Source organism: Haliotis rubra, unplaced genomic scaffold (genome assembly GCF_003918875.1).
Source record: "Haliotis rubra isolate DU_JTF1 unplaced genomic scaffold, ASM391887v1 Scf1963, whole genome shotgun sequence".
Classification (NCBI taxonomy): domain Eukaryota; kingdom Metazoa; phylum Mollusca; class Gastropoda; order Lepetellida; family Haliotidae; genus Haliotis; species Haliotis rubra.
Genome location: NW_025765962.1, coordinates 4,201 through 76,289, shown reverse-complemented (window position 1 = coordinate 76,289; position 72,089 = coordinate 4,201). Strand labels below are relative to the sequence as shown.

The window sequence follows — 72,089 nt, the reverse complement described above, 5'->3', positions numbered from 1 at the left end:
AGGGTAAATATTCTTTCCTCAAAGTATCTAATGCTTTGCAATGAAAAATATAGTGGTATTCATCTGCGATGCTTTTAGAAGTACATAGTTGACACGTTCTCTCGTCCCTTGGAATATTTTTCCAGCGGCCTGTCTCAATAGGTAAACTATGGTTACATGTTCTAAATCTCAATAATGGCAAAGAAATGCGTTTTGGAAGGAGGAGATATACATCAAAATTGGGAAATGGCTTTAGGTGCTGATAGTGTATACCCTTAGGACTAGAAATTATGTCATTGTGCCAGTTTTGGATAAATTGATCTTTAAGAATATGTTCAGCTTTTGAGACCAGCCACTGGGTAGTACAAATTGAGGGATTATCAAAACAAACGAGAGTCCAGTATTGTCTAATATATTTTTAACGTGTGAGAGCCAGGGATTATGTTTTTATCTATTGATCTTTTAAGTGATAAATACCTGTAAATTAAGTTCGTAAGCTTAAAAACATCTTCTTGGTAAGTTAACTTGTGCCAAAAGTTTAATAAACGCTTATAAATCATGATTCTAATTGGGAATCTCCTAGTTCCCCATACAGCATGAAACGAGGGGTTGAATTTCTTAATCCTGTAATGAGTCTTAAGAATTTTAAATGAATTTTCTCCAAAATTTCAAGGTTTTCGAAAGACCAGACTTCTGCACCATAGGTCATGATAGGTACTACCATTAAGTCAAATGCTAACAATAAACAGTCTAAAGGCAAGTCTAATTTTCTAGCTTTTTTCACTAAACTATACATTGCTTTTGAGGCACTATTGCTTACAGTTTTAATACTTGATACGAGTTTTCTATTTCTGTGGAGCGTTATACCGAGGTAGGTATAACTATCAACTATTTCAAGTAATTTCCCATCCAAATGAAATCTATGTTTTGTGCTTTTTGATGGTCCTGCCCCGAATATTACTATTTTAGTTTTGCTTATATTCACTTTTAGCTTCCATGAATCACAATAGTCCTTAAATGAGTCCAAAGCATCTTGTAGTCCCTTTGACGATTCATCAAATAATATTGTATCATCTGCATATAATAAAATTAACAACTTTACAAATAGCACCAAATCTTCGTCTTCAATATAGTTTAGATTTACACCATTACAGTCTGAAGTAAGTAAATGAGTTTCAATATCATTTATGAAAATGGAGAATAGTAAAGGTGACAGATTTTCCCCTTGTCTGACGCCGTTGTTACATGAGAAGTAGTTTGATACGTCATTATTACATTGTACAAGTGATTTGATATTATTATACATTGATTTGACAAGATTCAGGAATTTGCCCCCTATACCAATCGTTTGCATTTTTTTCCACAATCCCACTCGCCAAACCGTATCGAAAGCTTTTGTAAAATCTATAAAGGCACAATAGAGTTTTTGTTTCCTATCTTTCAAAATTTGCATCAGATTATAAATTATAAATACATTGTCAACAGTGGAGAATGATTTTCTAAACCCGGCTTGGGCAGGTGTTAAAACATTATTAGTATCCAAGAAATCCGAAAGGCGGTTGTTTAATATTTTAGTGAACAATTTTCCAAAACAACTAAGTAGAGTTATTGGTCTATATGAGTTAGGATCAAATTTATCGCCTTTTTCTTATAGATCGGTTTAATTATTCCCGTTAACCATGATTCTGGTAAAACACCCTTTTCAAATATGAGATTAAATAGTTCAACTAATAATGGAGCCAGCAAGTCAACACTATCTATAAAATATTCATTTTCTATAAAGTCTATCCCTGATGCCTTACCCTCTTGAGTTGTTTAATTGCAGAAATAACTTCTTTTTCACAATGACCCTATCTAAAACATCACATGTAACCTGTATAGCATTGTCAGTATTATCGTTATCTCCTTGTTCACGTTGTGCTGATTCATTTAATGATTTGAAGTGCTCGTAAAATACGTCAATGTCTAAAAAAGAATTGTCATCCTCTTTATTTTGATTACCATTTAAAATTTTCCAAAACTCTTTCGGGTCATGTTTCTGTTTATCTCTCAACATTTTATCTAATTCATCTTTGTAAAGTTTGATATGTTTATCCATGCATTTTTTATAATTCTTAGATTCAAGTCTATAAACGCGTTTGTTATAAACAGATTCATTTTTTTTAAATCGCCGTTTGGCTTTATTAAATCTTTTCCTAGCATTATGACACGCTACACTAAACCACGGTTTAGACTTGTTAACATTTTTCTTCCTTCTTTCTCTCTGGCTTCGGACTCCGAAAGTTGCTCGTGCAGCCTCTGTCAGCACGTGCGCGACCTCATCTGTGATGTCACTCACCAGGACTGGGTCACCTTGCTCAAGCCTGGCTAAATGTGCTTTCTGGCTCAGGTTGTTTATCCTTGCGGTGTCTAAGTTGTTAATGAATTCTTTGGATTTATCACGGTTATATCGTCTTGGCCTACGTTGAGGGTTATGTGACTTACTGACTTTATGTTGGATACCTGTTGTTGGAGCCTGCAAAATATTACTGGAAATGCTAAATGTTATCGGACAGTGTACATCCGAATACAAGGGTGAAAAGTCAGGTACATTCAGATCAATGATTAAAGGTAAGCATGATGCAGAGCATATTACATAGTCAACAACACTAGCATCTTTACATGTTCTTCTACCAATATACTTGTCATTACCGATTCTACCATTGCATATAAATAGGTTAAAATTTCTACATATTTCAATCAGCTTATTCCCTGAATTATTTGATCTAGATTTATCTTCACTTGCTCTGATCAGAGGTAAATTGAGGTCTTCTAATAGTGTATTAGGCTCAATATTATTGTCAATATCACATACATCCATATCCATTTCCTTCAATATTTGTTCATTGAACAAAATAAAATCACAAAGCTGCTTAGTTCGAGCATTGAAGTCTCCCATCAACATAATATGTTCACTCATTGAGCTGAAATAAAGTAGAGAATGTTCAATGTCGTTAAATGTCTCATTTGTGAAATATTTTGAGTTTTCAGGGGGTATATATACAATACCTAAGTAAACATCTTCTTGAACATCAAATAGGGATTTACATATTTTTATCCATAATATGGATTCACAAAATTCTTCTGTAATGACTGTCACATATTTTTCGTATTTGTGTCTGAAAGCAACACCAATGCCACCAGATTTTCTTGATGATGTCTTTCTGTTTTGGAGAAATAGCTTATAACCTGGGATATCAATATCGTCTAAGGTATCTGTTTTAGTTTCTGAAATCCTACAATGTCATTGCTTGATATCATTTCTTGTAATTCTGTGTAATCTAGGCGTTTTTTAAGTCCACATACATTTAAGGAGAGTAATTTTAGAGTGTCATTTGAATTATTAGAATTATCACGGGTCCCTTTTCAGCTAAAGCCTATCAACTGCATCAGAAGATTGGGCCCAAAATGTCCCTCACTCAATTACAAACAGAAGAACGGGTCAACATAACCTACCTACCTTAACCAGTTGCGCAATACTTTCACTGATAAGTGGGAAATATCACGTTATCAGTGACGTCACCATCTGTGGTTCTATATATCTGTGGCACAGACTTCGTGGAGTTCACACACGCAAATGGACTACACAATGTTGATACTGACGTTGACCTCAACGATATTGTTGATTAGTAACATCCACGCAGATGCCAACAACTCGGCAGGTAGGCCCTTCATCAAACCCTATTTTGGGTCCGCCTTTATAAACGATGTCTCGCACACAAAAAATCGCGATCTGTGTTTGCCGACCTGATGTTGTAAACACTAGTTCAGGAAAGTTATATGTAAGGATATGGCTTACCAGGGATAACACATTTGACACTTCCCTTCACGGTTCACTATCACTGTTTCTCAAAAAATAATTTTATTGTTACTACCCAGGCGCGGGAATGTATAGATCAATATAAAGACATTTGGGGTTACATACAAACTACGTGTGGATCTTCTTACGTTGATATATCTGTTACTGTGTCCACAACATAATCTTGTCAGTGTCATTTGGTTCCGTTTGTGTCCGAATATGGGTCATCTGCCCCTCAAATCGTCTTTCCTTTTTCAGAATACTGGAACAAATATAGTTTGCATTACGGGGCTGTTGGATATCAATTCTTTGAACAAGACACGAAGTAACTAGCTACGGGCACTATTTAATTTTAAACGCTATACTAGCTTACTTTTGAAATTCATAGACAAATACGTGGCCTCAACCTTCAACCAAATTCATAAACACAAGTACATGTATGTATTTTCTATTGGGGAGGAAGTTCCACGTGTAAGCAACTGGACAATCCAAGTATTAGAAATATAAGATTTCTGTTCTTACAGTTGTGAGTGTTGAAATTAATTTGTTCATATAGTAGTCACCGCTATGTTAAACGGAGTCTATTCATATAATTGTCACCACTATTTGGTATGTTAAGCGGAGTCTATTCATATAATTGTTACCACTATTGCGTATGATAATTGGAGTCTGTTCATATAATTGTTAATACTATTTTCATATTAAATGGACTCTTTTCATATAATTGTCACTACTATTTCGTACGTTGAATCTGTTCATATAATTGCCACTACTATTTGGTATGTTAACGAAGTCTGTTCATATAATTGTCAATTCTATATTCATGTTAAATGGACTCTTTTCATATAATTGTATCTACTGTTTTGCATGTTAAAGGGAGTCTGTTCATATCATATAATTGTCACCACTATTTCGTATGTTGAATCAGTTCATATAATTGTCATATCGCTGGAATATTCCTGGGCGCGGCATTAAACGACAAACAAATAGTATAATTGAGACTACTATATTTATATTGACAGGAGTCTTTTCAATGCTTGATATTTTCTGGCGTGAACGAATTTGATTGACATGTAGACATTATCAGATTATGGACATTAACAACCTGTATTTGTAATATTTGTCGGGTCTGCGTTTTGTCAATTCAACGGCTGCATATTTTTATGCCGCTTTTCACAAATAACTACATAATATTAGATGGACAACACCCAAAGACGTAGACGCATTGTCGTTAAACAGTTGTAATACTTTAAATGTCGAGGAAACTAAATTGAATAGTTCTTTCATAATCTTCTCGAAATCGTTACTTTTTACATCGATAGAGAAGGAAGCATACAGCGATAAAATTTGCTAGTCAAAGTTAAAATTGACATTAAATCATTATGATGTTGCTATTCCTTGTGCTGATTTCTGTTGGTCTAGTTTAAGGCATAAACAGGTTATAACCGTTTAAGTCACAGTACGCACTAATGTAATATGAATATTCTGGTCTTTGATAATCTGTTTTACCGGTCCCAATTATTCTCGTTAAGTCACAATACGCACTCTTAGTACGACCAGAAATTATTGAGAATTTTAGGAATATGTTTAATTGGATTTCTAGTATAAACAACCTTGACCAGCTATCAAGTGCTTGGTTTCATTCAAGAGAAACAACTCCGTTAATCATTTTTTATTAGATTGTGAAGAGTTATCCCCCTTTGTTTACTTGCTAGCAGACGACATTTTCAGTGATCCTCAGTATGGATGATTTAGAGAAGAGGAAGTTGATTTTAGAGTATTATAACAAGGACATTAGATCAGTTAAAGTGATTTCAAGTGGAACATGCATCCCTTTGTCCACTGTTTATCGTGTTTTGAAAATATTGCAAATGGATATGGCACTGAGCACCAGGGAGGCGCAGGTAGGCCCAGATAATTGACTGTCGGTGACAGGAGGCGGCTTGGTATTCTTGTTTCTAAAAACAAACGAAAGAGTTTAGAAAACTTAAGGCTGGATATGATTGATAGAGGAACTTTGGCTGTCTGTAAGGAGACAATTAGAACTGAGCTGCATGCAATGGGTTGGCAGAAAAGTCTAGGAATTCCATCACCGATCATGAAACCTGAACAAAAGGAGCGAAGGTTGAACTGGTGGTTATAGAATAGACATTTTAACTGGGACAATGTGATTTTCTCAGATGAAAGTTCTGTGTGGCTGTTTCCTAATACACTCAAATTCTGGACCACATAAACAGAAAAACCTTTGTATCAGCGCCCACACTTCAGTCCGAAATTTAACGTGGGGTGGCATATCTGTGTTAGGGGCAACGCCCCTCTGTGTATTTGAAGGGAATATGAACAGTGAGCGGTACACAGATATTTTCGAGGGACTTTACTTCCATCTGCTCCCGTGTTCTATGGAAATGTTTGGATTTTCCAGCAGGACAACGACCCAAAACATCGTTCAAAGCATTCACAGGCCTGGTTTCGGACCCAAAATATGACATTATTAGATTGGCTAAGCTATAGCCCTGACCTAAATCCAAAAGTAATGTTTGGGGACTTATGAAGGAAAGTGTCAATAAGAAAAATCTGACAAATATTGCTGAAATGAAAGAAGAGGTGGTCCGATATTGGGACAGCATGGGTCATGACCTTCTAACTTCTTTGATCAGTAGTATGCCCCGCCGCATTGAAGCCTGCATTGCTGCCCATGGTGACTTGACAAAATACTAACTGTTCACCTGTCTTTGAATCTGGAGTTATGTTCTGCTAATATTCACATTTAATACGTGAGTAATGAGTGAAAAAAAAATTCAGTGCTTAAAATCTCAATCATTTCTTGTTGTACTGTATATAAAATAAATATTCTGGTCTTTGATAATCTGTTTTACCGGTCTCTATTTTTCTCGTATAAGTCACAGTGCGCACTAGTAATATATAAATATTATGGTCTTTGATAATCTGTTGTACCGGTGTCTGTTATTCCCGTTTAAGTCACAGTACACACTTATATAATATAAATATTCTGTATAATATCGAACAAACTTTATGGATAACAACTTCTTTTTATTCGTGAGTGCGACGTTTCGATACAGATTCTTGTACCGTTGTCAAGCATTATGCTTTCGATACAGATTCTTGTACCGTTGTCAAGCATTATGCTTGACAACGGTACAAGAATCTGTATCGAAACGTCGCACTCACGAATAAAAAGAAGTTGTTATCCATAAAGTTTGTTCTATATTGTACTTCCCGACTTCTAAAATGCCACTCAAAGAAGATAAATATTCTGGTCTTTGATAATCTGTTTTACCGGTCTCTATTATTCCAGTTTAAGTCACAGTGCGCACTAGTATAATATATAAATAATATGGTCTTTGATTATCTGTTGTATCGTTGTCTGTTATTCCCGTTTAAGTCACAGTACGCACTTATATTACACAAATATTGAAACATTACAATATCTGGTTGCTAGCCTGTTATATTGGTCCCTGGTGTTTGTTTTCTAACGGCGCACTCAGCAATACTCCAGTTAATTTCTTATAATGGTTGCGCTCATCTTCAAATATTGATTAATAATATGTTTTTCTTTCAATAACTTCAGCAAGCGTCAGTTTTTTAACTTTTTTTCAGTTAGAGCAACCAACACAACGTTCTTGGTGAACGAAACAGCAACACACGTTGTGTCACCTGTGTTTCCTGTAGATTATCCGTATGTACGCTTTTACATCCTAAATATCTTAAACTGTGTTTGCCATAATGTGTTCTCGATTACCCTATGCACTAGCTGTTCATTCTGACATGATATATACCCTTGATCACTTCGTTGAGCCAGGTTAAAAAAGCATGTTGCTAACATTATCCATCCAAACCAACTTGCTGTCACAAACGAGAATAATTCTGTGCTGTCATAGATGGGTCGCGACGTCCTTTTCAAATACGAAGCAAATAGGTCCATGGCATTTATCAAAATAGAGAGGGCATAAATTACGCTGGATAACGCGGAACTGAAATACTTGTGCGTGAGTGAGTGAGTTGAGCTTTACGCTGCTTTTAGCAATATTCCTGCAATATCACGTCGGGGGACACAAGCAATGGGCTTCACACATTGTACTCATGTGAGGGATCGAACCCAGGTCTTCGGCGTAACGAGCGAAAGCTTTAATCAATAGGCTACCCCGCCGCTGACATAGTTATGTTGATGCAGCTACAAACTGGTGCGCATCATGTTTGAATAGTAATTTCACTTTATGCCATCTTTAAACCCAAAGGGGCAGTAAGGTAGCTTTGTGGTTAAAGCGTTCGCTCGAAAGTCCAAAGACCCGAGTTCGATTCCCAACAATGGGTAAAGCCCGTTTCTTGTGCTCCCTGTCGTGACATTGGTGGAATATTGCTATAAGCGGCATAAAACCGTACTCACCTGCTTACCTATAGTCCAAAGAGACAAAAGTCTTATATGGCTACCACCGTAAAAGGGATACCCAAGGGGGACGAGTTGAAAACCCCATAAACATGATCGAAGCGAAACTGTGATTCGAGCCTACGTCACAGGTGTTTTTGCACGAATAAGGGACTCAACCATGGGCAACGAATTGGAGTGCCTTAGACAACGAGCAACCCATGCCTTCATCCAAAGCATATTAGAAGTAGTAGTTTGTGTGTATATAGGGTATAATTAGTACCACTAGTATCTAAATGCTTTTGCTTATCAGTATAGCATTCTGATAGAGATGCTTCAGTTCGCATCTGCTATCTCTCACACTCACTATAGTTGTTGCACATTTGATGTCATCCTCTCTATTTACAGAGGTCATATCCCGGGAATATTCTTTTATCCCTGGATCAATTCCGGAGGTCTGAAATTACTCTGTATTTTTATTACCAACCAGTACAACGTCCAGATAAGGAACACGTGAGTGAGAGAGTGTGGTTTTATCCTTTTGTTGCAATATTCCAGCAATATCAAGGCGGGGGACACCAGAAATAGGCTTAACACATTGTGTCCATGTGGGGAATCGAACCGGGTCTTCTGCGTGACGAACGGGCGCCTTTACCAATAGGCTACCCCACCGCCCCTAAGGAAAAAGAAATGGTTAAAGGAAGTAATTGTTGTTGCCTGGAACTTCAAGCCACCATCAGTCATAATGGACATGAGGTCATGTCTTTAATACAAAATATGATTTATTAGGGCTTTTGCATTTAAGAGATTTGTTCAATGTCCAATAACTCGCAAAGTCAAATCGCAACCAGTGGGAATGGTTGCCATGCTGTTGATACCGTAAACAAAATATTGGAGATGGTTTGTAACTCGAATTCTGATTGGTTCGTCAGACTGAATAGCGTGACACATCAAACTGACCAATGAAAATCAAGTACGTTGAATTTGAGATGACGAAAAATCACTGGAATGGACCTCGGGGTTAGTGAAGATTCACCGAGAGCCCAAGACATACAGAGGATGATATGATGTGCTATTAAGATGATTCATTTCCAATACATTTCTTTCCAGTTTGATTTTTTCCCCATGGTGGAAGTTAGAAGCCCAAAACCCAGACATGAACACTGTCTTACATATAGTAAAGTTCGGGAAGTACAGTTGGTCGCCGTGCGCTTCCAGTTCTTTAACCGTATATGATGGTAAGTTAACTTTTCGAATCGGCACAGAAGAAGTGTTTCATCGCTATCATCACACAATCGATATCGCGCGTGCGTGCGTGCGTGTGTGTGTGGATACATGTACTGTTGGAAATGTTTTGTGCTGATATGAATGAGAGAAATGTGCACATTTGTTTTATTTTGGTTTCTTTGTGCGTGCGTGCGTGCGTGCGTGCGCGTGTGTAAACTGGTATGCATGTTAGTATATATACTTTGTTAGATATTGTCCTCACAAAAGGTAACGAGAGCAACACTATTTGTTTATTTTTGTTTATTTCACACGACTGGACATACAGATTGCCAAGAGTTTCACATTTCATGCAAATCAAAATTCACCACATGTGAAAGCACATATTTTATTTTCCAGGTCCGGACACAATAAGTCCACGACTGGCTGTTTTCTGTGAGTCACTTACAGATCGATATCTAGTCAGTTCTGGGGACACCATGTTTATTACTGCATACTATGACTACATTGGACCCGAAACATCATATTCCTTTGCTTTCTCATCAGAAAAAGGTAACATTGTATAGCAAACATGTTAAAAGGAACTTGTCTATAGTATATATATGTGTGTGTGTGTGTCTTAAAATGTCGATTTGTGTGCTCGTTTATTGACTGATATTTAATTTTGTCAGTAAACTGTCAGACAAAAGAACAAAACACTTAAAATTGGATGTTACCATACTATATATTAGACTATTAGAGGTCTATAATACAATCGTGATAGCCGTTCTCAATACATCCAATAAATGTTTCTTATTTGTTCCATCAATGCTTTCCTTGATCTGCAGTTTAGTTCTATTTTGATCAGGTTAAGTCACGATATGTTCAGTAATGTAAATGTACACCGTTAATTGCCACTGTGTCTGAAGTCATCTCAGTATAGTACATTTTTGTAGGCATATGGACGTGTGTATGTCATCGGAGGTTCCACAATTGGCAGTGTTGAATTATGTCCCTTTTGTTTGTCAGGATCCGCTGACGTTCGGTTTGCCTAGATTATGATCCTTTGTTTGTAAGCAGTATACGGTAACTACATAACTCTTGTAATTTCTGTGATCTACCACATTATTCCGACATGTCAAGATGTCCATACAGCAGCCATGAAAGTTTACTCACATGTATCCAATGCATTCAGTTAACAAATCATGTGGAGGTGTTCTTGAAGCCAATTCTACAATCAGTCATCTCACTTCGACAGGGTATCCCCGAAACTATTTCAAGTGAGTATAGAAGGGGTGCTTATAACAACAACCCACTACATAGCATAAACACTATCTTAATTAACACATTGAGCCACAAATACGTTGAAAATCTTAGAGAAATTCTATTTTAGGAGCTGAAACAAAGGTAGTGTAATATAAATGGCGGCCATCTTGAGAAATGGTGGCCATCTTGGAATTTTGAGTGGCCAACGTTATTTTTTCAGAAAGTGTACCAAAGTGAACATGTATGCAATTTTTGTTGCTTATATCACATAGTGAACGATTTTTCCATTATCTGCCCTACTAAACCCGGGACAAAACAGTCCCTCGTCTTTGTATATGGCACTAAAGAGAATGAAAACATTAAAGAACATTATGAGAAATTATATAATTTTGCAGAATCTTTTTAAGAGAGACTGATAGCAAATTTTACAGATATTTACAACAGACTGTTGATTGTAATACAGACGTCATCGGTCTGGATTCTGTAAATCATATATTTGTTCCAGCAATCAGACATGTGAGTGGACCATACAATCCAAGAACGGGTCCGATCCTTTGTCAATATATATATCATCTTTGAAGCTACAGGGTTCTTCGACATGTTCAAACGATTTTTTGAAAATATTTTTCCTCAACGATACGCATAGTAAGTATGATTAATCATAAAAACATGGTCATCTCTTCAATATATTTAACTATTTGTTTTGGTATCAATTATCGAGGGGCGGTGAGGTAGTCTAATGGTTAAAACGTTCGCTCGTCACGCGGGTTCGATTCTCCACATGGGTACAATGTGTAAATCCCTTTTCTGGTGTCCTTCGCCATGATATTGTTGGAATATTGCTAAAAGCGGCGTAAAACCATACTCACTCCCTCAATGCTTGTTAATATAATATAGGGCTATGGTTACAGTCATAGTATGTATAGCAGTTGTCTTATAACGATGATGGAATCTGCACCAACACGTCGCATTTTATGACTTACAAGTCTACCGTCTGTTTCATAGAATTTTGACGTGTACTTTTCATTTTTAACCACCAAAATCACGAACAGGAGAGCGCAGCACGCGTTCAAATTATTACCGACCACTGTTGAGCCTTGGCAGTTTATAATGATAATTGTCTTAATAAATCTGGTTTTACGGTTTGGGATCAGATACAATTTAAGTCATACGTGAAAAGATTTTAGTTCTGTTATTTTGTTTTCAGATGAGCTATTGCTTACTACAATATGCTCGACAACAAGACAATTTTTTGTGGCTCAGAGTCCCATAAATACGATAAGCCTGCGTTTCGAAACTGACAGTGAATTGGTGGACAAGGGGTTTAACATATCGTACAGAACCATGCCAAGTACGTATAAGAATATATGGCGTTATTGTCTGGAACGTTTGCTGTCATCTTGATAAGAAGTGTATTTGCTTTTCCTGGTTAAACGCTACTTCATCAATGGCCCAAATATATGACGGGGGCTTGTAAAATAATTAAGTCTGCACACTCAGGGGTACACATGTCATTGACAATTGGGATACGATGATATGCAGCCAAACAAGTCACGTAACCATTTCACTCGGTCCAGTTACTCGATTCTTTCGACAAAAATGGATTGCTGGGACACTCTAATTTCACTGGGATCGGGGAACGAATAATGATAATATACATGATTGTACAGTTAATGTGTGAGTTTGGGGCCTTCCCAACATTCCAGCTTTATCATGACCATTGTTTGTAAAAAGATCAAGTTTGGGATCGGCAAACCAGAAAATCCAGTGACATGTCAGCACTAGTTTAATGAAACTAAATTTTGAAAACGTAAAGACAAACGTTTACTACACGCACTGCTATGGTAAATGGTAACCTACTGATACTATGAAGAAATTTGGGGCGTTGGAAATCTGCTTTTTTCATCACTGCTATACACAACAAGTTTATATTTATTTCAGCAACATTATGCCATTCGTACTTGAATGCCTACGACAACCCGTCTTATGTGTACTCCCCTGGTTACCCAGATTCTTATGAAAGGTAAGAGAAATGAGCAACATAATAACTATGTCATTGTCAGCTTGACACGGTTCTCAAAATCATCGAGTTTGATCATAAGATCAATAACTTGGCATGTTTGTAAGTACGTATCGGTCACATGGTCAACGATAATTATTTTTTTAGTTTGAGCTGATTCAAATTCTGTAAACAGATTGCCCCAAAAAGTTGAAAAGAAATTAAAATTAACCCTTTTACAATTGTATTCATAGATCCTTGTACTTTAATTGTAATATATTCCTCGATGGACATCCTCGTTCAACCATGACACTGAAGAAGGCTTGATTTCGATTGGTTAAAAACGGTATCACATTTCCACATGATACATCTAATTGAATAATTGCTCATGAATACATACATAGTCTTAACATCGATCCTTGAAAACAGTATGGGAATAATATCGGATAATTTTGTGACGTTCTCGACCATAACCTTGACCCGTACTCCTGTCTACTAGAAATACGTATAACTAGATATACTTCTCAAGACTATATTTCGAGATAATGCGGTTTAACTGTATATTGTTTTTCTGTGCAGTAACCTCACCTGTAGCTGGAGTTTATCAGCTACCGCAAACTATATGAGGATCAGAGTCTTTGTTGAACTGGAAAACTATCTCGAGAATTGTACCTCCACCGATGTTCTGGTTTTGACTGACGGTAAGTAAACCAGAAATGGGTTTAGTGAGTTTGGTTTTACGCCGCTTTTAGCAATATTCGAGCAATATCACGGCGGGGGAGCAGAAATGGGTTTCACACATTATACACATTATGTGGGGAATCGAACCTGGGTCTTCGGTGTGACGAGCGAACGCTTTAACCACTGGGCTACCCCACTGCATCCTAAACCCGAAATGGAAAGCAATGATAACACAAAACGTGGCATGTGGACACACAATAATACACCTGGTTATATTCACGTGGGCATTCTGTCAAATCTGTATTGTATATTTTAAGGTTCATCTCCGGATCAACAAATTGCAATATGCACGGATGGCGATCCAGCAAATAGTACGGCGTATGAGTCTTTCAGCTCTTACGTTTGGATTACCTTCCATTCATCCCCTAACGAATCCGGACCTGCTTTCCGTGTCTCGTACCAACGGATGCCTGGACCAAGTGAGTTTTCAAGTTATATCCTGCAGCCTTGCGTTGTTTCGTCAAAAGAGGGCGTTGAGGTAGCCTAGTGGTTAAAGCGTTCGCTCATCACGCCGAAGACCCGGGTTCGATTCCCCACATGGGTACAATGTGTGAAGCCCATTTCTGGTGTCCCCGCCGTGATATAGCTTGGAGTATTGTAAAAAGCGGCGTAAAACTGAACTCACTCACTCACCCGTCAAAGGACGTTTGGTGTCAGTTGTCATTTGTGATGAGTGAGTGAGTGAGTTACGTTTTACGCCGCACTCAGCAATATTCCAGCTATATGGCGGCGGTCCGTAAATAATCGAGTCTGGACCAGACAATCCAGTGATCAACAGCATGAGCATCGATCTACGCAATTGGGCTACGATGACATGTGTCAACTAAGTCAGCAAGCATGACAACCCATCCCCTTACGACAAGCATGGGTTACCGAAGATCAGTTCTAACCCGTATCTTCATGGATTTTGTGTGATGAAGGTTTATCATAACGTGTTATACTTAGTCAATCGCTCACGCCAAAGATTCGGGTTTTATTTGGATTCACCACATAACGTCTAATTCCCGGAGCCCCCAAGGGCTTTATCAGAGTAGTATAATAATCAGACAATAATGTACTACCCCAGTACAACTGAAATGCTGTTCAGATAAAGCTTACTCACAAACAAGCATCTCTGTTCAACCCCCGCGTTTGTTCTCCAGTATATGGCTTCACACCAAGTATGCGACTAAATTATACTGTTTTCTTGTTTTATATATTGTTTTACGCCGCTTCGAACAATATTCCAACAATGTCCTGGGGGACACCAGAAATTGATTGATTCATGAAATCGAACCCTCGTGATGAATGAGTGCTTCATCCACATATTTGGGTACACCCCTATAACTACTGTATACCACTGTATGTATTGATGTACTCGTGGTCGAGTGAGTGAGTATGGTTTCACGCCGCTTTTAGCATTATTCCAGCAATATCGCAGCGGGGTCACCGCAAATGGGCTTTTCACATTGTACCCATGGGGAGAATCGAACCCGGGTGTTCGACTCTTCAACCACTAGACTACCCAACCGCCACTCGGTCGTTTGACAGTATGAACAGTAAAAGGTCTTTATCATGCATCTTCCTCATGGAGATCATCAGTTGTCAATTCCAAATGAGGTAAACCGTTGCATCACTGTATTTTCTTGCACTACAGCCACAACTACAGCCACAGCCACAACTATAACCACAACTACATCTACAACTACATCTACAACTACAGCCACGACTAGAGGCACAGTTAGACCGAACCACTGTGAGGATACATACCTGAGTGCTACAGAAACCGATCAGTATATAACATCGCCAGGTTATCCTGACCGATACGTTCCGTACGTATATTTGTGTTCATCTGACTATTATGTCTGTATGATCCTTTTGTGAAATGTGTATTTAATAGGTGGTATTTTGCATGCAATGTATTCATGTATGTATGTGTGTGTGTGTGTGTGTGTGCGTGTGTGCGTGTGCGCATGTATAATGTTGACGTTGATTTGGTTTCTAGACACCTGTATTGTGTCTGGCACATAACAGCGCCCCGAGGGAAGATGATCCATGTGGAAGTCCTTGATTCAGAACTGGAATCCTCCACATCATGTCGCTATGACATCGTGAAAGCCTTCGACGGTGAGCTACATACATTTGTGTACTTTCCCAGAATTGTGAAACCTGTTAATGTTGCATCAACGTGAATAATTGATTGTTAATGGTTTCCGATTTCACTCTAATTCCCATTTTCCCTTTAAATGCAAATACACGGAATGAAAAGTTTGGCAAGCCTGAATACATCTACCATGTTGAGGAGACACGGTCTAACACATCGGCGGTTTTTCAGCTTCATTAGCTGTACTCAAGACCTGTTGATGGTCTGTGCAAATCCCAGCTTTACCTTGGGCATAACGGGGCGGTGAGGTAGCCAAGTGGTTAAAGCGTTCGCTCGTCACGCCGAAGACCCGGGTTCGATTTTCCATATGGGCACAATGTGTGAATCCCGATTCCGGTGCCCCCGCCGTGATATTGCTGGAATAGTGCTAAAAGCGGCGTAAAACCAAGACACCCTCACTCAATCTTGGGTAGAACTATATTGCCGCACCAAGTAGTTACACTAACCAGGAAAACATTTCAAACTTACGTCACTTCCGTTTCCTTCACACATTTACCTGAAGCGTACGACATGACCGAAATACCCGAACGTTCATTTTTAATAAGGTTTTTTTTTGGACAGCATAACTTTCAGTCGACGGAAATATTATTCACATTTTAGTTTCGTAATCATTGAGTGGAAATTTGTCAATATAAGAACAATAAAGATTTAAAACTCGTATGTGCATAAAGGCGAAAAATGAATTTAAATGTAGGGTCGATTATATTCATTCAACTATGTGAGTTTCACATGTTTATGGGTCACCACATGTTGTTTCAGGTACCACAAATCAAAGTTCTCTTCTTGAAAACTGGTGTGATGACAGAGCCCCCACATTTCAAAGTACGGGAAATGCCATGTTAATAATCTTCAAAACTGATGGAAGTAGAAATGAAAAAGGTTTCCGTCTGAAATATTCAGTGACAGAAAGTGAGTATTATATTCATTTTACGGTCATTTTACCTGTCAATTTTAGCTATGGATCAACTTTTGATTATACGAAAAATGGTCCAATAAATATGGTCAAATATATCCCTGGAAACAATGATTGGGTAATCGAATAGGATCTCAGGAAAAGCAGTCAGTAGCATGATCATTGTGTGACAACGTCTTTGCAACTTTTTTGCCTTTGGATGTATTTGTAAAGCTGGAGAATCGACCACAATGACCTACAGCGGGTCTCGATGACAGGTCGCTATGTGTACAGGGATGACATTGAGTAATCCCCTGGACACTTGTCAAGAGAGTGAGACTACTGCTCCCTGTGATCGCATAACGTGTAGCAAATATTCGATCTGAGGGTCTCTTTGTTTAATTTTGTGTGTGCGTGTGCGTGCGTGCGTACGTACGTGCGTACATGCGTGTGTGTGTCATTAAATATATTTGTCTATGTTTAAGTTTTAGTCAGATAGTCAAGGTGTCTTTAAATAGGGGTGATCTTACTGAATATTTCTCGCAGATATTTCTTCGGAAGCTTTATACAACTAACATATCCCCACCCATTCTAATTACAGCACCCTACGCCTGTAGTACAAACGTCTCTGTGACGTCTTCGGGAACGATGATCTACTCACCAATGTATCCTGTTACTTACCCAAGGTAAATTCTCTTTTTGACTGGTCTAGATGTATTGAATAGTACTACATGTAAAGAGGACTTGACCCAATGGACTAAAGACCCATAACTGTTATAGTTGTGTCCACTGACGTTCAAAGATCCGTGGGGCGGTGAGGTAGCTAAGTGGTTAAAGCGTCCGCTCGTCACGCCAAAGACCCGGGTTCGATTCCCCACATGGGTACAATGTGTGAAGCCCATTCCTGGTGTCTCCCCGCCGTGATATTGCTGGAATGTTGCTAAAAGCGGCGTGAAGCCGTACCCACTCACTCAAAATCCGTCGTACAAGATTTGTCATGTTTTAAGGAAGCAGCAAAAACTGGTGTATGTCATCAGAAATTAAAAACCTCAAATAATATTCTCACAGTAGGTTTCTGGACCCCATTCTAAGTTTTGTTGTGGTATGTTGAATGTGTTGCGTTCTGTCAACCTTGTATTCTCACGAATTGGCGTAAAACAGAGTGAGTTTTGAATGTTTACGCTGTCAGCAATGAATTGGCGTAACGGTGGTTTAGTTTACAGCAATATCAATATGGCGGGACACCAGAAATGGGCTTCCACATATTGGCGCACGTGGGGAATCTAACCGGTTCTTCAGGCGTGACGAGCAAACTGCTTTAATCACTAGGCTACCCAGCGCCCTTATTTCATGAACTGCCACTGTAGTTATATTGAGTGTAGGATATAACAGATACGTCGTACGTAATCAATTCTATAATGCATGCAACATGTAAATGAAAAGTCATGGTGCTTAGTATGCTGAAGCAGTTTTACCGTAAGGAGGATTTGGATCCAGATATCTTATCCGGCGCAATTAGCTGTCCTGAGTTGCTTCCCTTGGGCGTCCTATAATCAGGAAGCCAGGATTCGCTTTGTTTATTTTATTTTATTTTTTCGGAACTCTACCCGTTCTTTTTACCACAGTTTGGTAAACGCCTAAGACCTACATCCCTTCGGGACTTTGTCCCCTCATCAAGCAAGCTGACACACCATGACATAACTGAAATCACGTTTTATTTTAAATTTCAGGCACAGGAATTGTTGGTGGTACTTAACAGCAGATCATTACGTCAACATCAAACTAAGTGTTCTGGCGAACAGTTTCCAATCATCCGGTGACTGTTCTGTGGATACTATTTCCATTAGTGACGGTAGGAATGATATATGTGTAGTCTCACTGACATAAGCTGAGAAGAAATATGTTAGTGTATGATATGACTGTTTTCAAACTTCAAATACACGCACTAATACACGTGTATAAATCATTGTTGCATAATGCGTATCTCGCTATATAATTATGAGATTTTTCGATTAACAAGATACTCTCTGTGATGCTTTTTTAATTTGCGTCTTATGACCAGTACCCTAATAGCGCGTCTTAATTCATTGGTTCACTTTTTCAAATATTTTTGTTACGAATTTCTTTTAATGTGCCTGAAAGGAGGTAACCTGGCTGACGTTACAACATGTGTATTCAGATGCCGGAGAAATTAGTTCCCTTTGTGGAACTTACGACCAGCATTCGTAAGTTCAGGGCGCAATATGAGAATACGATTACTACTCTGGTAGTTACGGAACTACAGGAACAGGTTTCAAGCTGTCTGCCACCGCAGTGAGTAGTTACGACGGTGAGTACTTCTTGAAGATCATTTTTGAAAAAGTTAAAATTCACTTCAAATGGTCCTGTAATATTGCAGTTTGTAGCATATAGGTTCAAACTAAAAGGTTTGCAATTATTCTGCTATGTCATTGTTCAGAAGTCTGGCTATTGGAAATATCTAACTAAAATGCAAACTGACAATGTCATGAGCCTTTAAGTCACAAGAATATACTGTTTCCTCGGCAGTCCCAGAACGTTTTCTGGCACCAACTGTGTATTGACCTTCACAATTTGGATTTGACTCGTGGTTACAATAGCAATCTGTAATATAATACAAACGGCTTTATCAATATCTAAATTATTGCAGGCTGCGTTTGAAAACTTGCGCATTTTCTGGATGATTATAGGAATGCTTTGTCCTTTCTCCTGCTATACATGCTCCAATACTTTAAGCTACGAATATAACGAACTGACAGATATATCGAGCTGTGTTGGGGTCCCGACCATTTGCTGTTTATTTCTGTCGAAATGTGTAGTACGAACTATATACATTTTTGTTTTCGTTATGACCTTAGTCTACTGTATATGAAGACGTTGGAACCATTTGTTTTACCGTGTGCAGTTCCGAAAATGTTTGGAATGACAACTGTGAGTAGTTGGTATGTGCATTTCAGGGCGATACACATCTTCACCATCCCTTGGACGATGGTGCGGAATTCTTACCCCAACAAAGACAAGTTCTGGCAGCTCGATGACAGTCCTCTTTCGAACTGACCAATCTCACACGGGAGGTGGTTTCAAGATAACATATTACTCAAAGCAAAAGAGTCAAGATGGTAAGCTACCATAGACTGCCAAACATTCAGTAAAATGGAAATAATATAATAATATAATAATTGCTTTTGAAATGTGACACACTTCCCAATATGCAAAGCAGTTGTGAGCGTTATACTGCTACCATGAGATAAAGGAGTTATAAACGTGCAATTGTTACCATGATACAAAGTGCACCTGAATATTATATTGTCAAAAATGAACGTAACAGTGTTACCATGATAAAAAGTAGTTCAAGACGATGAATTAGTGGCTGCAAGTGGTGAATACCCATTACCTCAATACTTATGAAATGCATAATGCCATTTAGAAAATGGTCAAATGGAACATATGTAATATTTGGGATTACACTTTCTCAGTAAAGTACACATTCTAGTACAGTTTTTGGGTTGAGTCCCATCCGGGATTCGAACCCACACCCTCAGAGTCAGGCACCTAATCGCCAGCACACAAAGTCCAGACACCTTGACCACTCAACCGCAAAAAGTACAAGAATCTTTACTTTACTGAGAAAGTGCAATCCCAAATATAACTTATTTTACCTCAATGCTTGTATAATACTTGTTTCAGAAAAGGGACCGTTCGAGTTCAATACTGCTGCATTTTTCGGAGGATTTGCTGGAGGTGGGCTCTTGCTTGCTATCCTTATCCTTTGTGTAGTTTTGAACGTTTATTGTTACCACCATACAAAGTAGTTCTAAACGTAAGAGTCTTACCATGATACAAAGTAGTTATAAAGGTAACAGCGTTACCATGATACAAAGAAGTTCTGAACGTAACAGTGTTACCATGATAAAAAGTAGTTCAAGGCGATGAATTAGTGGCTGCAAGTAGTGAATACCCATTACCTCAATACTTATGAAATGCACAATGCCATTTAGAAAATGGTCAAATGGAACATATGTAATATTTGGGATTACACTTTCTCAGTAAAGTACACATTCTAGTACAGTTTTTGGGTTGAGTCCCATCCGGGATTTGAACCCACACCCTCAGAGTCAGGCACCTAATCGCCAGCACACAAAGTCAAGACACCTTGACCACTCAACCCCAAAAAGTACAAGAATCTTTACTTTACTGATAAAGTGCAATCCCAAATATAACTTATTTTACCTCAATGCTTGTATAATACTTGTTTCAGAAAAGGGACCGTTCGAGTTCAATACTGCTGCATTTTTCGGAGGATTAGCTGGGGGTGGGCTCTTGCTTGCTATCCTTATCCTTTGTGCAAGGTCATATAAGAAACGAACGTTAGCAGAAATGTCTCGAGCAGGTGTAAGGACAAGACCTGCTTATTTGACAACACCAGTTGGGCAATTGTCTACCCCAACCCCGGAATATACGGTAGGGTACAGTCAGCAACAGGTTTCAATCCAGCCAATGAACGCAGGGGAATACTACAACACCGCTGTGTTTGACCCACCGCCTTCCTACGATGATGTTATAAAGAATAACACCGAATTCCAGGCACCTCCCCCTGACGGTAGTGTTCCTGATAACTCTACAACGAACAGTAATACAGCAGACAGCCAGGCCGATGACGCACGGTTGTAGCAATTGTACTTGTGTCAGAAAGTTGTTTAGTTGGGTTTTAGAAAGGCTATGCAATGTTTTTATTTGATATCCAAGTTCAACATTTACTTTAGTAGAATATAAGCACTGGAGAGTATTGATCCACGGCAGCAGTCAAGTGACTGTGTAGTGAACGTTGTATTGCCGACTGTGTCAGTCCTGACAGAGAAGGATGTGTCGGACATACACACTTGACGTCACATCATCCAACAACGTGGATTGTATAATTAGGTGCCAGTGTGTTTGGATGATGTTCCCGATGTTGGTTAATTGGACAGGCGGTTGCTGCAGTCCTGATCGCATCAGAAGGATACGGATGATGAGTGTGATTTTATGCCGGTTTTAGTAATATTCCTGCAATACCACGTCGAGGAACACCAGGAATGGGCTTCAAACCAGAAAGATTCGGGGTACACGTAGTCAGAAGTATACGTACATGTAATGTAGACTAGGAATAAAATCCCACTGAACATGTTTCTGGCGAACAGTCTGGTTTGCTAAAGAATGCACAGGAAAAGAATTCTCTCTCCAAAGTGGGCATATATGATTTCCAAAAGAAAATAACAACACTTTGGTTTTGGAATGTTGCTTTTCCTCGAAGTGATGAAAGAATTGAATAATCAGTTGGTAGGTGATGTTACTTGTTGATTATATAATACCTGTGTGTGTCATTGTTAAAAAATATATTGACAATTGCGTAATATCACTAACTTTGTCATGAGGTACTAGCCTCTTACATTATAACATAAACCTTTAGTGCTACGTACAAACGGATAATGTCATTAACGCAAAATGAAAATGTTTCCTAGTATACAGATTGGTTCTAATTTATTACTTCTTCATCAAGAGCCTTGTAATACTTCAGTGTACAGTTCAATAAACATGTAATACAAACAATCATCCAACAATTGTCAGAGGAACATCGACTTGCAGATGTCATATATTTTATCTGAAGGGGGTGTGTAATAATGGTTGTAAAAGAGAATAAACTAGTACACACCAAACGTTCCCCTTCCCGTTCGTATATCGGCATGCAACACGGTTTGTATGTCTGAAACATGAAGTATCACACAGTAATACATGTAGTATTATCACATCTGTTAAAAAAGTGTTCATGACTCTACACGTACCCAAGAAATGTTCAGGACCAAGCACCGATCAGAGGTGTTCATGACTAAACAGACACACAGACCCAGAACTGTTCATGACCCAACACGTACAAACGAAGAGGTTCATGATATTATGCATAAATATACATAAATATTACCTGTGTGTGTCATTGTTAAATATATATTGACAATTGCGTAATATCACTAACTTTGTCATGAGGTACTAGCCTCTTACATTATAACAGATACCTTCAGTGCTACTTACAAACGGATAATATCATTAACATAAAGTGAAAATGTATCCTAGTTTACAGATTGGTTCCAATTTAAATTAGTTCTTCATTAAGAACCTTGTAATACTTCAGTGTACAGTTCAATAAACATGTAATACAAACAATCATCCAACATTTGTCAGAGAAACATCGACTTGCAGATGTCATATATTTTATCTGAAGAGGGAGTGCAATAATGGGTTGCAAAAGAGAATAAACTAGAACATACAGACGTCATCCTTTTCATTCGTACATTGGTGTTCTACATGGTTTGTATGTTTGCATGTCACACAGTAATGCATGTAGTATTATTGCATCTGTTAAAAAGTGTTCATGACCCTACACGTGCCCAAGAAGTGTTCAGGACCCTACACGGATCAAAGGTGTTCATGACTAAACAGAGACACAGAACTGTGCATGACCCAACACGTTGTGCGAACGAAGTTTTTATGACCCTATACATAACAGAAATGTTCATGACCCAATACATTACAAAAGTGGTCATGGCCCTATACATCCTAGAAGTGCTCATGACCACATAGGTACCCAAGAAGTGGTCAGGAGTGAGTGAGTGAGTTTAGTTTTACGCTGCACAATATTCGAGCTATATGACGGGGGTCTGCATATAATATAGTCTAGACCAGACAATCCAATGATCAAAAACATGAGCATCGTTCTACGCAATTGGGATACGATGACATGTTTCAACCACGTCAGTGAGCCTGACCACCGATCCCTCTTACGATAAGGATGGATAGCTGAAGACCAATTCTCAAGTGGCAAAGGTCCTTTTGGTGGAAAAGGCAATATACCTATGGGAATTATATGAATGGACTACTGATTTTAGTAAATAACCATTTTGCGATAAAGGGTGGATATGTAATGTCGTACGGGTGTCCCCGCGATCCATATAATTGTCATAGAAAATGAATAGCCTGACGCAGCACAGCAGAACTTCTGCCATGTCATGTAAACAAACCACACACACCAGTGATACATGAGCCAACATTTCCAGTTTACTTTGTATAATGACTGCTGAAGTGGATAGACTCTGCTGCTTACAAGTAAAGGATAACATTAAGGAAATTGATTTTGTTCACAGAGGGGCGTGAGTATTCCTTTGTAGTTGACTCAGTATAAATGCTACTGAGGGTATGATGAATTCCTCTTGGATAAAACAGACAAGCAAGAGTAGTGTACCATTGATTGGTGCAGCCAGAAATCACTGTTTTGAGAGTACTACCAATTCGATTTTAATCCGAAGGGTTATATTACTTCTGTCACGAAAATCTGTTACGAAATCATGAAGGTATGTCTCATCGTTTCATTAACAAATTTCGAAAAACTATTAAAACGGAAGCCTGATGATTGAATTATACATTTTTTTAAAACTATACACATGACATTAATATATTTCTCATCAATGGATTATATATACAGCTGAAATGTGATCATACAAATTATCTTCATCTTCATGAACACGTAACGTATTAAAATCAACTTCTTTGATTGGCATTCTAGAAGTTGGGTTGGTGAAGAATGAGGACTATTTTTATGGATATACAACTTCTTTTTTCTATACAGGCGATGTTTCGACATGGATTCTAATGTCGCTGTCAAGCAAGCGGTACATGGGAAGTAATTTTGGGTGATATATATGCATGAGATCTTTGGAGAGAAGAGAAGAGACCACATGATTAAGTAGGTTGATAGGAAGCCAGTAAAGAACATGTACATGGTTGCATACATAAGAGATTAGGGATGTTGATGGGCAGCCAGTAGGAAATGATGTAAATAGGTTGTTTAAATACATGTAGGTTCCCAGATAGCATTCAGACGTTGGCCCAACGTTGGCAATGGTTTTGCTATCTGGGTTGTTTACATAGGTGATAAATGGACTGTTGGGAAGCCAGCAGTGAAGTGATGTTGAACAGTGGGCATTGTACAATGGTTCAGTATGGTTACATGAACTTAATTCAGCAAGTGATGATAGGCCTTGGGGAGGAAATATCCTTCATCTCTGTTGATAGCTGAGCAAATCTTCCTTAAGTGGACAGCTTCAAGTAGTTTTCGGGTCTTGAAAACAGAATGGTTCCTCTCGATGACCTTGGTGGTGTTCCAACTGATGTTGTGGATTGGACTGGTTTTAAGGTGGATTATGGCGGATTTAGAGTCTTTGCTTCTTACTGAGGCCTGGTGTTCTTTGATCGTAATGGTGACTGGTCTTGATGTTTCACCATTGTAGGATTCGCCGCAGTCGCATTCTATCTGGCAAGGTCGCAGCAGAAATTAAAATATAGGATGTGCTGTGTTAGGGGTATTAGCCATCAAATATATTCAATTTGGTTGCGACCTTTTCTAAAATTAGTTTACTTTGCTTTTAGCGGCATCTTAATATTTTCAGCTTTAACAATTTAAGATTGAGCAAATGCAAAATATTGTATGGTGGTTGCTACCATTACTACTACCACTGCTGCCGCTGCTGCTACTGCTACTGCTACTACTAAGCACTAAGTACTACATAAAAAAATACTAATACTACTAATGCATCTACTAATACTACCACTACTAATACTACTAATGCTAAACATATCGCAGCTAGTACTGCTGCTGATGATGGTACTATTGCTAGTACTGCTATAATTACAACAACCTCATTGTACTGACACTCCTCCAGTTTCAAATACAAATGCTCACGATATTGAGAAACCGATATGAGAGGGGAATGAATTCGAAATAATTGAAGCCATGGCCTCCATACTTTCTAAAGGTACTGTTTCAAAGCCAATCGACTTTGCCATCCTGGGACATAGCTTCGTGCGGCAACTTGAACAAGTCTGTCCCCCTCCATGTGGCATCCTCACTTCCGTACGTGGGAACGGATGGGCGACTGTCGCTCGGATGAAAGCAGAGGTGCATCCAGGTAGCATGCCATCATCGGCCCGACATCGGCCCGACGTCGTGTGCAATATCGGCCCGACGTCGGCAAACTTCATCGGGCCGATGAAGTTTTGCTCATCGTATAGACGTCGGCCCAACGTTGGCAAACTTCAATGGCCCTGTATCGGCCCTGCATCGGCCCTACGTCGGCTCAGCGTCGGCATACTTTATTGGCACTGCATCGGCCCAACGTCGTCACTTTATAGGCACTGCAATATTAAACTAACGGGCAAAAGAAACGATACCAAGTCGAAATAACTGATATTACAAAACGACAAACCACCATTGTGTAAAAGGAAAGTGAATTTTGATAACAGGTGTATGGGTAACATGCATGTGCATACATATGCCCATACACCTGTTATTAAAATTCACTTTCCTTTTACACAATGGTGGTTTGTCGTTTTGTAATATCAGTGATTTCGACTTAGTATCGTTTTCTTTTGCCCGTTAGTTTAGTTGCTCACTTCACTTCTCAACGGTGAATACATATTTGATAGCACGTACCACAATTCATAAATGAATACTATCTTAAATGTGTATCAAAACATATATATAAATGTGAAGAAACATCCCCTAAACATATCATGTTTTTAAAACGATTTATTCATATGAATTTGTATGGTTCCAGAAACAGTGTGTTCTATGAACGTTTGGTTATAAAATTCAGTAACCACCAAAAAGGCTTCTGAAAACCTTTTATCCATGTGAATGTTTATGGTTCAGGAAACGTTGTAATAACATTTTCTGTCAAGATATGGTTTTAACTTTTCAGTAAAACACTAACTGTTAACAATAAGGTTACATGTCTATGGAAAATAGACATTGTTACTCTTAACAAGGAACATAAAAAACAGAATGGCAGACATGTAATCAACACTCTTTATTAATTTCTTTCAGAAAACGCGTACACTTTTCGAGATTATTTCAGAATCTTCTTCTTTGGTTTCGACTTTATCCATTTTTCTGAAATAAAGAAAACAAATGTATAGTAAGTGTATTAAGTCAAATCAAGAGACAATAATCAGTTAATGAAGTCTTCCAGCACCTATGTATATGCAAGTGTTTGATGGACACCAGCACACAATGGAAAATAATGGAAATCCTTGAATGCCTAATTTGGTAATAGTATCAAATCACACTGAATAGCAACCACTACCCCACCACTCTTGTTGGTCAGAGGCTGAGTGCAGGTACAAATCCAATTTTTGCAATAAAAAGCCAAAACGTCACCAACAAGTATATAGACAATAGTTTTTTAACAGATGCACTTACTGATTTACAGCTCCTGGATTATTTGATGTAATCCTCAATAAATCCATCACTTCTGTTTGTATCTGCCGGAATTCTTGTGGCTCATATTCGCCCTTGCTGCAACAAAAATAACAATGTTCCACATTATAACAAGTTACAAATTGAACTAGATTCCCCAAGCATATATAAATCTAGTTAGTCCGATGCTGAAATATATTGTGTAATAATTATTGCCTAAAGTTTTGGGGGTCAACGTGTGTAGATTTAACACCAACGTGTATAAAGTTGGATTGGAAATAACTCTGCCCCTTTACAACAAACATGGATTACTGGACAGCGCTTCTATACATTCTAACCTGGAATACAAACTTGAATTGATATATTAAATAGCTATTGTAACTAGCTACATGATTCACGTCTTACACGCGGAACAGTTACTGCTGCAGTATGATTTCGTTGCGAGCATTGTAACCAGATTCGTTCAGTTTTCGATCACTATAATTTTTTTTTCTCATTGGCAAAATGTTTCGGTGAACCAAGTAAACCATAATAAATTTATTTGGTCTACATTTCCTGAACAAAGACTAAGTAAATTTGAATAATTAATACTGTATCATGAAAAAACATGGTGATCGAAAACCGAATGAACATTGCCGAGGACCAGTCATCGCCAACGCCCCGTTATTGCGCGGGAAACATGTTTATTTCTGGCTCTCGTTTAGAAGAGACATATACATATCAGAAAATGAATATTGATTAGTTTGGGGAAAATTTAAGAATACACAATGTAAACACTATACTTTGATAACATAGATCTAGCCTTCTACTGAAAATAACGTGGATCGAATGTTAGACTAGCAAAACCACAACAACCAAGCGGATGATCAACATATAGTTTAGTCAGTGTTTCGGTAATTTACCTAGTATGCTTCGGTCATTTCTGACTGAACATTCATTTTAAATAACGTACTTAGACCATGACAGTAACTAATAGCCCACAGTCAAATCGACCAGAAAGTATGTGAATACTTTGATTCCCCATTTTCGTGTTATAAGTTTGATGCAACATTTCCCACTGACTGAAGTGAGCGAACTTTTCATAGCTTAAAAAATTGATAGTAAGTTGTCATGTTAAATTTATAAAAAAATGAATTTCGGAAATAACAGGGAACAAAATTAATGACGATAAGAGTCACTGGCTTGTGAGCTATGCATACGCTTACTAGATCGAAAACCGAACATAATAGCGACAAATGTCCGCCTGACATGACCTCTGGTTAAGAACATACTGCTTGCAATTGATAGCTGAATAAAATTTTGTATCCAACATGAAATTAATATGGTGCAAACTCCCTTAGGTATCCTTCACAACAACATACATAATACTTTCTGTTGGAAGCCTAACAACACCGAATCGTGTACGGCTGCTCAAAACCTCGCGATTCTGAGTAGCACGATCAAGTGAATATCAAAATGAGCATAAACATAACAACAACCGGGTAGTGACAGTAAAGTGAACTTACCGCAACCGAGGTCAGATCGATGATACAGTTCCATTTGTTGCTGCGAAATGACATTGTTGTACCGTCCTCAATAAACTTCAACTAAGATGGCGGGTGCGAAATTATGACGTGAACGTGTGACGTCATTCCGACGTCCTTTCCCGCGGTAACATTTATTTCTTCATGAAAAACTTTTAAAAAAACATTTGAATAATTAATGCTTTTAAATAGTTGAGAGAATTGTTTTAAGATTGTGAGTGTGTTTTGAAGAAAATATTTTGGATAAATCAGTTTGAAACCTTATGAACATGTTTGGAAGATGTTATGAGTTAGCTGGGTTACATTGGCCCGCTGTCGGCCCAGCGCTGTTCAACGATGCCGATATTAGCCGACCCGACGGTGCCGACTATCAGCCGATGTCGGGCCGATGATGGCATGCTACCTGGGCCAAGATGAATAGAACGGTTTGAAGATGTAACTGTGTTTTGAAGCAGCATAATAGCGACTGCAAGGCTCATTTACACTGTGTTGATGTGAACCTCACCATCAACGATGGAATCAACGTCGTCATCAGTTTTTTGCTAATTCAATCCGATTCCAAGATGGAAACATAGAGGTTACTAAACGGCCTTCCGTGTAATAACCATTTTATTAAACGAGCTAATGATTTGGTACCTAACGAGCGAAAGCGAGTTTGATACTAAATCTTTCACGAGTTTTATAAAAATGGTATTCACGAGGTAAATGAAATGGATATGAAGAATATGGAAATGTGACCTTGTTGCAAAATTACTTTCTGGACAAAATAAAAAAGTACTAGCTAGCAATATTGCAGTCAAATGACAATAATTACTGGACCAAACGATTTAGTGAGACATAACGAGCATCGATGTATGCAACTGCCGGCGTACCCAAGAATCTGTGTCATGAGAATCACTCCAGGTCAAAATCACTCGAACGCAAATTGGTGATCGATAAATAGGAACTGTAGTTTTCATGATATCTTCCTGAGTAAGGTTTATGTATTTATAACATGGTCCCTGGACTCATATTACTGGAATTTATGTGTATATGGTGGAATAAGTTATGTCTATATGGAGGTCCCATGATTGTTTCTATGTGTTGACCCTTGAAGATCAGGTTTAGAATTGATCATCAGTGGTCCATACTTGTCGTAAGAGGCGACTAACGGGATCGAGTAGTGGGGCTCGTTGACTTGGTTGACACATATCATCGTATCCCAATTGCCAAGATGAATGCCCATGTTATTGATCGCTGGGTTGTCTGGTCCAGACTCGATTATATACAGACCGCCGCCATGTAGCTGGAATATAGTGAGTGCGGCGTAAAACTGAACCCACTCACTTCTACGTCAGCATGTTCTCTGTATATATTCAACTTATCAGAAGTATGGCGAAACATAGTTTATAGTTAACTGTTAATCTTTAATACCCTTTAGTACAGGGTGTATGGGGTTTTATGGATTTGTATGCACGGACAGGTCAGGACGACCTGCAAGGTCGCTTACTGTGGGAAGGCAATTAAGCCAGAACATTTGGTCGTCTGTAAGACTGACTGACTGAGGTTAGTTTTACGCCGCTTATAGCAATATTCCAGCAATATCACGGCGGGGGACACCAGAAATGGGCTTCACACATTGTGCCCATGTGGGGAATCGAATCCGGGTCTTCAGCGTGACGAGCCAACGCTTTACCACTAGGCTACCCCACCGCCCCCCGTCTGTAAGAACGCCCACACAAAGTTGGCAAATAGTCTCAGCCGATTTTTATTGCAGGAGGAGGCTCAATTTTAACAAAGTAAATAAAAACATCAATTATCCCAAGAGAAGCAGCAGTTGCCCACCAGCCGTAAATGTGTCGCAATACTTCGGAGGTGCAGTTGTTATATTTTATACTGTACAACCTGTTGCAAAAGGAGTTTTTAATAAAATATTCTCTTCAAACCTCAAGTACACTTTCCAGCTAAATGTCTGTAAACAACCGAGTCAAAACGCCATGACGGTCGATCCCATTAGTTGCTTTAGATGAGGTCTATTCCGGGGCTCCTTTCACTTCTAGTCTATCAACTGGATCAGAAGATTGGGCCCCAAAAGGCCTCTCACTCAATTACAATTCCTACCACGAAGCATACCAACTCTTTTTGAGACGTCATATCATTCGCTTTAGAACGGGTCAACATGACCTACCCACCTTAAACAGTTGCACAATACATTCACTGATAAGTGGGAAGTATCATGTTATCAGTGACGTCACAACAGGACAAGACAACCTAGCTATGTTTCTATAACTGGAGTTCAGTCTTCGTAGAGTTCACACAAGCAAACGGACTACACAATGCTGATACTGACGTTGATTTCAACGATACTGTTGATCAGTAACATCCACGCAGATGCCAACAACTCAGGTAGGCCCTTTATTAAACCCTGTTTGGATCCGCAACGAGTCTCGCACAAACGCGATCTGTATTTCCCGACCTGCTGTTGGTAATACTAGTTCAGTTATATGTTTCCGAAATCTGACTGAAATCAGGGATAACGCCTTTGACACTTTCCCTCACTGTTCACTATCACTATTTCTCAAAATCTAATTGTAACTACCCAGGTAGATCAAAGACATATATGGTTACATACAAACTGTGTGCGAATCTTTAATGTAGATATATCTGTTACTGTGTGCAACATAATCTTGTCAACAGAGGTCAGTGTCAGTTGGTTCCGTCTGTATCCGAATAGGGGTCAGCTGCCCCTCAAGACACGTAGTAATTAGGTAGAGGCACTATTTAATTTCAAACGATATACTAGCTTACTTTTGAAATACAAACAAAACTATGTGGCCTCAACCTTCAGCCGAATTGTTGAAAACCGGGAGGGTTGATAAGAAAATTCGCCATTTTGTTTTATGACTTCATCATCACCTGGTCTTGTGTTCGAGTCTATTTCAGAATAGGACCTTAGTAAAAGACTGTATTAAGGCTATGTCACTACACGTAGTGGATATACATTCCCATTTTCATACCTGTGCGTCTATATCTCATTGGATTACTAAACATCCTTGGATTATACTGTGTGATTCATTGGATTTACCATTGGATATCTTTATCATAAATTAAAGGTAAGTTTACCTTCAGTTTTGCAACCTTACTAACATCAGAATATTTATTTGAAACAACTTACAGCCTGTTTGACTATAAAGTGTCCCTATGAATCGCTAAATATATCAGTTTAGAAAGGTAGTATATAAATATTACGAGATTACGGCAAGATGTCCATGAATAACCTATACCCAAACACCTTTTCATCTATTAGAAATTGCAATGCATCACAGAAAAAGTTGTTTAGAAAGCTATCATCATTATAAACATGATTGTTGACAGTTGGCGCGGAGGGGCGCACGGCAGCAACGGGAATAGATAGGTGCATCTGATGCACGGGCATAAATATAGATTGTTATTAGGGGCTTATTTTCAAAATAGACTCGAACACGAGACCAGGTGTTGATGACGTCATGAAACGAAATGGCGAAATGTTCTGCTCAATCCCAAGGTTTAAAACTTGACCAGCAGATTTTAACAAGTTTGGTTAAGATATTTTTTATGAGGGAGGAACTTCTACACATATGCCACTGGACAATCCCAGTGTAAGAAATATATGGACGTGACATTTCAGATTTCCATTTTTACAGTTGTGAGTGTTGAAAGGAATCTGTTCATTTAGTAGTCACTACTATTTTGTATCTTAAACGGAGTCTGCTAATATAATTATAAGCATCAACAGTATTTAGTACGTTGAATCTGTTCATATTTTTTCACTACTATTTCGTACATTTAGCTGGAATATTCCTGAGTGCCGCATTAAACAACAAACAAATCTTATAATTTTCGTACTCTAGTTATGTTCACAGGAGTCCGTTCAAGGCTAAATAATTTCCGGTATAGATGATTAAGGTTGACACATAGACATTATTATGTTACAGACATTAACAGACAGTATTTGTAACTGGTTTCGGGTCTGCGTTTTGTCAATTCAAAGGCTGCATAATGTTATACCGTCTTATCTTGTTTATCGTTTTTACAACTAACTACATAATATCGGATTGGCAGCATCCAGACTCGGATCGTAGGCGCATTGTAATTAAACGATTGTAATATTTTGCTTTAAATGTCGAGGAAACTAAACTGAGTAGTTCTTTCATAATCTTTTCGAAATCGTTACTTGCAACCTCCAGAGAAGGAAGCATACCGCGATAAAATCATCTGGTCAAGTTGTAACATTTAATCAGTATGATGTTGCTCATAGGACTGAAACGGTTACCCGGGTATTCGAGTAAGAGGCGGGTAGAAGCATTACTCGAGTAGTAAAATACTACTCGAGTACTCGTCCAAGAAGAATTATCTCCCCTCTCACTCCACGTGTAGTTGTGTCAGCCCCAATATGGCAAATCACGCTCCAAAGTTTAAAGTTGTATTCAAACTTGTGTCATTTATTCATGCCCGTAGATCATACAATTACTGATCAGTTTGAGAATAAATCATAACACAGTACATGGTGTTAATTACGTAAGGGCGGTTCCATTGTCTATTTCTTATTCAATGAGCTTCAAATATAATGTACGCATGACATAACAACACTTGGATAGTCAGATGGGATCATTTTTTTTAAAAGAAAACACAATAGCTGATAATTCGTACCTGAAACAAAGACGCAGTCTCGAGGACGAGTACTCGAGTACTCGCGAGTAGTTGAAGGCGAGTACTCGAGTACTTTCAATTACTACCCGTTTCAACCCTAGTTGCCATGCCTAAAGCTGATTTCTGTTTCCCTAGATTAAGGCATAAACAGGTTATAGCCGTTTAGGCCACAGAGAATACTGATATAGATCACGAAGGTCTCTCGTTGTTGTCTCTTATAATGTATTCTTTTGAATCTGTTTAAGATTCCGAGGAAAAGTCAAACCAGTTAAAGTCACAAGATCTCCGGTTGTGATCCCTTACAGATGTGTACGTTTGTTACAAGCGTTTAAAACTGTACACTGATATCGAAACAGTTGTTAGCCTATAGTATTGGCGTCTGCTATCTAGGTCTAAGTCAAAGAGTGACCCCATGATTCAAACATCACGATCTTTGGTTGCTAACCTGTTATATTGGTGTCTGGTATTCCGGTCGAAGTCACAGTATACCTTGATGTTGAAACAAGTCGATATATGGTTGTTAGCCTGTCTACTGATGTTTTATCCCCCGTCTAAGTCACGTTTTACACTAATTTTCAAAGATTTCAATATCAGACTGTTAACGTGTCTGCTATTCCCGTCTAAATCACAGTATACTCTGATATTGCAACATATCTGGTTGTTAACCTGTACATTGTTGCCTGCTATTCCCGTCTAAGCTACAGTATTCTCTGATATTGCAACATATCTGGTTGTTAACCTGTACATTGTTGCCTGCTATTCCCGTCTAAATCACAGTATACTCTGATATTGCAACATATCTGGTTGTTAACCTCTTATATTGTTGCCTGCTATTCCCTTCAGAATCACAGTATACTCTGATATTGCAACATATCTGGTTGTTAACCTGTACATTGTTGCCTGCTATTCCCGTCTAAATCACAGTATACTCTGATATTGCAACATATCTGGTTGTTAACCTGTACATTGTTGCCTGCTATTCCCGTCTAAGTTACAGTATACTCTGATATTGCAACATATCTGGTTTTTAACCTGTACATTGTTGCCTGCTATTCCCTTCTAAATCACAGTATACTCTGATATTGCAACATATCTGGTTGTTAACCTGTACATTGTTGCCTGCTATTCCCGTCTAAATCACAGTATACTCTGATATTGCAACATATCTGGTTGTTAACCTGTACATTGTTGCCTGCTATTCCCGTCTAAATCACAGTATACTCTGATATTGCAACATATCTGGTTGTTAACCTGTACATTGTTGCCTGCTATTCCCGTCTAAATCACAGTATACCTCTGATATTGCAACATATCTGGTTGTTAACCTGTACATTGTTGCCTGCTATTCCCGTCTAAGTTACAGTATACTCTGATATTGCAACATATCTGGTTGTTAACCTGTACATTGTTGCCTGATATTCCCGTCTAAATCACAGCATACTCTGATATTGCAACATATCTGGTTGTTAACCTCTTATATTGTTGCCTGCTATTCCCGTCTAAATCACAGTATACTCTGATATTGCAACATATCTGGTTGTTAACCTGTACATTGTTGCCTGCTATTCCCGTCTAAATCACAGTATACTCTGATATTGCAACATATCTGGTTGTTAACCTGTACATTGTTGCCTGCTATTCCCTTCTAAATCACAGTATACTCTGATATTGCAACATATCTGGTTGTTAACCTGTACATTGTTGCCTGCTATTCCCGTCTAAATCACAGTATACTCTGATATTGCAACATATCTGGTTGTTAACCTGTACATTGTTGCCTGCTATTCCCTTCTAAATCACAGAATACTCTGATATTGCAACATATCTGGTTGTTAACCTGTACATTGTTGTCTGCTATTCCCGTCTAAATCACAGTATACTCTGATATTGCAACATATCTGGTTGTTAACCTGTACATTGTTGCCTGCTATTCCCTTCTAAATCACAGTATACTCTGATATTGCAACATATCTGGTTGTTAACCTGTACATTGTTGCCTGATATTCCCTTCTAAATCACAGTATACTCTGATATTGCAACATATCTGGTTGTTAACCTGTACATTGTTGCCTACTATTCCCTTCTAAATCACAGTATACTCTGATATTGCAACATATCTGGTTGTTAACCTGTACATTGTTGCCTACTATTCCCTTCTAAATCACAGTATACTCTGATATTGCAACATATCTGGTTGTTAACCTGTACATTGTTGCCTGATATTCCCTTCTAAATCACAGTATACTCTGATATTGCAACATATCTGGTTGTTAACCTGTATATTGTTGCCTGCTATTCCCTTCTGAATCACAGTATACTCTGATATTGCAACATATCTGGTTGTTAACCTGTACATTGTTGCCTGCTATTCCCGTCTAAGTTACAGTATACAGTAATATTGAAACATTTCGAATTCTGGTTGTTAACGTCTTATATTGGTGTCTGCCATTCCCGTCTAAATAAAAATATACACTATAATTGACACATTTCCATGGTTAACCTCTTATATTGTTGTCTGCTATTTCCGTCTAAGTCACAATATACACTAATATTTAAACATTTCGATATCTGGTTGCTAATCTGTGTACATTGTTGTCTGCTATTCCTGTCTAAATAACAATATACACTAAAATTGACACATTTCTATCGTTAACCTGTTGTATTGGTGTCTGCTATTTCCGTCTATACACTCAGGCTGACACATTACGAGATCTAGTTGCTAACCTTATACATTGGTGTCTGTTATTCCCGTCTAAGTCACAGAATACACTCAGATTGAAACATTTCGATTGTTAAACTGTTATATATGTGTTTGTTATACCCGTTAAAACGTTAAGCTCCCTGATTGTTTGGTTTGGTTTTTAACGAGTCACTCAGCAATATCCCAGGTAGTTTCTCATAATGGCTTCGCTCATCTCCAAATATTGATCATGTTCTCCAAATAAATACAGCATGCTTCACCTGTCTCAAGTTCAAAATAGAATCTGTGAGTTTGGTTTTTTTGGGTTTTTTTCAGTAATAGCAACGGTCAACAAGACGTTACTGGTGAACGAAACAGCAACACACGCTCTATCACATGTGTTTCGTGCAACTCTGCCGTATGTACGCTTTTGCATCCTATATATTTGTTGGTCCTAATCTATTCTCGATTAACCATTGTACTAGCTGTTCATTCTAACATGATACATACCCTCGACCACTTCTTTGATGTGGAGCCAGCTTTGATGTAGCTAAAAAAAGCCATTCAAACCAAATTGCTGTCACAAGCGAGAATAATTGTGTGCTGTAGGTCGCGACAACCCTTCCGAAAAAAAACTAACAGGTCAATGGCATTTAATTATCAAAGTAGAGAGGGCATAACAACACTGAAAAACGCAGAACTGACATAATTGTGAAATTGTGACACGAGCAGTGGGCTTCACACATTCTACTCATGTGTGGAATCGAAACCAGTTCATCGGCGTAACGAGCGAACGCACTAACCAATAGGCTACCCCGCCGCTGAAATAATTATTTGTGTTCATGTAGCTACAAACGCAGAAGACCGGTGTGCATCATGTTTGAAACAATAATATCACTGTAATACTATGTCAGCTTAAAGTCCAAAGGGGGGCGGTGGGGTAGCCTAGTGGGTAAAGCGTTGGCCGAAGACCCGGGTTCGATTCCCCACTTGGGTACAATGTGTGAAGCCCATTTCTGGTGTCCCCCGCCGTGATGTTGCTGGAATATTGCTAAAAGCGGCGTAAAACCAAACTCACTCACTCACTCACTAAAGTCCAAAGGGGCAGTGGGGTTGTGGTTAAAGCGTTCGCTCGAAAGTCCAAATACCCGATTTCGATTCCCTACAATGTCTAAAGCCCTTCTCTTGTGCTTCCTGTCATGGTTTCTGGTGTTCCCCGCCGTGATATTGCTGGAATATTGCTAAAAACGGCGTTGAACCATACTCACTCACTCACTCACTCCTGTCATGGTATTGATGGAATAGTGCTTATCGTCCAAGCAGATCCAGGTCTTATACGGCTACCACCGGGACAAGTGGAACCCACTGGGGAGGAGTTGAAAACCCCATAAACATGATGAAAGTGAAACTGTGATTCGAACCTACGTCATACGTTTTTGCACGACTAAGGGACTCAACCTTGGCCAGCGAATTGGAGTGTCTTAGACAGATGAGCAATCCATGCCTTCACCCAAACATATCAGAAGTGGTAGTATATAGGGTATAATTAGTACCACTAGTACAATGTAACGAAATGCTTTTGCTTATCAGTATGGTATTCTGATGAAGATGATGCAGTTCGCATCTGCTATCTCACACACTCACTATAGTTGTTGCACATTTGATGTCATCCTCTCTATCTACAGAGGTCACATCCCGGGAATATTCATTTACTCCTGGATCAATCCCCAAAGTCTGAAATTACTTTGCATTTTTATTACTGACCAGTACAACGTCGAGATGAGGAACAAGGGACAAGTGAGTGAGTGAGAGAGTGTGGTTTTACCCTTTTTTGCAATATTCCAGCAATATCAAGGCGAGGTACACCAGAAGTAGACTTCACACATTGTACCCATGTGAAGGGTCGAAGCCCGGTCTTCTGCGTGACTTACGGACACTTTTACCATTAGGCTACCCCACCACAACTAAAGAACAAAGGAAACAGATAAAGGAAGTAATTGGTATTGCTTATAACCTCAAGTCACCAGCAGTCACAATGGACATGAAGACATGTCTTCAAAACAAATTATGATTTCTGAGGGCTTTTGCATTTGACACATTTGCTCAATGTCGAATTATATCGCAAAGTCGAACCAGTGGGAATGGTTGCCATGCTGTTGATCCTTAAACCCAACATTGGAACTGGTTTGTCACTCGAATTCTGATTGGTCCGTCTGACTGAATAGTGTGACACATCAAACTGACCAATGAAAATCAAGTACGTTCAATTTGAGATTGCGAAAACCACTGGAATGGACCTCGGGGTTAGTGAAGATTCACCGAGAGCTCAATGTATACAGAGGATGATATGATGTGCCCTTTAAATGATAAATTTCTTTTCAGTGTGACATTTTATGTATGGTGGAAGTTACAAGCCCAAAACCCAGACATGAACATCGTCTTACATATAGTAAAGTTCGAGAAGCACTACTGGTGGTCTTCGTGCGCCTCCGGTTACTTAACCCTATATGATGGTAAGTTAACTTTGCGAATGGACACAGTGTTTCATCGCTATCATCATACAATAGATATCGTATGTGTGCGTGCGTGCGTGCGTGCGTGCGTGTGTAAACTGGTATGCATGTTAATATACACTAAACGCCAAAAGAAACGTTACCATCCTTCGTTAATGACGGACCCGTGAAGATCCGGGGTAGAATAGATCTTCACCAACGCCACAAAAGGCGACTAAGCTTGTCGTAAGAGGCGACTAACGGGATCGGGTGGTCAGGCTCGTTGACTTGGTTCACACATGTCATCGGTTCCCAATTGCGCAGATCCATGCTCATGCTGTTAATCACTGGATTGTCTGGTCCAGACTCGATTATTTACAGACCGCCGCCATATAGCTGGAATATTGCTGAGTGTGGCGTAAAACCAAACTCACTCACTCGTTAATGAAGGAGGTACCTATCTTCTCCTGGCGTTGTGATGCGTGGACGTCCACTTCTTGGTCTGTCTACGGTGATCCCAGTCTGTCTGTAGCGCTGAATAAGTGTTATAAACGTGATACGGTGGCATCCGAGGGCGTTGGCAAAATCAGTTATGTCGACCCCATCTGCACCATCCAAATGGCTCTTTCTCTCTCTTCACTGTTAATCGTGGCATATTACTCGTAATTGTGTATCATGTCATGCATTCTTCTTTCTCTTTATACCATATATAATCATTCTATACGTGAAACAGATGCAAATACTGCTTCAATATTGCTACGTTTTGACGATTGATATTGCTATGTGTAAGCTAAAAATGAAAAAATGTTACTTTGCAAGCAAAATTGTTAACAAAGATAATTTTAGATATTCCTAAACACTTTTTCACAATATCAAAGACACGGTTTACATGTTTCTACTAATGCAAATCCGCAGACAATGTTTTAAAAGAGTGAAGTCATAGGAATGATTCTTTTACAATTTTACACACTTTACAACAATTATTTCTTGTTGTAACAGTTGACAATGGTGACTTTAAATGGTTTAACTTGGTCTCAAAGCAGAATTTTATTTCATGCAAATCACAATTCACCACATGTGAATGCACAGATTTTGTCTTCCAGGCCCGGGGACAACAAGTCCACTACTGGCTACTTTCTGTGAGCGACTAACGGATTGATATCTAGTCAGTTCAGGGGATACCATGTTTATTGCTGCATACCGTGATTATGTTGGACCCGAAACATCATATTCTTTGGCTTTCTCATCAGAAAAAGGTAACATTGAATAGCAATCAGCTGTTCAAAGGAGCTTGTATATAGTACATAAATCACAATACCAATCTATTTATTTACACAATACATATATTTGCACAATACCCTATATATACTCAAACATATACACTCAAAAATATACAAACCACTTGCACACTAACACACATTTATATTCATTATTTATTGCTATGCTAAGAACGGGTTTAAGTATATTCAAAACCTAAATGTTTGGAGGATATGAAGGGATGTGTCAGGCCCCATGGATTTGAACCTTTGTCTATGTAGTAGTTTAAATAAATATAAAGAAGGGGTTGGCAAGTTTTATTATGAAGGACATTAATTTATTTTTAATTTTAGACTCAGAAACAACAAATGTAGTTGTTGTTTTTCCTAAACAGGGTGAAAACATCTCTCAAAGACCACGATGGATGGTGTTGTAGACGTTACAGTAGAGTTTGTTTATTCTTGTAGACGCCTTTCCGCCAGAAGTGTTTTTACACATCCAAAGACCCCAAATTCATGCTTTCTGGAAGTTATGTCTAACTGGTAATTTCTGTGATCTACCATGTTATGTCTAGATGTAAATACAGCAGCCATGAACACATTCACTCACTCGCATGTACCCAATGCATTCAGTTAACAAATCCTGCGGAGGTGTTCTTGATGCCAATTCTACATTCAATCATCTCACTTCACCCGGGTATCCCCGAAACTATTTCAAGTGAGTACAGAAGGGACGCTTATAACAACAGCCCACAACCAGGGACAAAACAGGTCATACTCAAATGAAGACTAATGAGATTAACTATTATTTGAAACGTTTTCTTTCCTTATTAGATATGGTAGTTTCAAACAGTCCCTCGTCTTTGTATGCGGCATTAAAGAACATTATGAGAAATTATATAATTTTGCAGAATTATTTTAAAGAGAGACTGATAGCAAAATTTACAGATGTTTACAACAGAAGGTTGATTTTAATGCAGACGCCATCGGTCTGGATTCTTTAAAGCATATATTTGTTTCAGCAATCAGACATGTGAGTGGACCATACACTCCCAGAACGAGTCCGAGACTATGTCAATATATATATCATCTTTGAAGCTCCAGGGTTCTTCGACATGTTCAAGCGATTTTTTAAAATATTTTTCCTCAACGATACGCATAGTAAGTATGATTAATCATTACACATGGTGATCTCTTCAAAATATTTAACTATTTGTTTTGGTATCAATGATCGAGGGGCGGTGAGGTAGCCAAGTGGTTAAAGCGTTCGCTCGTGACGCCGAAGACCCGGGTTGGATTCCACACATGGGTACAATGTGTGAAACCCATTGCTTGTGTCCCCGCCGTGATATTGCTGGAATGTTGCTGAAAGCGGAGTAAAACCATGCTCACTCACTCATTGATCGATGATCGTTAATGGAACATGTAGAGGTATGGTTACACTCATAGTATGTATAGCAGTTGTCTGATAACGATGATGGAATCTGCACCAACACGTCGAATTTTGTGTATTTATCATTTTTAACCACCAAAATCACGAAAGGAGAGCGTAGCACGCGTTCAAACTATTCCCGACCACTGTTGAGCAGTCACAGTCGATAATAATAATTGTCTTAATACGTCTTGTTTTACGGGTTCGGATCAGACACAATTGTCAGACGTGACAAGGGTTATAGTTCTGTTATTTTGTTTTCAGATGAGCTGTTGCTTACTACAATATGCTCGACAACAAGCCCATTGTTTTTGGTTCAGAGTCCCAGAGATACGATAAGCCTGCGTTTCGAAACTGACAGTGAATTGGTGGACAAGGGGTTTAACATATCGTACACATCCATGCCAGGTATGTATAAGGATATATGGCATTATTGTCTGGAACGTTTGCTGTCATCTTGATAATAGGTGGGTTTGCTCTTCTGGTGAAACGCTACCATCAATGGTCCAAATATATGACGGGGGCTTGTAAAATAACCAAGTCAGTGATACACATATCACTGAGCATTGAGTCACGCAGTTGGGATACGACTGTATGCTATCAAACAAGTCACATAGCCATTTCACATAGCCGGTCCACTTTCGACATGAATGGATTGCTGGGACACTCTGATTTAACTGGGAACAAATAATAATGTATGGTGAATGTGTGAGTTTGGGGCCTTCCCAACATTCCAGCTTTATCATGACCATTGTTTGTGAAAAGATCAAGTTTGGGATTGTCAAACCAGAAAATCCAGTGACACTTCAGCACTTATTTTATGAATTAAAATTACTATACGCACTGCTATGGTTAATGGTAACGTACTGATACTATGAAGAAATTTGGGGCGTTGGAAATCTGCATTATTTATCACTGCTATACACAACAAGTTTATATCTATTTCAGCAACATTATGCAGTTCGTACTTGAGGGCCTACGACTACCCATCTTATGTGTACTCTCGTGGTTACCCAGATTCTTATGAAAGGTAAGAGAGATGAGCAACATAATAACTATGTCATTGTCAGCTTGACACGGTTCTCATAATCATCGAGTTTGATCATAAGATCAATAACTTGGCATGTTTGTAAGTATGTGTTGGTCACATTATTAACGATAATTATTGTTTTCAGTTTGACCTGATTCAAATTCCGAAAACAGATTGCAATAAAAATTCAAAAGAAATTAAAATGAACCCTTTTACCATTGTATTCATAGATCCTTGTACTTAAATTGTAATATATTCCTCGATGGATACTGAAATTATTTACAGTTGGCTAACATCATACATGTTTGTTTTGATGTTCTACATGATACATTAAAAATGAACACTATCACCTACTACTAACCGTTATAGTGTTTATACCTAATAATTTGATACTTAGGTCGCCGCAATTAAATATGGACGGTTGTGGCCCTTGGTTGTGGCAGGATGTGATTATGAGATCAAGCCAGAACCATAAGTGATCGTACCACTTTTTATCTTCTTTCAGCACATGAAGCAAGATCATATTGAAACGCTTATGCGAGGGAATAGCAGTCTTTGAATATTCCCCGATCATACACTGGGCGAAAATCCATAATCCCGCCTTGTACTAATTCTAGCACTTGTTTTTGGCACTAAGAACTACTGAAGTGAGACTTCGTTACCTCCTTATATAAGGCATCGAAGCATATTCCGTTCTACCATGACACTGGAGAAGGCTTGATTCCGACTGGTGAAAACACAGTATCACATTTCCACATCATTCATCTAAATTCAATAATTGCACATGAATACATAGAAAGTCTAAACATCGATCCTTGAGAAAAGTACAGGAATATTTTCGGATATCTTTTTGACGTTTCGACCTTAACCTTGACCCGTACTCCTCTCTTCTAGAAATAAGTATAACTAGATTACTTCTCAAAACTCGACTTCAAGATGACCCGGTTCAATTGTGTATTGATTTCTCTGCAGTAACCTCACCTGCAGCTGGAGAATATCAACTACCGCACTCTATATGAAGATCCGAGTCTTTGTCGAACTGGAAAACGGTCTCGAGAATTGTACCTCCACCGATGTTTTGGTTTTGACTGACAGTAAGTTAACCAGAAATGGGTTTTAGTGAGTTTGGTTTTAGCAACATTCCAGCAATATCACGGTGGGGGACACCTGAAATAGGCTTCACTCATTATACCCATGTCGGGAATCGAACCCGGGTCTTCGGCTTGACGGGCGAACACTTTAACCACTAGCCTACCCCACTGCACCCTAAACCAGATATGAAAAGCAATAATAACACAAAACGTGGCACGTGGGCGCACACTAATAGACATGGTTATATTCACGTGGGCATTCTGTCAAATCTGTCTTGTATATTTTAAGGTTCATCTTCGGTTCAACAAATTGCAATATGCACGGATGGCGATCCAGAAAATAGTACGGTGTATGAGTCTGCCAGATCTTACGTTTGGATTACCTTCAATTCATCCCCTAACGAATCCGGACCTGCTTTCCGTGTCTCGTACCAACAGGTGCCAGGACCAAGTGAGTTTTCCAAGTTATATGCTGCAGCCTTGCGTTGTTTCGTCAAATGACCTCCTGGTGTCAGTTGCGCTTTGTTTTGAGTCAATGAGTGAGTATAGGTTTACCCCGCACTCAGCAATATTCCAGCTATATGACGTTGGTATGTTAATAATTGTGTCTGGACTGCATTGTCTTGTCGACCGCCAAAGGGAGCTATACCAACAGGACAACGCCAGACCTCACACAGCACGTGCTACAGTGGACTACCAGGGACTCCTTTCACGAAGCAACCTTTACTAAGGGTAACCTTAACTCCCATTCTTTAACATTGCACTAAGGTGTAAGTCACTAAGGTAAACTTAGTGCAATGTTAAAGAATGGGAGTTAAGGTTAACCTTAGTAAAGGTTGCTTCGTGAAAGGAGCCCCTGGACAATAACAACATCAATGTCCTCCCCTGGCCCTCCAGATCCAAGGATCTGAAACCAATGGATTACCTGTAGGCTCAGACAGATAGACGTGTACGTCAACGTCGTAATCCGCCATTGAGGCTTTATCAGTAACTGTTGTTCAGCATGGTGCGGGAGGTATGGAGAAGGATTCCACAACGAAACATCCAACAACTGATTCAGTCTGTGTCATGGAGGTGTCGTGCAGTTCTAGCATTGGCACATATGATATCCAAGGTAGTAACGTCAACGTCACCTCCTAGAGAGCAGTAATGACTATGATGACTATCATTCTTGTGAAATATGCACAAGATATCAATGTATTGCTCTGCATAATTTCAATGCTGTACCATTTAAATTCGTTGATTTACATAATTGATTATAACCAATTTTTTCAATGATATTTAGCTTTTGCGTTTCTTTTTTTTGAAGAGTGTACTTTCTTCAACATCTAATTGATTTGACCTGGGGACATACACAAGAGATCCAATAGGTTTCACTGAAATCCATCCAGTAGTTTTGATTTAAGAGACCAACACATAAATAAACACACACACACACACACACACACACACACACACACACACACACACACACACACACACACACACACACACACACACACACACACCACACACACAGAGGTGTGTGTGTGGGGGGGGGGGGGTTTGAAAGCATACCCTCTGCAACAAACCTTTGGTTTTGGCAGAAGCAATTATGATCATATTGATTATTATGCATACATATATTATTGAGATTCATGATGCATAATGGTAATTGTAAAACACACATAACAAGGTACATTTAGATATACTACATGTTTATGTTGTGATACGTTTATAAAAATATGTTTTTCTCACATTGGTGTTGCAGCTTGATTAGGCCGTCCGTATTTTCGTCTGTGTTTCTCATCTCCCGACCGACCCAAATTTTCCTTCGGACGGAACAAAAAATTTATATTTTACAAAATGCCGCCGACAGCAATAATTTCAGCCCGATCAAACGAAAAATGTGTCTTAAAAGTCAACTTTGAAAAAAATATACTATTTGGGAAAGTTTCTCAAGCATCTAAATGGGGGATCTTTTTGAATTTATCTTCCCTTCACTAATCAGCTTAGAGCGCTGATCCGGACGGTCCAACCTTAAACTGACAGCGCATGTCTTATGCGCGATGGGAGCTGTACTTGTTACTAAACACTTTGAGACAGTTAACCAGTATAGCCTTCACCATCACCGTTAACGTTCATGCTGGTGCATGTGAACAGTATATTTATTTCGTTTGACCGATGATATGTCAAGTGTGATATCCTGAAATATTTGTTATGTGATTCCATGATACACCGGGGATAGTCACGACTGCTTATATTGCGTTAATGAATGGCAAAACGGCCATTCGAAGCGAGGCGGTGGAATCAGCTGATCGTTTTCACGTCATATTTTGTCATTTTGTTGACGTTTTGCAATCGGAAATTCAAATCTGGCACTAGATATCTGAATATCACACTTTTAAGCCTGCAGTGTATTTCTGCATTTGTACTGAAATCTATATCGTATTACGCCGATGAGCCTATTCATGTAATTCAGTACGCTTGGGAGCTAATATAGTGCGCGAAATGTCAAAACATTGTTGTGCAACGTGTGAATTTCGTCGTGAATTTTATCTGATATTTTTGTATTTTTGGTGCGTGTGTACTTTAATATTACATTACACATGCATGACTTTATTCAGTCATTGTACATAAGTATTATCTGTTAAATTTGTGACAAAATAAATAATGCATACACATATCTACATGGAATTGATGTCATCAAAAGCATATTTGATTTTAAACACATTTTCTATGTTACTTCCTAACAAACAGGCATAACACTAAAGTTTTCCTTAGAACCGTTGAATGAAAATCAGAATATAAAGCTATAGCTAGATAGTATATGGTCTGTCACGTGAAATATTTTATCAACATAATGTTACTAAAACAAGAAGATACATATGTCATGTTATACACATATAATTCTATCATACACATCCTCTTGGGTGGTCAGAATGATCCGTTGCTTGTGGGACAAATCTCTGTAAATGAGTACTTATGTTTAGAGGTTGAATGGTGTTAAACCTTTGTAAGAAATGGGTCAATGAATTAACATATATGATGACTCACAGCACTGACTGATGGGCACATTTTGTAAGGGCTAAATCTTTTATTTCAAACTATGATGACTGGTATTTATGCTGCAACCGACTAATTGGATAATAAGTGTATGGTATATTAAGTATGCGTCCGAAACATAGTGTCAGAATTTGAAAACAAAAGGAAATGTGTGAAGAACTGCTGATTAAAACGTACTATTCAGATTTATAATTAAAGGTTACATTCTACACAGAATTTCTTCAATTGTCAGGGATGTGTAATAAACACAAATTTGCGCTAAAGGCCTTCCAGGGAGGTACAGGTCCGTTGGTTGGAGGTGTATCTCCGATTCTTTTTACATTGAGGTCGGTGGTAGTATGCATGAGAACTAATTGTTAAATTTGAATGCGGCAATAGTTGAAGAATTGCCGTCGGAAATAACATAAGGGCTGATATATAAAGTGAGTGTACATTATTTCATAGATGCCATGACACCGGAGACGTACACTGTCTCGTGTTCTGTCGTAGGAAATGCCGTGACAATATACCGATTTTTCAAGGCGTTTTCCCGTTACCTTTCATCGTCGCAATTCGTATTGCGCTTGGAATTAAACAAACTGTGAGCTACCAGTGGACGACAGCCTTTGACCAGTGGCCAAAAAACCTACAAAAAGTGATAAATCTCTCCAAAAATAAAGAAAGTGACAGTTTTTATACAATGTGACATTTAAAGATGCTCCATTAAAAGTTTGTAGCATAAGTATTCCATAAGGGTTCCTTACGATTAATGATATAGAAACTGTCTAAAACTGAGAAAAAAGGATTGTATTTCTTTTCGCCCGCCCGCCCCTCATCAGCACCAGTTTGGAGATGAGAAACATTAAAAAATACGTGGATGGCCTTATGGGTACCGATGTTCAGTTATCCCAAAATGACACTTATGATCATCAGAAAACATGGAACCATGTTTTTTCTGAATCCATATGCAATACTGGTTACAATTATCAGTGGTTCCAACAATTAACAATCATGTACTTCCCACGGAAAGCATTTTTGCTACATAAGCCCCTGCACTATAAAGCTTGCGAGTTATACTACCCCAGTACAACTGAAATGCTGTTCAGATAAAGCTTACTCACAAAAAAACATCACCGTTCTATCCCCGCGTTTGTTCTCGAAATATATATAGTTTCAAACCAAGTATACGACTCAATTATGAATATTGTTTTACGCCGCTTCGAGCAATATTTCAGCATTCTCACGGGGTCACTAGAAATTGACATCAGACATTCTGCCCATGCATGAAATCGAACCCGAGTTTTGGCGTGACGAACGAATGCTTTATCCATGTAAATTAATTGGCTAAGTCATATGTCTTTGGTGTACTCATGGTCGTTCATGGGCTTCACACATTATAGTCATGTGGAGAATCGAGCCCGGGTCTTCGGCGTGACTAGCGAACGCTTTAAGCACTAGGCTACCCCCCACCCTTGTCGTTTGACAATATGAACAGTAAAGGTCTTTAATGTCATTTGTTGTCAATTCCAGATGAGGTAAACTGTTGCATGACTGTATTTTCTTAACCACAGCAACAACTACAACCACAACTACGACTAGAGCCACAGTTAGACCGAACCACTGTGAGGATACATACCTGACTGCGACAGAAACCGTTCAGTACATAACATCGCCAGGCTATCCTAACCGATACTTTTCGTACGTATATTTGTGTTCATCTGCCTGTTTTGCCTGTTTGATCCTTTTGTGAATGTGTGTATTTAAAAGCTGGTATTCTGCCTTAAATGCATGTATGTATGTACGTATGTACGTATGTACGTATGTATGTATGTATGTATGTATGTATGTATGTATGTATGTATGTATGTATGTATGTATGTATGTATGTATGTGTTCATGTAAAATGTTGACGTTGATTTGGTTTCTAGGTACCTGTATTGTATCTGGCACATATCAGCGCCCCGAGGGAAGATGATCCATGTGGAAGTCCTTGATTCAGATGTGGAATCCTCTACATCATGTCGCTATGATATTGTGAAAGCCTTCGACGGTGGGCTACATACATTTGTGTACTTTACCAAAATTGTGAAGCCTGTTAACTTTGCATCGCCGTAAATAACTGATTGTTAATTGTTACTGATGCAACTAAAAACAACTTGTACTCTAATTTCCATTTTTTCTTAACTGCATATACACGGACTGAACATAATCTATGTGGAGGAGACACCGTCTCACACACTGGCGTTTTCTCTGATGCATTTGCTCTGCCTTAGATCCGCTGTTGGTCAGTTCAAATCCCAGAGTCGTCTTGGGTATAACCATACTGCCGGAAAAAGTCGTTTAACCAACGAGGAAAACATTTCAATCCTATGTGACTTCGGTTTTCTTCAGGCATCTACCTGGAGCGTACGACATGACCGAAATACCTCGGTCACTTCAGGGCGATAATACCCGAAATCGTTATGGACAGCATGAACTTTAGCCGACACAAATATTATTCACATGAGTTTTGTAAATATTGAGCGGAAATTTATGAATATAGGAATAAGAAAGATTAAAAACTCATATGTACATAAAGGCGAAAATGAATCAGATTCTAAATGTAGAGTTTATGTTTATGGATTTATATTTCAACTATGTCAGTTTCACATGTCACGTTTTTTTTCAGGTGCCACAAATCAAAGTTCTCTTCTTGAAAACTGGTGTGATGACAGAGCTCCAACATTTCAAAGTACGGGAAATGCCATGTTAATAATCTTCAAAACTGATGGAGTTACAAATGAAAAAGGTTTCCGTCTGAAATATTCAATGACAGAAAGTGAGTATTATATTCATTCATTATGTTCAATTTACATTGGATCATACGGAAAAGGGTTCAACAAATATGGACTGAAATATCCTTGGACACAATGATTGGTAACCGAATTGGATCCCAGTTTCATGATGAACGGAAACGCAGTCAGTAGCATGATCATTGTGTGACAAGGCCTTAACACACCTTTTTTTCGATGTATCTGAACATAATCTCATCAGTAGCGCATCATTGTCAGGGAATTGCAGAAAACAAATGAATGGGAATATGCATCCTTTGCATCAAAGGCGACCTAAGAACTAGTCGTATTAATGCTTGGAACTGGGTCTCCAGTTTGCTGCAATCGGACAAGATTTCTTTCTCATGAACGATAGCGCGCAAAATTATCATGTCGATGATGGTTGTTGACACTTGCTCCGAACAGGAGACCTGCAGATCACCCTGTCCTTCTAGCAATCCCACAAGACCTCGGCAAATGCTCTTATGGAAGCGGGTAACAATGATCTTGATTACATATTTACGTATTTACAGGTGATTTTACTGTATATTTCTCGTAGATAATTCTTCGGGAGCTTCATACAACTAACATATCCACACCCATTCTAATTACAGCACCCTACGTCTGTAGTACAAACGTCTCTGTAACAGCGTCGGGAACCATGATCTACTCACCAATGTATCCTGTTACTTACCCAAGGTAGATTCTCTTATAACTGATCTAAATGGATTGAGTATCATACATGTAAAGGGAACTTGACCTAATAGGCTAATGACCCGCAGCTGTTATAGTTGTGTCCACTGAAGTTCAAAGATCCGTAGTTAAGATTCATCCATTTGTCTGTAAGCACCACGTGGTGCCCATTGGTGTCATCAAACCGATCAACTGACGCAGTATGGCACTGGTGTATGTCGTAAATCATACGACGAAATGTTCGTTCTTTACTGTTAACCAGACTTGCATATGTCTAATGTGATGATCACGTCACTGCCATCTGTTGCCTTACATCGTTGTTTATTGTGCATGAACTGTACTGTAGTTATATTGAGTGTAGGGTATAATCTGTCAGCAAATGAATAGTGCTTAATGTGCTCAAGCAGTTTTACCGTAAACTGGATTTGGATCCAGATGTCTTATCCGGCGCAATTAGCTGTCCTCAGTTGCTTCCCTTGAGCATCCTATAAGCAAGAAGCAAAGATTTGCTTCGTTCAGTTGTTTTTTTCGGAACTCTACCCGTTCTTTTTACCACAGTTTGGTAAACGCCTAAGACCTACATCTCTTCGGGACATCAAGCAAGCTGACACACCATGATATAACTGAAATACTTTTTGTGTGTTTTGGTCTGGAATTGCAGAGTGTTTGGTTATTCAAATCCCGTTTTCTTTTAAATTTCAGGCATAGGAATTGTTGGTGGTACTTAACAGCAGATCATTACGTCAACATCAAACTAAATGTTCTGGTGAACAGTTTCCGAGCATCCCATGACTGTTCTTTGGATACTATTTCGATTAATGACGGTAGGAATGAAGTGTGTGTTGCAGTAAGCTGAGAATAATACGGCAGTGTATGTTTTCAAACTTCAAATACACACACTAAAACACGTGTATAATAATTGCTGTACACTATTATTCGTCATCTACATAATTATGAGATTTCCTATTAACACGATACTCTCTGTTGAAGTGACGCTTTTCAATTTTCGTCTTATGACAGTCACTAATAACGTCTTATAGAATTTTCTGGGTTTCTTGCGTGAAAGAGTATGCTATTGTCGTTACAACATATATTCAGATGCCGGAGAAGTGGGTTCCCCTTTGTGGAACTTACGACCGAACATTCGTAAGTTCAGGGCGCAATATGAGAATACGATTCTACTCTGGTAGTTCCGGGGCTACAGGAACAGGTTTCAAGCTGTCTGCCACTGGGGGTAATTACGACGGTGAGTACTTCTGGAATGTTCGTTGTCATTTATGAAAAAGGCAAAAATGTCTTCAAATGTTCCTGTCATATTGCAATTTGTGGAATATAGGTTAAAACTCAAAACATCAGTTTTGGGATCATTTAGGATGAAGATAATCCCAAGAGAAATGTGTGTGTGCGTGTGTGTGTAATATATATCTCCCTGATAATTTTGGTCTCATTTACGCAGATATACATGTTGTACTTGAGTCTCAAGGGAACCGAAAATGGGCTTCACACATTGTACCCATATAGGGAATCGAACCCGTGTTTTCAGCGTGACGAGCAAACGCTTCACCAACAGGCTACCCTACCGCCCCACACTACATTCAGGGATAGTAAATCTTCTGAAAGCACCGATGAGTCAATAAATACATTACCACGTTTAATTCACTTAAACCTAACAATCCTGTAAAAGTGTAATTAAAATTTGAAGTGTTACAGTAGAACGGAAGGGCATTTGTCAATGTGTCCCATACTTGTGAAACTTCTAGGAAGTACCCAGAGATGCACGTGTTTTAAGAGTAGTTTCTGTTTTAGATCAAATTCCGAATGACATGTACGATCGCGAGTATTCTATTTACAGTATCTGATATTATGAAGATTGTATTATATTTTCTAATTTTTGTCAGTTGTCTGTTTTGTCAGTGGACACTAGCATCCAAGTCGTACCATGTTGATGTTGTAGAAAACATATGATTCGATCCGAATTCTAGGCTTGTCAGTCTTATACCCAAGCTCACTCGTCTCGCCAAAATGTCTAAGACACTTTTAGCTATCGTCCCTATTTAAATACAACACAACACAACTCAACACAAATACAACAGTGATATAGCTGGCTGGATACAATTACAAATGTCTGATATTGCCAAAGGGATATAATTGTACATTCGTGAGACGAGGTGAATGTATTTTAAATATTTGACTATTCGTTTGTTTCAGTTTGTGAGTCGCAAAATCTGGATGCAACTGAATATTATAGCTACGATTTAACATCGCCTCAGTATCCTCTCTCTTATCCAAAGTAAGTTAGATGCATCTGCATTCAGTGATCCAGCGAGCATGAGGTGCCGGGATCGAGCCCACCTGTGACCGGGTGTAAAGACCTTGGAGTCAACTTTGTGTGCAGACTCTTTCAGTGTTGTCACAACCCCCAGTGTGCAGTACACAACCCTGTGCACTTACAAGAACCCACGAATCCGTTGGTAAATGACCAGATGGTTTCCACATGAATATGTGCAAACACCTAGTTGCGAGTACAGCAACGTGCAGTAAGCTTGGACAAAGTACTGTGATTATATGTCCTAGTCCAGCCAGCTGTGAATGGGTACCTGGTAAGGGTGTGAAAGCCACATTAACTTGGTGCGCCTTTGAGTAGATGAGCTGAGCTGGATATTGGTGCTATACAAATACAGATAAATAAATAAATGCAAATTCTCTGTATTTAGCGTTACCTTTAAATTTATAGAACAACATTTCGAAAATAATTCAATTTTACGCCTAGTGCATAATACAATTAACACAATTTCTCCTTATGTATTGCCCAGGGTGAACAGTAATGATTATGAGAAAATTCTTACACACGCACACACGCACGCACACACACAGACACAAAGAACAAATTTAAGCAACCCCTGATATTTTTGATTAATTTTTTCCCCATTATTTGAAATAGTGATGCAAGGTATAATTACGGGAAGAGTTTGCGCGAGACCATATAACCAGTGATGCGTGACAATCGCGCTCGTGTCACTTGTGGCATGTACGTGCAACATGCTACCCTCGAGGTGCACACAAAGCAGTATGGCCCAACTGTATTTGTGGGTATTTAACGTTGGCTGAAACGGCCATTCAAGCATATTCATTGAACATGGTTCGGAGACGATTCAGTTTGTCAATCGACACTAGGAATCAGATTCTTGGTATGCATGCCGCAGGAATGTCCTTTAAGGTGATTGGACGAAATCGGGGCTACCATTAGCCGTTAAGTCCGGTCACATGCGCAGACCGGAAGTGCAATGGACTGTCCAAGGTCTGGAAGGCCTCCTGTCGCTACAGCGCGTAAAGACAGACAACTGATACGACATGCACGCCGAGAACCCTTCAGTACAAGTCCTTATCTCAAAAGACTGCGACCAGAACAGTCAGAAATCGTCTAAAAAGTGGCAGGATTGAAGGCTACAGGAGTCATTTAACGTCCCTTGTTTAGAGACCACCATAAACGTGCACTTTGGCATGGTGCTTGGTCAGACGACACTGGAATCCGAGGACCTGGAGGAAAAACAGTACCTGTGAACACATGACGTAATCGCCATTAAATTCTAACCACAGCTCACCGATGTTGCATTTCTGTCTTGCCAGATGGTTGTTGTATCAGATGGCATTTGAATGTCCAAGCATTTAGGCCCATTGCGGACCTGACATGGCTCTTGCCATTTGGCATTGTGAAAATATCAGGGGGTGCTTAACCTTTTTTTTGTGTATATATACTTACGAGCTCCCTTTTTCAGCAATGAGGACTGTACATGGTTCATATCAACCTATTCCAATGACCATGTCATTACTTTGCAAGTGGTGGTATCTGACATTGAATATTCTGCTGGCTGCTGGAAAGACTACGTTGAGGCATTAGATGGTACGTTTATTTGTTATGATTTTTTATTCATTTCATCATTTCAGAATAGTTTGTATTCATTTCAGTTGTCTGTGAATAATACTTGTAAGGATACAACTCTGAAATGTACCTGTTCAATGAAGGTGGTGGTTAGGAAGACATGGTTCAAATACAATATCATGAGCCTTTAAGTCAGAGGAATATACTATTTCCTCGGCAGTCTCAGAACGTTTTCTGGCACTTTTCTGTGTATTGACTCTCCACCATTATGATTTGACTCATGGTTACAAAAGCATTTTCTAATAGTACACAGACGTCAATTATTACAGGCTGTGAAAAACTTGCGCATTCCTTGGATGTTTATAGGAATGCTTTGTTGTAAGACCTTCTCTCAAGCTATACTTGTTCCAATACTTTAACCTACGAATGAAACGAACTAACAGATATATCGAGCTGTGTTGGGGTCGAAATGTGAAGAACAAGCAAACATCAAAATGCTATGACCTTTAGTCTACTGTATATGAATGTGTAGGAACTATTTGTTTTATCATGTACAGTTCCGAAAATGCTTAGAATGGCAACTATGAGTAGTTGGTATGTGCATTTCAGGGCGATACACATTTTCACCATCCCTTGGACGATGGTGCGGAATTCTTACCCCAACAAAGACAAGTTCTGACAGCTCAATGACAGTCCTCTTTCGTACTGACCAATCTCACACGGGAGGCGGTTTCAAGATAACATATTACTCAAAGCAAAGGACCCAAGATGGTAAGCTACCATAGACTGCCAAACATTCAGTAAAATGGAAATAACATTGCTTTTGAAATGTAACACACTTCCCAATATGCAAAGCAGTTGTGATCGTTACACTGTCATCATGGCATAAAGAAATTCTAAAGGTGCAATTGTTACCATGATACAAAGTGCTTCTAAATATTATATTGTCAAAATGATACAAAGTAGTGCTAAAATGTGTATTGTTACCATTATACAAAGTAGTTCTAAGTGTTACATTGTTACAGTGATGCAAAGTAGTTTTGAACGTTCTATTGTTTACACGATACAAACGAACCTGTTCTAAATGTTACATTGTTACAGTAATGCAAAGTAGTTTTGAACGTTTCATTGCTTCCATGACAACAGCGAACTTGTTCTGAATGTTACATTGATGTAAAGTAGTTTTGAACGTTATATTGTTACCATGATACAAAGTAGTTCTGAACGTACCATTATCTGAATACTTGTATAATACTTGCTTCAGAAAAAGGGACCTCCAAGTTCAATATTGGTGCACTTATCGGAGGATTGGCTGGAGGTGGGCTCTTGCTTGCTATCCTTATCCTTTGTGGAAGGTCATATAGGAAACGAAAGTTAACAGAAATGGTCTCGAGCAGATGTAAGGATACGACCTGCTTATTTGACCACACCAGTTGGGCAATTGTCTACCACAACCCCGAATATACGGTAGGGTACAGTCAGCAACAGGTTTCAATCCAGCCAATGAACACAGGGAATACTACAACACCGTTGTGTTTGACCCACCGCCTTCCTACGATGAAGTTATTAAGAATAATGAATTTCAGGTACCTCCCCCTGATGGTGGTGTTCCTGATAACTCTACAACGAACAGTAATACAGCAGACAGCCAGGTCGATGACACACGGTTGTAGCTTGGTTGGTTGGCTGGTATGTTGTTTAACGCCGCACTCAGCAATATTCGATCTACCTGACGGCGGTCTGTAAATAATCGAGTTTGGACCAGACAATCCAGTGATCAACAGCATGAGCATCGATCTACGTAATTCGATGACATGTGCCAGCCAAGTCAGCGAGCCTGACCACCCGATCCCGTTAGTCGTCTCATACGACAAGAATCATGTGATTGGTTACTAAAGATCAATTCTAACCCGGATTTTCAGGGATGGACCCACTGTTGTAGTAGTTATACTTGCGTCTGAAAGGCTATACAATGTTTTTGTATTTTTATATCCAAGGTCAACAATTACTTTAGTGGAATATAAGTACTGAGAGCATTGATCCACGACAGCAGCCAAGTGACTTTGTAGTGAACCTTGTTTTGCCAACTGTCAATCCTGACACAGGGGGATGTGACTGACATACAAACTTGTGTATGACGTCACATCATCCAACGACGTCAGCAGTGAATTGTATAATTAAGTGTCACTGTGTTTGGACAATGTTTTTTTTGTTTTGTTTTTTTGGACAGGCGGTTGTTGCAGCCCTGATTGGATAAGGGTGAGTGAATATGGTTTTACGCCGTTCCCACCAGAGTATACCGGATACCAGGAATGGGCCCCACCAGAGTATACTACTCCTAGTCAGAAGTATCTGTTCATGTAATGAAGATTAGGATCAGCTCCCATTGAATATGTTTCTGTTGAACAGTCTCTCTTGCTAAAGCCTGCAACGGTAGAAAGATTTCTCTTTTCAAAGTAGGCATATATGATTTCAAAAGAAAATAACAACACTTTGACTGGTTTTGGAATGTTACTTTACCTAGAAGTGTTGGCAGATTGGAATAATCAGTTGCTAGGTGATGTTGATTGTTGTTTTTTATAATATCTGTCTATATAATTGTTAAAATATATTAACAGTTGCGAAATATCAGTCACTAAGATACTAGCCACTTGTGTTATAACCAATACCTTCAGTGCTACGTACAAACGGATAATATCATTAACATAAAGTGAAAATGTATCCTAGTTTACAGATTGGTTCCAATTTAAATTAGTTCTTCATTAAGAGCCTTGTAATACTTCACTGTACAGTTCAATAAACATCTAATACAAACAATCATCCAACATTTGTCAGAGGAACATCGACTTGCAGATGTCATATATTTTATCTGAAGATGGTGTGTAATAATGGGTTGTAAAAGAGAATAAACTAGTACATACCAAACGTTATCCTACTAGTTCGTATGTCAGCATGCTACACTGTTTGTACGTCTGAAACGTGACGTATCACACAGTAATGCATGTAGTATTATTACATCTGTTAAAAAAAGTGTTCATGACCCTACACGTACCCAAGAAGTTTCATGACAAAACACATACCCAAAACGTGTTCATGACCCAGCACGTACCAAGAAGCTTCATGACCCACTACCGATCAGAAGTGTTCATGACTAAACACAGACCCATAACTGTTCATGACCCAACACATACAAACGAAGTGTTCATGGCCACACACATGACAGAAGTGTTCATTATCCTGCACACACAAATAGTGCTCATGATCCAATAGGTACCCAAGAATTGTTCATGACTCAACACATACCCAGAAGTGTTCATGACTCTACACATACCAGGTGTGCTCATGACCATACAGGTACCCTGAATTGTTCAAGACTCAACTCATATCCAGAAGTGTTTATGACCCTACACATAACAGAAGTGTTCATGATCCTACACACACTAGCAGTGCTCACGACCCAACAGATACCCACAAGTGTTCATGACCATACACATATCAGAAGTGTTCATGACCTACAAGGTACCCAAGAAGCCAAAAAGTGTTCATGGACCAACACAAACCCAAGAAGTGTTCATGATCCAGCACCGATCACAAGTGTTCTTGACTAAACAGACCCAAAAGAGTTCATGAGCCGACACATATCCAGAAGTGTTTCGTACCCAACACGTACTAACGTTGTGTTCATGACCCAACACGAAGCAAAAGTGTTCACGACCCTTCACGCACCAGAAGTGTTCAAGACCAAACAGATACCAAAAAAGATTGGGGAGTTAGCAATTGTTGTTTAACGCTGCTCAGAGCATGTAATGGCATTCCGTTTCAAGGAATACGTAAGTATAAAATATCATGACGCCTTTATGCATGAACCATTTAGCAGTTGTAAATGTTAAAAATTTAAAAGAAATATTAAACTTACCTTTTTGGGAAGTCTCGGTACGATTATTTAAAGGGTATGATATGTTTATGTCATTGTTGTGATGCTCGTTGTATATGGATAGTTTCTAACTACGTCTTCACCTAGAGACTTGTATTCACCATGCGACTAATTGTTCAAGCGACTATTTGGAGTCGTCTGAGGACAACAGACATGAGTAAGTGAGCCAACTTGGCTTTATGCTGCTCTGAGCAGAAAAACAACTTGTCCAAATGATGTGGGAGGAACATTCCGAACAAATGCAGTGCAAATACTTGGCTGAAGGCCACGAACAGGTATGATGCTTGGTCCGGCTAATATGTACTATCTGTGTAAAAACAGCATATCATGACAAAGCCTAAGGGGTTGCAACTCTGGACGACGATTTAGATTACTGGGATACCCGTGTCCGCGAGTGTCTGTCCACAACTTAACAAACGTTGGGGTCGCAATGATACAGGGCTCAGTAATGAACGGTATGCATTGCCAGACAGTTTAGTTAACTATACTTAATATCAGTGCACATTTCAACCAGAGTCCACATAATGGAGTGTATGATGACTTTGCACGTGTAGAATTTACATGTTTGCCGCAATGTGCCATTATGGACTTGTGAATAGTCAGCTGTAAATGTTCTTTTTGTGTCTCTTTCAAAGTTGTTTGTTAACTTTCCAATTTGTCTGTTACACCTTTTCAGCATTACCGGTATGTATTTAGTCTAGTTTTGATCATACTTAGAACTAAGCGTACAGTCTTGGTCTCACTACATGAACACAACTGGCAGTGGTAGAAGCAGTCAACGTGGAGTCTTGGTCTCACTACATGAACACAACTGGCAGTGGTAGAAGAAGTCAACGTGGAGTCTTGGTCTCAATACATGAACACAACTGGCAGTGGTAGAAGCAGTCAACGTGGAGTCTTGGTCTCACTACATGAACACAACTGGCAGTGGTAGAAGCAGTCAACGTGGAGTCTTGGTGTCACTACATGAACACAACTGGCTGTGATAGAAGAAGTCAACGTGGAGTCTTGGTCTCACTACATGAACACAACTGGCAGTGGTAGAAGCAGTCAACGTGGAGTCTTGGTCTCACTACATGAACACAACTGGCAGTGGTAGAAGCAGTCAACGTGGAGTCTTGGTCTCACTTACGGCCGAACACAACTGGCAGTGGTAGAAGCAGTCAACGTGGAGTCTTGGTCTCACTACATGAACACAACTGGCTGTGGTAAAAAGCAGTCAACGTGGACTCTTGGTCTCACTACATGAACAATAACTGGCAGTGGTAGAAGCAGTCAACGTGGACTCTTGGTCTCACTACATGAACACAACTGGCAGTGGTAGAAGAAGTCAACGTGGACTCTTGGTCTCACTACATGAACACAACTGGCAGTGGTAGAAGCAGTCAACGTGGACTCTTGGTCTCACTACATGAACACAACTGGCAGTGGTAGAAGCAGTCAACGTGGAGTCTTGGTCTCACTACATGAACACAACTGGCAGTGATAGAAGCAGTCAACGTGGACTCTTGGTCTCACTACATGAACACAACTGGCAGTGGTAGAAGCAGTCAACGTGGACTCTTGGTCTCACTACATGAACACAACTGGCAGTGGTAGAAGCAGTCAACGTGGAGTCTTGGTCTCACTACATGAACACAACTGGCAGTGATAGAAGCAGTCAACGTGGACTCTTGGTCTCACTACATGAACACAACTGGCTGTGGTAAAAGCAGTCAACGTGGACTCTTGGTCTCACTACATGAACACAACTTGCTGTGATAGAAGCAGCCGGTGTCGACGGCGATGGTGTGGGACGCCGTCTTGGAGGAACATACGACAATAATACTACATACTGACTCAGCGGACAACAGTATTTATGTATGCTATCACATGACCCTCAATAAAGCGAAAGTAAGTGCCCTATATATTGGATCACGAAAGATATCCGTCAATGTTAAATTCTCTGGGAGAAATGTCAACACGAAGTCAAGAGACACAGTAAACCCATTGATCGTATAGATAACTCTATAAATATGTAATGTAGAGCAACTGTTGCCAATAATATATACACACATCCTGTTCGTTACAATTCCAGTCTTGACTATCCGCAGAAACTTCCGTTTGATGGAAAAGGTAATAAACCTGTAAACATTTTATGAATCGACCCCTGAATTATGTGATGAACCACGTTTCGGGTATAAATGGTGGAGATGTCCTGTCCCACTGGCAGTCCCCGCCATCCATACAATTATCGTAGAAATATGTTCAAATATGAATAACCTGACGCCGCAGGGCAGAACTTCTGCCATGCCATGTAAAACAAACCAGACAGATGAGCCAAAATTCCATTTTACTTTGTATAATGAGTGCTGAAGTGAATAGTTTCCGCTGCTTACAGGCAAATGAAAACGTTACGAAAATGATTCCGTTCATTGAACGGTGTGAGTATTAACGTATCGGACGAAACCTTTTGTCTCTTTTTTGGTTATTGGTATATGCTACTGTGGGTATGAGGAAGATCTCAGCCGATTCATCTTTGATAAAACAGACAAGCAAGAGTATTGTGCTGACAATCATTGAAATTCATTAACAGGTTTGTTGTATGGCTGGTTTGTTGTTTAACGCCAAACTCAGCAATATTCCAACTGTGTAGCGGCGGTCTGTAAATAATCGTGTCTGGACCAGACAATCCAGTGATCACCATCATGAGCTTCGATCTACGCCATTGGGATACGATTACGTGTGTCAACCAAGTCCCGATCCTGTTAGTCGTCTCGTACGACAAGCATGGAATACTGAAGACCATTTCTAACCCGCACATTCACGGGTCTCAGTAAATATGTACACAACCCCGAATACCAATACAGACTCTCGCATTTAGTTTACGAGTTCCTCACACTTAACAATCACGCTAATGAGTAGGCGTCTCTCCCACTGAACACAACTGAGAGAAAACGTATCGTACATGTAGTTGGGTAACCTAGTGATCACAGCGTTAGTGTATCATCGGGCTCGATTTCCCACGTGGGTAAATGTTGAAGTCCAGCCTTGTTGTTCTCTTACTTCATATGGCTTCAATAAGGCAGGATTAACTAACCCGCTATGGCGAAAACGAGGGGTAGAGAGTGAGTGAGTAGTGACGTTTAGTTTAGGGCAATATTCCAGTAATATCACGGCGTGGGGACTTCCTTCCCACACAGTACCCATGTGGGGAATCGAACCTGGTCTTCGGCGTGACGAGCAAACGCTACCCAGTGCCCGTTATTTTAGAGAAACTTATAATTATCAGATATCGAAACCAGTGATTTCGGTATTGTGCAACCAGAAATCTCGGTGGTAAGAGTACCACCAAATTCAAATCCGAAGGGTTATGTTACTTCTGTCACGAAACGCTGTGATGAATTCACGAAAGTATGATAATGTTCCTTTGCCAGATTTGGAAAAAAAAATTAAAAAATGGAAACCTGAAGATTGAATTTATACATTTTATAAAACTCTACACGTTTATTTATGTTCAGTTGGTATATACATAAAGCTAAAATGTGATCATACAAAAGATTCATATTCTAAACATTTAGGTGCATCTGTAAAGGTCAACAATCAACACAGAGTAATGAAGCAGTGGTTCTTAATATGTTGTATAAGTATTTAAGCATTCTCCATGAAACTGTTTACATCAATTAAATAATACATTTCGTAGAATTAAAATCGCAACAAACATATACGAAGAGAATTAACTTTATGGAAATTAAAGGGTAAACCTATCCACCAATCACTTTATCCTTAATCAGTTTTAGCGGGAATTAACGAAGAAAAGTGAGACCATTCCCAACATCGAAAGAACTAGCCCCTGTATATCACATAAAGGGACATAACTCTGCTGCACGTATATGGAGTCAACATTGTACAGAAGGATCACGAAAGGTTGACGCCACCCTACAAAAAAACACTGCATCTACCCAGCAAGCTCGCAGCATGAAATAAAATCTAGGACGTGCAGGTTTGGGATATTGCCCATCAAATATATTCAATTTAGTTGCTAGTATTTCTACAATAACATCTTACCTTGCTTTAAGGGCATCTTAAGATTTTAATTTTCACCCAACAATTTATGGTTGAGCAAGCAAATACGAAATGTTGTATAGTTGGTTGCAACTATTATTACTTCTGCTGCTGCCGCTTTCACTGCTGCTGCTACTCCTACTACTATACTACTACTACTATACTAGTACTACTACTACTACTACTATTTATACTAAACATATCGCTGCTGCTGCTGCTACTACTACTACTTCTTCTACTACTACTACTACTACTACTAATATTTATACTAAACATATCGCTGCTGCTGCTACTACTACTACTACTACTGTACTACTACTACCACTAATACTAATACTAATGTTAAACATATCGCTGCTACTACTACTGATGATGATGATGTACTATTGCTAGAACCACTTCCTTGTACGGACACTCCTAGAACTACTGTAGTACTACTGTAGTAAAATACAATAGTTCACGAAATTGAGAAAACTGACATGAGAGGGGAATGAATTATTGGAAATAATCAATAAATGTTGCTAATAAGAACACGATATGTGTATACATAATTGACAAAAATGTTTCTATACTTTACATATTTATAGACTTATCTATACAAAGGGGTTTAATGTTAGTTTTACCTTTTGCCATTTCGTCCCAAAGAATTCAGTGTTAATTGCAATCTTCCATGAAACAATTCAATGGGCACTTCCTATCTCTTTTCTTTGAGGTCATTTGATACCATATATGGAAACTGTTGCTTGCAGAATCAGAATTGCGTATTGTTAGCGCATGTCCCTTCAATTACTCCGTTTAGTTGGGTAGCCGTCCAACAACCAACACCGACTGCTTCTATCAGTGACGCTTATGCAATGTGACGCAGACTGCACGTTTAGTTCTATGATCAAACCAGGATCAGACACATGCTGGTAATGCTGAAAAGCCACAATTTTGAAAGTTAACAATTAATTTTGGAAAAGAGAAAAAAGACAATTTACAGCTGACAATTCAGTATCAGCACATAGCAGCAAACTTGTAAATTCTAAATTACAAAATCATCAAGTCTAAATTAACACATGCCAGCAAATTTGTATATTCTAAATGCATAAAGTCATCATGCCTGCATTAACACATGCCAGCAAACTTGTAAATTCTAAATGTAGAAATATATATTAACACATGGCAGCAAACTTGTAAATTCTAAATGTACAATGTCATCGTGTCTATATTAACACATGCCTGCAAACTTGTAAATTTTAAATGTATAAAGTCATCACGTCTATATTAACACATGCCTGCAAACTTGTAAATTCCAAATGTACAAAGTCATCACGTCTATATTAACACATGCCAGCAAACTTGTAAATTCTAAATGTACAATGTCATCGTGTCTATATTAACCCATGCCTGCAAACTTGTAAATTCTAAATGTACAAAGTCATCACGTCTATATTAACACATGCCTGCAAACTTGTAAATTCTAAATGTATAAAGTCATCACGTCTATATTAACACATGCCAGCAAACTTGTAAATTCTAAATGTACAAAGTCATCACATCTATATTAACACATGCCAGCAAACTTGTAAATTCTAAATGTATAAAGTCATCACGTCAATATTAACACATGCCAGCAAACTTGTAAATTCTAAATGTATAAAGTCATCACGTCAATATTAACACATGCCAGCAAACTTGTAAATTCTAAATGTATAAAGTCATCACGTCTATATTAACACACATAATAACAGACCTTCGTTCACAGTACGTAAACATGCCTTTACTGTGTCCAACCGTGACAAGAATAACGTAATGCTATAATATCATTCAGATACACTTTATGTACAACAACTTCATAATATTTGCAATAGTTTGGTATAGATAGTTATACATAGTCAAATATCTCTTAATTCCAATATAGCAAAAGGTTCTATGTTGTTGTAGTCGGTGGGTTAGCCTTGTGGTTAAAGAGTCACGGAGAAATTCCTGTCAAACAAATTACATATCAATTGCCGTTATTGTGCCGGTATGTATATTCGATCGCATGAGACTGCCCAAAATTCATTTCTAACCATGACGTGTTGGTTTTAGAATACGTTCACTGTCCATAAGAATGAGCCGAGATAACTTTGACGTAGCACACTAAACCATGTCGCCATGAGTCAATTAATATTCAGTAGTACATTAACACCTGTCGCCATCCTCGGGCCCTGTTGCATATATTCCCACTCTGACTGTTCTCAAAACGTGAAATATATTGATAAAATACTCGCTGTTGACACTAATGCAATTGTGACAGGAATTGTACTATGCGTAATAAAGATCATAACGAGACGGAGATGGCGTGCCTGCATCAGAGATACCATTCCACTTCAGCATAAGAGGGCATTTCCGACGTGCGTTATTCAAAGCCGACCCACACGTGTACAGTATAATCAACACACTTCGAAGAGGTCTTGCGAACTATGCAAATATTTCCACTAAGAAAAATGTTGTTTAAATTTATAAGAAGGCACAAAATAGTTCAGGTTTACTTTTCATATTCTCGATTATTACCGAATATATACAGCCAGAATATTGCTGAATGTGGAGTTAAACAAAACACAAACACATATAAAACGCGCGTGCAAACTATACCCATGGAAACAAATAAGGGAACACATGAAAATACAAGTGTTCCTATATTTATTTCAGAATTTCACCCACAGTGCAATATATACCTTGTGAAGAAACCTGGAAAGAATATAGGAACATTGTACTTCATGTGTTCCTTATTTGTTTCCATGAATATATTATCTTTGTTCAGGGCTCGACTTGTAATTGTAACTGATCCATATAATCTCCGATAGCATATGAGGCCAGTTCGTCAGAGAAATCATTCCACGTGCATCAAGCATACCCATTCAAGATAACACACAAACTATACAGACGTCTGTACCTTGCAAACATTTTCATCAACAGCGCAGGTTGTCACAAAGTCTAAAAGTAGGCATATGGACGGTTTTGGGGGCTGGGTACATGTAGCTTCGCCATCGGGTTACTGGTGCATGGTTACGCGTACAGTCAGGTTGTGACAACGATGTAACAGGAAAGCTGGGCAACAATATAATTGAAAAGCGATTTCGCTGAAAACCTCAAATAACCTTTACCAACCATGAGAGGTAGGTAACTAGAAGCGAGAGGGCCAAATGGCACACTGAATGTATAGTACTTCATCTATGAAAATGTCGCCTTATATCACAGGTGGATGGGTATTTTATAGACGATGATGTGAATTTCGTTTTCTTGTGACTGGGAAATACATTATCAGTGTTCAATGTTATCCATTTTGACAGTAATGACTAGGGCTGGATATTACCCTGATTCTCATATTGCGATATATTGCAATGATTTAAAAGATATTGCGATACATGTTGTCATATATCTACTGGGATTTTTCTGCCCAAGTGCGTACATCATAAATTCATAATAGCTCTCTGTGTGTGACACCATCTACTAAGTTGTTGTTACACCATAACTTCAGGCTTCCCGTCCCCATTGTGTATGGCTGTATGCCAGTGGTGTACAGATAAATGATATAGATCCTTAATGTGGAATATTTAATTGAAGTATTGCAGCAATGTTTTGTGAACATAATAAAGGTAATAGTGTAACATTATTTTCATGATCAGCGTTGTTTGCTTCAACAGAATGCACTTCAATGCAGTATGTAATTATTGTTACTGTATGTCAGTCATTCATTCAGATTTATCGTCACGATTGGCTGAAATATTGCCGATGTGACGTTAAATATTAACCACTCAATTCAGATTTAACATGCGTTAACATGAACTACTGGAAAATGAAACAAAAACATGATTGAAGTGAACTATTTGAGCTTAAAATCTCATGTTATCTCTAATAACTAAGATCCTTATCATACTGGCCTAAATTAATAAGATTTAGGCCTTTATGATATATTTATAGCATATGTCCCAATATGAAACAAACAATAGTAACAAAAGTATGTGAATTGTGAAATGGACACTCAGATCAAGAGGCTCTACTAATAATTCCAAATAAAACAATTGGTCCATTTGAGGCCCCTTAATTCTTCCAAAATGCCACGTATGAAACCATTCAAACCCACCAAACTTGAAGCATTTGGTAGAATATTTGGCACTTTCGAGCCATTTTCCTATTGAAAAATGTAACATGAAACCAATAGAAATAAAAGTATATTTGGCACTTTTAGAGCACGTTTTGTTGCTATGGAAATCAACAGTAGTAGATAATTCAAAGGATGCTAACTCTGGATGACCAAATATATTGCAGAATCTGAATCACATCGTGATATTCGTACCAATATATACCGGTTTACCGATACTATTGCCCAGTCCTCGTAATGACGCCCAAACCCATCAGGAAACATTGTACCTGGATTTAGCACATGGGTTCAAGAATACTGAACTAGTCAACACTATCAATTCTATTCCAGTGAACCCACATTTAAGATGGAATGAGCAGAAATTAAAGAAATGTATCGAAATTTCCTCTTTCGTTTCCTGCTTTGAAAACAACTTTAGGTATACCATGTCCACAAATTCAGTAGAATAGGTGGCAGCGGTAGAATAGGTCCCGAGTAACTAGCGCTACCATTTTTCTCCACAAGGAAAACTAACACTACCCTTCATTTCCACAAGGCAAACTAGCACTACCCTTCATCTCAACAAGGCAAACTAGCACTGCCCTTCATCTCAACAAGGCAAATTAGCACTGCCCTTCATCTCAACTAAGCAAATTAGCACTACCCTACTTCTCCTCAAGGCAAACTAACAATACCCTTCTTCTCCACAAGGCAACTTAATACGGGGCTCTGCAGATAGTGTGTGTCATCCCACTCTGAAGACAAACCAGTATGTTGTGGATTCCATGTGTCCGTAAATGCAAGCCGAAGAGTACTAACTTTAAGTATTGCCATACTCCAAATACTCAGTCTTTCCTAGGTGTAGCTGTCACTTTCCAAATGGCCGATGGATGTATAGAAGACTGAACATTACGCATCCTTTAGGTGTTGGTATTTGCACCTTTGTTTAACAATCGGTTGATTACTTCATCGCATGAATAGTACAATGGCGTCTTTCCTTTCTTATCTTCCGTGTTGACATCAGCGCCTTTGTTTAACAGAAGGGCTACAATATCCCGAAATCCCTCTCTACATGCTCCATGAATCGGCATCTGGCCATTCTTGTCAACTGTATTAATGTCAGCTCCTTGTTCCAAAAGATAAGTCACAACACTGACTTCTCCAATGGAGCATTGCGAATAAAGTGGGGTTTGACCTTGTGTGTCTCTCGTATTGATATCTGCACCTTTTTCCAAAAGTTTGCTCATAGCATGGAAGTTGATACTGTAACATGCATACCTAAGTGGGGGGAAACCTTTCCTGTCTCTTTCGTGGACATCTGCACCATTTTCCAACAGCATGCCCACAATGTCATTCCTTTTTAGTTCACATGAACAGTGCAATGGCGTCTTTCCTGTCTTATCTTTTATGTTGACATCAGCGCCTTTGTTCAACAGAAGGGTGACAATATCCTTCAACCCCTCTCTACATGCTCCATGAATCGGCATCTGGCCATTCTTGTCAACTGTATTAATGTCAGCTCCTTGTTCTAAAAGATATGTCACAACACTGACGTCTCCAAAGGAACAGTTTACGTGGAGAGCAGTTCGCCCCTTTGTGTCTTTCGAATTGATGTCTGCACCTTTTTCCAAAAGATGAGTCACACACTGAATGTCTTTAGTGTAACATGTATACCCTAGTGGGGTGTAACCTTTCTTGTCTTCCGCATAGAGGTCAGAACCATTGTCCAACAACAGCCCCACTACATCAGCACTTCCGTACTCACATGAATAGTGCAATGGTGTCTTACCTTTGCAATCATTGTACTTGCGCCTTTCTCTAACAAAAGGGTGACAATATCCTTCAACCCCTCTCTACATGCTCCATGGAACAAAGCGGCATCTGACCATCCTTGTCAGCCATATTAATGTCAGCTCCTTGTTCCAAAGATAAATCACAACATTGACTTGTCCAATAGAGCAGTTTTCCTGCAGAGCTGTTCGACCTTTTGCATCCCTCGTATTGATATCAGCACCTTTTCCCAAAAGTTCAAACAAAGGGCTGGATGTTTTTACTGTTGCAAGAATGTCTGAGTGGGGTGAAACCTTTATTGTCTTTCATATTGACGTCAGCACCACTTGCCAACAGCACGCTTACAATATCATTTGCCTGGTACTCACAAGAATAGTGCAATGGCGTCTTACCTTTGTGATCATTTGCATTGACACGTGCTCCTTTGTGTAACAGAAGGTTGACTATATCTTTAAATCCTTCTGTACATGCCCCGTGAAGGGGAGTTTCTCCCTTTTTGTTACTTATCTTAATGTCTGCTCCATGTTCTATAAGGAAAGACACAAGAGAGAATTTTCCAAACGAACATTGAGTATTAAGTGGAGTTTGACCCTCATTATCTCTGGTATTGATGTCCGCTCCATTTTTCAAAACTTGAACCAGAGTGTTGGTATTGCTGCTAGCACAAGCATATTCGAGCGCGGTGTACCCATACTCATTTCTGATATTGACGTCTGCACCACTTTCTAGCAAGATACAAGCCAGCAGCTCACCAGAAGCCTTTGATGCTGCTACCATTAAAGGTGTTTGCTGATAAGCATTTGTGCAGTTAATTTCAGTTCCTTTGTAAATACCCAAAAGGAAGTTCATTGATAACTCAGAACTGTGTTCACAAATACCAAAAATGCAATCTTCTTGTTGATCTGATGACAATTCAGTTGCACCACAGATGTGTTTTAGAAGTTTCTCCGACTTGCTACTCGTGGAAAAATAGAGGAAAGAATTTTGTGTTTCCTTATCGATCAAGGAAAGCAACGTTCTGACCCGTATAGATGCCATGGCTTCCATGAACTCAACAACAAACTCGTTATCGTGAAAGGATTCATGTGATAAAGCAAACTGTATATTTAATGCATTAACTTCACGTTGCAGTCTTTGAATGAGAGGTGTCACGAATTCGCGTTTTATATTCCTGGTCATACATGTATCACTGAGGTCGTGCTGAAAATGTTCAAATCGCACTCTTTATTTAAGAAACGTCAAGCTACAATTTTCTATAACGAACTTTGGATGCTGTCCACACGCAACGAACGCAGCACTCTCATAAATTGATGAATGCTGAAATGATATTACACTTCCATCCATTGATAGATATGTTCCTTTTAGAGGCTGGCATGTATCATACAGCTCAAAAAAGCGTTCCTCATCTTCGATGCTGGCAAGGTCAAACGACACACCATTCTTCAACATTTGCCTCACAATATACCCGACTGTTTTGTTACCCATTAGTGATTCCATTGTTTCGTTTAAAAATGGAATAGGATTCAGGAAGAAGTCTGTCATCGTCACTTTTGTATGGTATTCATTAGCATATAACTTGCAACACTGAGGGAATCCATGCGAAGAGTTCCTTGAACACACTTTTACCACAGTGTCCTTATCAACTATGATTTCGTTTCTTCTGGCATGCGATTCCCAGATCTTAACTCTTTCAGAGATGAACTCTTCTGGTACCGTCGAGGTTGTCATTTGTGCTAGGTCAACTCTGCATTCATCATTAAGTAACAGTTTAGAAAATTTATTGAAATAATGAGTTGCTACTGTGAGTACATCAGTTCTGCTTGTCAGAATATAACATGATGTCAAGGAGGCATTGCGATTTGAGTGTTTACCTTTGTGTTCTGGAAGTTTGCAGATATCCATGACCACACTTTCCCATTTGAAATGACTCTTGTTGAACGAAAACTGCCCAAATATATAGTCGATCATTATGACAGACTCACTGCTGTCAGACACAGCCTTGTGTTCTTCTGGAGTTCGTACTTCATACACTGGTCTGCCCATCTTGAGATAATGCTGTAATATTAAGTAGCCTAATGTAGACTTCCCATCGCCAGGGCATCCTGTAATCGTGATTTATCTGGCACCTTTACCAATCTTGTCAATAAGTATTTCAGTTGCTTTGGTTTTTATCATGCCATTAGTCCATATGCTCAGAAATTCTTCTGTTCTGTCTGTAATAAAAACATGTCAGGCATTAAATACAGTGGCTCAAACAAATAGGGCTTTAGGGCTTACAACACTGAACTTGGTTGTGATTCAGTTAAAAAAAGAAACTAGAAAACAAAAAAAACAAAAACAAAAAAGCCAAACAATGCAATGGTGTAACCAAATTTTGCATGAGGTCTTTGAATGGCATTTGGAAGGGATACACACGCGGAAGAAAAGTTTATGGATGTCAACTTCTTTATTAAAAAGAGTATATACTTACTCCTTCATCAGATGTAAACATAAAAGAGAAGTTGATACCCATAAAATTCTTTTCCAGAGTTGCATACATGGAACTTAGTACTTTAATTAGTTATGAACGATCACAAGCTTTGTAAATGTTTAAAGTTAAACACTTCACTACTGCCGTACTGACGAAAGAAAAATCATCTTGTAATACACAGTCAACGTAGTCTGTGCTTACATGGATACGTACGTCTAATTGAAACTTGCATTGCTAAAGATGGCGCTTGGTTCTTGATGTAGACACTTTTAGGATTATGTACATTCACTGAAACAAAACGCAACTAAGCCAATTAACCAAGCATAGTATGAAAGGTGAATTAGAATGTACATGACGATATAAATTACATTATATTAGAATTTGTTGGCGATTTAGCACCTCTTGTTAATAGCGTTTGATTACTTTTTCACAAAGTACTCTCGGCGTTTTATTTCTCTTTTATGGTATGTTATAAGTTGTATGCTTCTCTCAAGGGTAATACGGTCTGATGTACGCCTCTTTGTAGCAGTGTCATCCCTCCCTACCGGCTCAGGTACGCCTCTTTGTAGCAGTGTCATCCCTCGCCTTCCGGCTCGGGTGACACTGCTACAAAGAAGCGTACATCAGACTCGTATTACCCGAGAGAGAGAAGCATACAACGTATTTATCTTACCGCCATGTTAAATGTACAAAATGTCATTTTATGCTATGCTAAAGATCGCTACCGACTATATGACATGTAAAAAAGAAATGACGTCTTCCTCTCGACTGGATTTTTAACATCAGTGAAACATATTCTGACAAGCATAAAACTGCTATAAAACTGTTAATTATGTTTAAGCTGTGTGTGCAAACCACTCAATATATAAAACAGCTTAAATAAAGCAGTAAAAGTCGGTAAAATAAATCAGTACAAAGTGAACACAAAACAGCTGATCGAACGGTTTTTGAACTCCGGGCACGGCATGCGTCATATTATGATGTCATACGATTGTTAGCGCTTCAGCTTCTCGGAGGAGGGCTTGGAGGTTACCGTGGTAGCGGGTAATATTTTTCCAGTTGTTACCCTTGTTGTGAGGGGTGACACGGAAACTTGTTAAACCGTCATTGACCAATGAACTCAAAGTATTTTACATGAATGTAAGATAAATAGTATTAGTACTTAGCATGATGCTCCTGCGTTAGCAGTAAGACTTTACGTTTGGCACGTCTGTCACTTGGAGGGCTTCCTTTTAGCCCAGCGGATAAGTGCAATTTTTCACTGAATTGTGCACTTTGTGTTACAAGCATGAAATTTGGCATGAGTGTAGCTTATACCATTCTAATTGAATAAAGATCGAGAGGCCTCGCCGATTTTACATTTTTTCCATAATTGTTGGGGAAAAAGTGAAAAAATATATCATTTTTTATACTATTTTCGTCATAACTTTGAAAAAAATTCTCCAATTCTCATACGTCATATATCAAATTGTAGGAAATATATATCTGGTCATTTTCCACCTATACATGTCTTTTTATCTATAACGGTTAGGTCTGCATAAGTCAATTTATATCATGACTACCCGAAAATGGGAAAATTGGCGGCCATTTGCCATATAGTGTACATCAGTAAAATAAGTATGAGATCATCCCATGATCTAACATATTTTTATCATTTCTTTGCAAAGTCAATACGAGAAGCCTCACAGATTGTGGCCATTTTTCATTTTGAGGGGGAAAAAGTGGGAAAAAAATGAATTTTCAAACAAATGTTATTTTAACTCAATTTTAAATCCTCATAACTTATGTATCTAGAATATTGTGAGAACAGATGAGATTTTATTTTAAGGAACTTATCATTAGATTTACTTACATGTATAATGTATGAGCTTGGTTGGCTATAGATCACCTATAAAAATGTTACTCAATCATGTGTAACTGTATCTATCTTGAGTGAATCAGAAAAGTGCAGTGCACGTGCGAGATGCTTTAACGCACTTGGACCGGTTTGAACATTTTATCCAGATGCATTTCAGCAATTCCCGCCAGCTCTTTCATGCCTTCGTGAGAGTTGTCCATAGTTACTAGTATGTTGGATCAAAGTTGACTCTGTTGGGGGAATGATTCTGTTGGGGGAATATTGTCCAGTGTTCTCACCTTTGTGGCAAACAAATGTTTTCTTGCTTCATTCACTTTCATGAGGGTTGCTTGCGCTGTCATACAGCAGTACAACAAATCTCTCATGCTGATGGATCAGCGCATTAGTGATTTCAAGTGATGGACAAGCGAGGGAAATAAAGGTGCCTGTAAGTTCAGGAAAAGAATTCCATGTATTCCGCGAGGCCTTCTTTTCAATTCCACCAAAGGATGACATACTGCCATGGCCTGTGAAGCTGTGAAACACTGAGAGCAGCGATGCAGCTATGGCCAACACAACCA

The 72,089-nt window shown here is 38.9% G+C and overlaps 3 protein-coding genes and 1 long non-coding RNA gene across 4 annotated transcripts; 2 read left to right on the top strand and 2 right to left on the bottom strand.

The window, feature by feature from the left end:
- The first annotated feature begins 11,232 nt into the window (after nt 1–11,232).
- LOC124274948 (deleted in malignant brain tumors 1 protein-like) lies at nt 11,233–18,692 on the top strand. Its single transcript, XM_046710323.1, has 11 exons — nt 11,233–11,315; nt 11,878–12,021; nt 12,612–12,693; nt 13,249–13,370; nt 13,668–13,829; nt 15,047–15,221; nt 15,395–15,516; nt 16,313–16,462; nt 17,047–17,131; nt 18,176–18,297; nt 18,625–18,692. The coding sequence occupies exons 2-11, from the start codon at nt 12,015–12,017 to the stop codon at nt 18,672–18,674; spliced, it is 1,077 nt and encodes a 358-aa protein (XP_046566279.1). The 5' UTR covers nt 11,233–11,315; nt 11,878–12,014; the 3' UTR covers nt 18,675–18,692.
- Nucleotides 18,693–26,341: 7,649 nt separating this feature from the next.
- LOC124274949 lies at nt 26,342–28,366 on the bottom strand. The gene is made up of 2 exons (XR_006898089.1): nt 28,251–28,366; nt 26,342–26,844 (listed from the first exon to the last, which is right to left on the bottom strand). It is a non-coding gene; the product is annotated as an uncharacterized LOC124274949 (long non-coding RNA).
- Nucleotides 28,367–30,518: 2,152 nt separating this feature from the next.
- On the top strand, nt 30,519–55,525 carry LOC124274947 (deleted in malignant brain tumors 1 protein-like). Its single transcript, XM_046710322.1, has 20 exons — nt 30,519–30,653; nt 35,953–36,034; nt 37,999–38,129; nt 39,212–39,364; nt 39,998–40,082; nt 40,387–40,525; nt 41,061–41,204; nt 41,745–41,826; nt 42,799–42,920; nt 43,207–43,368; nt 47,513–47,639; nt 47,870–47,991; nt 48,610–48,759; nt 49,366–49,450; nt 50,147–50,268; nt 50,543–50,690; nt 51,653–51,734; nt 53,221–53,345; nt 53,934–54,095; nt 54,589–55,525. Exons 6-16 carry the CDS (start codon nt 40,480–40,482, stop codon nt 50,632–50,634), a joined length of 1,254 nt encoding a protein of 417 aa, XP_046566278.1. The 5' UTR covers nt 30,519–30,653; nt 35,953–36,034; nt 37,999–38,129; nt 39,212–39,364; nt 39,998–40,082; nt 40,387–40,479; the 3' UTR covers nt 50,635–50,690; nt 51,653–51,734; nt 53,221–53,345; nt 53,934–54,095; nt 54,589–55,525.
- Nucleotides 55,526–65,142: 9,617 nt separating this feature from the next.
- Nucleotides 65,143–69,989, bottom strand: LOC124274950 (putative ankyrin repeat protein RF_0381). The gene is made up of 3 exons (XM_046710325.1): nt 69,885–69,989; nt 67,445–69,414; nt 65,143–67,263 (listed from the first exon to the last, which is right to left on the bottom strand). The coding sequence occupies exons 2-3, from the start codon at nt 68,378–68,380 to the stop codon at nt 66,331–66,333; spliced, it is 1,869 nt and encodes a 622-aa protein (XP_046566281.1). The 5' UTR covers nt 68,381–69,414; nt 69,885–69,989; the 3' UTR covers nt 65,143–66,330.
- Nucleotides 69,990–72,089: the final 2,100 nt, after the last annotated feature.

Bases quoted from the DNA above. Each gene is read 5' to 3' on its own strand.
- LOC124274948 (XM_046710323.1), top strand. The intron at 15,517-16,312 runs GTGAGCTACATA...ATGTTGTTTCAG, and splicing joins CATCGTGAAAGCCTTCGACG to GTACCACAAATCAAAGTTCT. The intron at 18,298-18,624 runs GTAGGAATGATA...ATGTGTATTCAG, and splicing joins TACTATTTCCATTAGTGACG to ATGCCGGAGAAATTAGTTCC.
- LOC124274947 (XM_046710322.1), top strand. From the start codon at position 40,480: ATGTTCAAGCGATTTTTTAAAATATTTTTCCTCAACGATACGCATA. The intron at 47,992-48,609 runs GTGGGCTACATA...GTTTTTTTTCAG, and splicing joins TATTGTGAAAGCCTTCGACG to GTGCCACAAATCAAAGTTCT. The intron at 49,451-50,146 runs GTAGATTCTCTT...TTTAAATTTCAG, and splicing joins TATCCTGTTACTTACCCAAG to GCATAGGAATTGTTGGTGGT.
- LOC124274950 (XM_046710325.1), bottom strand. From the start codon at position 68,380: ATGACCAGGAATATAAAACGCGAATTCGTGACACCTCTCATTCAAAGA. The intron at 67,264-67,444 runs GTTTGAACTTTT...TGGAGCATGTAG, and splicing joins GTAAAAACATCCAGCCCTTT to AGAGGGGTTGAAGGATATTG.